Source organism: Leucopleurus acutus (genome assembly GCF_964270905.1).
Source record: "Leucopleurus acutus genome assembly, chromosome: 20".
NCBI lineage: Eukaryota > Metazoa > Chordata > Mammalia > Artiodactyla > Delphinidae > Leucopleurus > Leucopleurus acutus.
Genome location: NC_139162.1, coordinates 55,961,692 through 56,029,869, shown reverse-complemented (window position 1 = coordinate 56,029,869; position 68,178 = coordinate 55,961,692). Strand labels below are relative to the sequence as shown.

At 53.7% G+C, this 68,178-nt stretch overlaps 3 protein-coding genes across 9 annotated transcripts in view; 2 read left to right on the top strand and 1 right to left on the bottom strand.

The window, feature by feature from the left end:
• Positions 1-21,734, bottom strand: part of BRSK1 (BR serine/threonine kinase 1) — a 23,632-nt gene extending 1,898 nt beyond the window's left edge. Inside the window, exons 1-17 of the mRNA XM_082862434.1 lie at positions 21,584-21,734; positions 20,008-20,102; positions 19,834-19,919; positions 17,690-17,830; positions 14,699-14,815; positions 14,583-14,616; positions 14,429-14,497; positions 12,864-13,010; positions 12,362-12,393; positions 11,859-12,029; positions 11,239-11,336; positions 10,866-11,025; positions 10,581-10,641; positions 9,762-10,128; positions 9,246-9,294; positions 9,028-9,151; positions 8,112-8,310 (exon numbers count right to left, since the gene is read on the bottom strand). Of these exons, the coding sequence (XP_082718560.1) occupies positions 8,112-8,310; positions 9,028-9,151; positions 9,246-9,294; positions 9,762-10,128; positions 10,581-10,641; positions 10,866-11,025; positions 11,239-11,336; positions 11,859-12,029; positions 12,362-12,393; positions 12,864-13,010; positions 14,429-14,497; positions 14,583-14,616; positions 14,699-14,815; positions 17,690-17,830; positions 19,834-19,919; positions 20,008-20,102; positions 21,584-21,719 (2,086 nt within the window). The 5' untranslated portion in view covers positions 21,720-21,734. The remainder of the gene's footprint in view (positions 1-8,111; positions 8,311-9,027; positions 9,152-9,245; positions 9,295-9,761; positions 10,129-10,580; positions 10,642-10,865; positions 11,026-11,238; positions 11,337-11,858; positions 12,030-12,361; positions 12,394-12,863; positions 13,011-14,428; positions 14,498-14,582; positions 14,617-14,698; positions 14,816-17,689; positions 17,831-19,833; positions 19,920-20,007; positions 20,103-21,583) is intronic.
• Positions 21,735-26,360: 4,626 nt separating this feature from the next.
• Positions 26,361-40,190, top strand: HSPBP1 (HSPA (Hsp70) binding protein 1). 4 transcript variants are annotated; one of them, XM_082862535.1, is made up of 8 exons: positions 26,361-26,384; positions 27,184-27,390; positions 29,369-29,573; positions 31,300-31,524; positions 35,411-35,566; positions 35,659-35,755; positions 36,227-36,338; positions 39,978-40,190. In XM_082862535.1, the coding sequence occupies exons 2-8, from the start codon at positions 27,187-27,189 to the stop codon at positions 40,050-40,052; spliced, it is 1,074 nt and encodes a 357-aa protein (XP_082718661.1). In that variant the 5' UTR covers positions 26,361-26,384; positions 27,184-27,186; the 3' UTR covers positions 40,053-40,190. The 4 variants fall into 4 exon arrangements, with proteins under 4 accessions (XP_082718661.1, XP_082718660.1, XP_082718662.1 ...); XM_082862534.1 differs by lacking the exon at positions 26,361-26,384 and adding an exon at positions 26,595-26,627; XM_082862536.1 differs by lacking the exon at positions 26,361-26,384 and adding an exon at positions 26,657-26,675.
• A 3,384-nt stretch (positions 40,191-43,574) lies between these two features.
• Positions 43,575-67,798, top strand: PPP6R1 (protein phosphatase 6 regulatory subunit 1; the record flags this gene model as incomplete). Of its 4 annotated transcripts, XM_082862093.1 has the most annotated exons (24): positions 43,575-44,191; positions 53,658-53,890; positions 55,417-55,603; positions 55,684-55,821; positions 55,905-55,970; positions 57,322-57,434; positions 57,521-57,634; positions 57,962-58,124; positions 58,219-58,371; positions 58,487-58,621; positions 59,169-59,233; positions 59,325-59,440; positions 59,523-59,608; positions 59,768-59,857; positions 59,933-60,030; positions 62,501-62,558; positions 62,648-62,820; positions 65,167-65,300; positions 65,386-65,566; positions 65,679-65,749; positions 65,907-65,988; positions 66,456-66,566; positions 66,649-66,720; positions 66,833-67,798. In XM_082862093.1, exons 2-24 carry the CDS (start codon positions 53,664-53,666, stop codon positions 66,834-66,836), a joined length of 2,637 nt encoding a protein of 878 aa, XP_082718219.1. In that variant the 5' UTR covers positions 43,575-44,191; positions 53,658-53,663. The 4 variants fall into 4 exon arrangements, with proteins under 4 accessions (XP_082718219.1, XP_082718221.1, XP_082718220.1 ...); XM_082862095.1 differs by lacking the exon at positions 66,649-66,720; XM_082862094.1 differs by lacking the exon at positions 66,833-67,798 and having other exon boundaries at positions 65,167-65,231; positions 66,649-66,724.
• Positions 67,799-68,178: the final 380 nt, after the last annotated feature.

Sequence of the window (68,178 nt, the reverse complement as noted above, 5' to 3'; positions counted from 1 at the left end):
ACGAGAAACTTCAAACACAACAATTTCCTCTGCCGGTTTGGGCCTCCTCCCTCCCCTTTAGTGTGTGCTGTGCACCTGCATTAACCACACCTGCTTAGGAGGTAACCTTCTTAATCTTGTCAGGGGCCACGAAAGACCCATGACCCACTACTCGCCTTGTACCTGGATTGTGTAAACTGTCAATAACACGTCATTTAACGTACAGCCCTCTGTCTCAAAAATTTATATAACTGTGGTTTGACCTCTAATGGTGGAACAGTCTCGGAGCTTTCTGAGCGGCCATTCCTGGGTTATAATCCTCACTTTGGCTTGAATAAAGTTTTCCACTTTTTTCTTAGATTGACCGATTAACTTTTTCGTTGCCTTGCATGGTGTAGCCGGCAGGATATGAGAGACACCCACCAGAGGGCACCTGGAGTCTACCGGAACCAACACTAAGTACCAGCATGGGCCCATTGGGCCCCCCCAGCTTCTCGGTACTCCTCGGGTGTTCTTCTCAGGGGTTCTGACGAGTTCTCCTGATAGCTGGATCTTGTTGTTTGAGTGATGATCCTGAAAATTTTATTCGAGCTGTTTTCACTTAAGACTTGGAGTTTTAAGGGGCACTGGTATATTCCCTAGGCAGGACCTGGGGGTCTGGGCAAGAGGCCCAGGGAAACATAGGTGGCTGGGTTTTTGTTAAATTTGGCTTGAATGGAAGACTTCCCTGGTAGTCCAGTGGTTAAGACTCCTTGGCTTCCACTGCAAGGGGGCGTGGGTTTGATCCTTGGTTGGGGAACTAATATCCCGCATGGCCCCCGGTGAGGCCAAAAAGTAAAAAATAAAATAAAATAAATAAATTTGGCTTGAATTGAAAAAAAAAGTTGCTATACGGTCTGAACAAAACTGTTGCTAGTGGAATGAGAGACTGAATTATTCAGCTCTTGAGAAAAAGGGAGACCCACCATAACCATTAAGTAAATACTACTCGTGGAGGTGTGAGGGGGGATGGGCAACAGAGGCTGATAACCTAGAACTCCGAGCACCTGTGATGGTTTTAGGCTGTCGCAGGGAGAAACCGAGACAGGTAAAAGAGTCGAAGTAACCCATGGGTAACTCCTTGGGGAGCTAGACTCAGATGCAGTGCACATGCAATCCACCACACTGCCCTCAGAAAGTTGTTTAGATCATATTTCATATCTGAATTAGGCTATTAGACATTAGGCTGAATTAGACATTAATAATGGGAAATTGTGCCTCAAAGGCCAAACAGCTCCCGTTCAGACAGCCACCAATGGGAATACTAGCTGGGCTTATGTATGTTTGCAACTACTTAATTGGAATTAAAGGAAATCTGTCTTGAAATGGCCAAGATAGGCTTCTTTTCGTTTTTTTAAAAAAATATTTATTTATTTATTTGGCTGCACTGGGTGTTAGTTGCGACACGTGGGATCTTTTAGTTGTGGCATGCGGACTCTTAGTTGCGGCATGTGGGATCTAGTTCTCTGACCAAGGATCAAACCCGGGTCCCGTGCATGGGAGCACAGAGTCTTAGCCACTGGACCACCAGGGAAGTCCCCAAGATGGGTTCCTTTAAGCACCCCAAAACTGATTTTTCATGCGCAGTAAAACCCTGCAGTCTCCTGGACCGCTGTCCACAGGGTCTACTGGAAACAACAGTAGTTAAGAGTTTTTCTCTTTTTTAAAATTAGGTTAGCAGGGGAAAATATTTGTAGCGCTAGCTTCTAGGAGATTTTGAATTGGGAAAACTTCTAAACTGTAAAATTTTAGAGACCTCTCATCTTATTTTCCTATTTTTATTCATATTTAAAATTTTGAAAGTCTTCAAAATTCCAAAATAGCCTCATTGACAGGCTTCTCTGGTGGTCCAGTGGTGAGGACTCAGCACTTTCACCGCAGGGGCCCGGGGTTCGATCCCTGGTCATCCCTGGTTGGGGATCCCGCAAGCTGTGTGATGTGGCCAAAAAAAAAGGTCTCATTGAAAGATTTGTTGCAGAAGGCTAATGAAAGATCAGTGATATAAAAGGTAACTAAAAGGTACCTAAAACTTTACTGCTCCCCTCTATCCTCCTTCATCTGAGTACTTATTTTAATAATCCTGTCTGAAGTGCCTGTCCACTCTGACGATGCCATTAAATGGTTACCTTTAGAAATGGGACCACCTGAGGCTGTAGGTGAGCCTCTTCAGGTCAAAGGCCTAATTGACTGGCCACAGTTAAAGGATTTCTTAAAACCCAGGGAGGGTGCTCAAAAGTGTTAGTAAATGGATTACCAAGATGGGAGGCCACCGGTACGACTAAACTGACCACAGCTGAAATTAGGAGCCTGATAGGAATATGGCGGGTGGGGGGTGTCTTCTCACCTAAGCTAAACGAGGGAAAGTAAAACATTCCAACAGAGGTTGAATGGGTATGTCAGTCCTTTGATCAGACACTGAGGTGGCCACCCAGTTCTTTAGGAATTAAGAACTGTCCTTGTTTTACAAATCTAGTCTTTACAGGACCAGAGGTGCGGCTCCAGAAACAATCCAAACCCCACCCATCCTCTTACCACTCCCAAAACCTTCCCTCTTTATGTTAAGAGGCTTGTTAAGTATTGGAAAAAAAAAATTCTGGCCTTAAGAGAACAAAGTCCTTCTAGGAGAACTTGCCTTTCTCCTCCTATGCCTTTGATATGCATATATTCTACCTGGTCTCCTCCAGGAACTCTTAATTCCACCATCTTTTTAAAATGCAAATTTCAGGAAAGGTAACTCTTATAAAAAGAAAGAACAAAAGGGAGACAGGGAATTTGAATCCAACCTGTTTTGTAACGGATGGGTTTTACATTATTGTAACTGATTCATGGCTGACATCTTGGAATGGAAACTGTGGGGTGTCTGTGTGTTTGTATGTGTCTGTCTGTGTGTTTGCATGTATCTGCATATGTGTGTTGAAAACGTGTTATTGCCAAAATTAGTTTGTAAGTGGAAATTACACTTACAAGGAAAGGAAATGAGGCACTTATATAGATTCTCAGAAATAGAAAAAAACTAACCCCAATGACTTTCAGATTTGCATGAACTGGGAAATATTGAGTATAGCATTAATATCTGGTACTAAATTTAGCTGAAGCTTGTTGCATTAATCAATACAGACATGTCTTTAGAGTCATCAGCGTTAAGTGTAATATTTTTATTGTACCTAGGTTTACTAGAAATGAAATAAATGAGATATTATTCCTGTTACAAAGTTTGTCAGCAAGAAAAATAACGAGATGTGATGAAACTTTTCAGTAAATAAAATAGACGTAAATGAGATAAGCACTTTTAGGTAAACTTTTTAGGAAAAATTATGTTTTGGGAATGTCTATCTAAAGTAGTGTCTCCAGATTTTGATAACTTGAAACTTCATGGAGTTTTGCTAAATTAAGTTAAACTACAGAAATCCATTGAATATCCAAATCCTTTCCAAATAAGATACTGGAACAGTAATTACTGAATATACGCTTCCTTTTACAGAGAAACTAAAGGTAATTAGGACTACTAATAAATACGGTGGATGCCACACTAAGACATTTTCTGTGGGAAAAAAAAATACTTTTTCTAGAAACTATAAACAGTATTTATAAGTTTGCTAACCTATGGGATGCTAATGTAAAAGTTCATACTTGCTTACTACTTAGTTTGTGCTAGAAACTAAGTTTTAAGGTTAAGAATTATGCATATGTAACTAAAGCTACCAAAATAAACGTTTCAGTATGCAAGAAAAATGGAAGGTATGTTTTCAGTAAAAGACAGTATAAAGAATGGAAATACCTTTTGTGAAGGGAAAAGAAACCCCGAGGAAAAAGTTTTGTGCATGTTCAGGATTGGCTGAGATTAAATTGAATTTAATTAAGTAAATGAATTTTGTATTATTATTTATGGCCACACCGTGCAGTTTGTGGGATCTTAGTTCCCTGGCTAGGGATCAAACCCAGGCCCTCGGCAGTGGAAGCACCGAGTCCTAACCACTGGACTGCCAGGGAATTCCCATAAATGAATTTTAGTATTAAAGTGTTACAAAACCTGAATTTGGTTTTCTCTCTATTAAGAGGATGAAGTTTTCTGAAAATATTGATCTGCTTTTGTAAACAGATTGTAAAGTTTCTTTAGTGGTAATCTGTTACAACTTTCAGTATTTGCTTTTGAAATCTTCTTTGTGACTTTGGTTAAGTGAATACAGTGACCTATGTCCTATTTGACCAACTGTTTTGAAATCTTTTTGATTTTTTTATAATTAATTAATTTATCTTTGGCTGCGTTGGGTCTTCGTTGCTGTGCACAGGCTTTCTCTAGTTGCTGCGAGTGGGAGCTACTCTTCCTTGTGGCACGCGGGCTTCTCATTGTGGTGGCTTCTCTTTGTTGCAGAGCACGGGCTCTAGGCGAGCAGGCTTCAGTAGTTGTGGCACACGGGCTCAGCAGCTGCGGCTTGTGGGCTCTAGAGCACAGCCTCAGTAGTTGTTGCACGGGCTTAGTTGCTCCGCAGCATATGGGATCTTCCTGGACCAGGGCTCGAACCTGTGTCCCCTGCATTGGCAGGCGGATTCTTTAACCACTGCGCCACCAGGGAAGTTCTCTTTTTGATATTTTGACGAACTTTCCAAATATCAAATTCTAATCGAAGTTCTTTTGACCTCTAGCTAACTTTGGGATGCTTCAGAGAGGGCCCCTGGAGCATCTCAGAGAGAAATATTAAACTAATTAAGTTTATTTTGTATGTTAAATCACATGGAAAGCATTGTCAAATGAGAGATTATAAAATTTCTTAGATTGTATCACACAGACAAATGTCATTAATATATATATTCTAGAAATTATATGGAATTCCTAAAAATCTGGTATGTCCTGATAAAATGTTATCAATCATAATTCTAGTAATTATTTTAAAACGTATGTCACAGCAGTAACAAAGTTCGTTTGTCAATCGCATTGGAATCAGGTCTCTAACCTTGACTGTTAAAGTCTTTGGTCATTTATAGACAGTTATTGTTGTACTCTGATGCTTTTGCCAAAAAAATGCTTTATTGTCAAGAAGATTCATAGAAAGGACTTTTTGACAAGTACAGGTTTCTGATAACTTTCAGATCATACTGCTGAATGTGTAAGAAATTAAAGCATACTAATGGAAAACTTGGTGGCTTCATAAAACTGTTATGAAGATTAAGATCAAGAATTAGTCACATGGGACTGAGAGAACTGATGAATATCGTTATAATTTTGGGGTTTTGTCTGAAATATTGCTGGTTTTTACTCTGTGTTTTCCAGACATAAGGAAACCCTTCCCCTCAACCTAATTATGACTTGACTTGCGGCAATTTGGTAAATTATTCCTTTATAAGCAGAATTGAAACATGTATCTTTTCTCTTTACCTGTTGTCTCTAGATTTTGGAAACTCTTAGGTTCCCAGCAGTTTTCTCAGGTAGATAAGGAAAGCCACCTCCTGACAGGTGCAAGAAGCCCAAAGTATTTTAGGGACCTCAAAAAGAGAGGAATTCATCCAAATACATAGATATCTCAGGTGGAATCTGTGACACATCTTTGGCATGGATTTCCTGGCCTCAAGAGGTTTTTTAAAAGTTCAATCTGAGGGACTTCCCTGGTGGTCCAGTGGTAAAGAATCTGCCTTACAATGTAGGGGATGCAGGTTCAATCCCTGGTCAGGGAACTAAGATCACACATGCTGAGGGGCAACTAAGCCCTTGTGCAACAACTACTGAGCTTGTGAGCCTCAACGAGAGAGCCCGCGTGCCACCAACTACAGGACCCACGCACTCCAGAACCCCGGGCGCCACATCTAGAGAAGAGAAAACCCACATGCCACAACTACAGAGAAACCCGCGCTCTGCAACGAAGAGCCCACGCACCACAATGAAGGATCCTGCATGCCTTAACAAAGATCCCGCTTGCTGCAACTAAGGCCAATGCAGCCAAAAATTAAAAAAAATAAATAAAATAAAATAAATCAATCTTTAAAAAAAGTTCCATTTGAGAATGAATATATGTATATGTAAAACTCAATCACTTTGCTGTATACCTGAAACTAGCATGACATTGTAAATCAACTATACTCTTAAAAAAAAAAAATTCAATCTAAGATCGTTTATGAAAAGTTCCAGCACAGCCAATTTAAAACAGCTTATCTTTGGAATTCCCTGGCGGTCCAGTGGTTAGGATGCGAGCTTTCACTGCTATGGACTCGGGTTCGATCCCTGGTCAGGGAACTAAGATCCCACAAGCTGTGTGGTGAGGCCAGAAAATAAATAAATAAATAGGGGCTTCCCGGGTGGCACAGTGGTTAAGAATCCGCCTGCCAATGCAGGGGACACGGGTTTAAGCCCTGGTCCGGGAAGATCCCACATGCTGCAGAGCAACTAAGCCTGTGCGCCACAACTACTGAGCCTGTGTGCCACAACTACTGAGCTGGCATGCCACAACTACTGAAGCCCGTGTGCCTAGAGACCATGCTCCACAAGAGAAGCCGCTGCAGTGAGAAGCCCACACACCACAATGAAGAGTAGGCCCTGCCGGCCGCAACTAGAAAAAGCCCAAGTGCAGCAATGAAGACCCAATGCAGCCAAAAATAAATAAATAAAATAAATTTAGAAAAATAAATAAATAAATAAAACAGTTTATGTGGTCAATTAACCAGACTTATTTTGCAAACAAATTAGTCTTAATTTGGCTATATTTGGTAGAAATGAGAGTAATTTTAGAAAGAAAAAGATTACATTTCAGTGGATATTAAATTCTAGTTTTGTTAACTGAGGCCTGTATTTACTGCCTAGTAATGAACATGCACAATGCAAGTGCAAGATAAAAGTGGCCTAAGTCCTAGTGGACAACTTGGAATTGCCCTTTAGTCCATGCCAGACATCTTACTAGTACAACCCCCTAAAGGGAAAGAAATAACTTGGCTATTAAAACTCAACATCAAGGGACAGGATGGACTCAGGGCAAGTAAGCAACCACCTTTGCATCGAGTGACCAAATATTTGATCACCTAAGGCTTTCTGAAAGGCTGTTGCCCAGTTATAATCCTCAGTTTGCCTTGAATAAAATTTTCTCTTTTTTTAGATGGACTGATTTATTTTTTCATCAGTAAGACTGACTTGGGGCTGGGGACAGGGAAGGCGCTCCCACCCTGTGGAACCAGTCCCTCCACCCAGCAAATGACTCTTCTTCCTTGCCTCAAAATCCCCCTATTGGGGCTGGGCATAAATCCATGGTTTGCAAGTGGGACTAAGAAAGATTTGACTTAAAATAATGATGTGCGCTGTTTTCTATTTAAACGGGTTCTAGTTGAGGCCATGAAGACCCAGAAACGTAAGAAAAATAAATGGGAGGGAAAAAAAATCTTAACATTGAGAAAGTTCTGCATGTTAGTCTTTAAAGAAGAAAAAAAAAAGAGCCATAGTTCATTTTGGTGATGTAATTCCCCAGTGCCCCAGAGCAGCTTGGTTAAAAACTCTAGGAACAAGCTCATCTCCCAGATGTGCCATGTTAAGATTGGTGGCAAGGACAACAAACAGAGGTATTCCTCATTATCCAAACTCTTGTTATCAGGACTCAGGGACCAAGTAGAATTGGAAGCAAGGAACTTCTGTGGTTTTCATCTCTTGTGCCAACTCTTGATTGGTTGTGGCTGCCTGCAGCAGAGCTCAGCAGAAAGAAGTATTGTGATCGATTGCTGATGTCTGCTCTGGGTGTAGAAATGAGTTTTGACAGCAGAGCACCACAGTCTTAATCTAGGAAAAGTCCAGTGCTTTGAGGTCAGGAGTCCTTGGCTGAGCCCCAGCTCCGTCACGGTCTGCAGTGTGACTCTGGCCAAGTCAATTTACCTCTCTGGGATGCAGTTTTCTTCTCTGTGAAACCTCAAAGGCTGCTGGGAAGCTTCAAGGAAGTAGTGCACATAAAGCACTTGGCATGTTGTGAAGGAGAAGATGTGGGGGGTCTGGGAGAGGACGAGGCTCACAGAGTCAGCACCATCTCCTCCTCCTGCTTGCTGCCCTCCTGGGCTGCTACCCTATCTCAGCTCTTTTGAGTATCCCACACACCAGGCTGGGGGCAGCTGCATCAAGGGAAACTTACCGGAGATGAGAGTAAAGGTGACAGAGTAGATGCCACCACCACCGCTGCCGTCCCGCCGAGGGGAGGGCTCTGGACCCTCAGAGGAGCTGATGTCCACCTGGAAGCGGACGGGCTTCTGGAAGACGGAGGGGCCACCACTGGCCTTGTACTCAGCCCTGAAGCTGGTCTGTGACAGCACACTATGACTCAGGCTGGGGATCTGAGAGAGGTGGGGGACAAAAGGAGGGGGTGATTTCAGCGACCTGACTCCAGGGGACAGATGAGCAGCCCTATGACCAGCTATGCCCAAGGAACTACCAGTCCCCTCAGCCACCAGGGAGAAAGAATAACAGGAAAGGCATTGGGAGGCCCCACTGTCCACTGGGATTTGTAGTTTTCTCTACCTTATAAACAGGGCATCAGAGGAATGATTGAGCAACTGAATCCCGAGGTCATAAGGACTCTCGTATCTGGTGCCAACCCCAGGCTCCAGAACCACATGAAACAAACTTCTTCCTTCCTCCACAAACACTGGCTAAAGTCACATCTGTCTCAGAAACTTTAAGTCCCATGAGCCCCTAACGCACAAAACCACAGGAGCCAGTGGACAGCCCTAGAGTTCACTGGAAAAAGTAGTTCCTTTTGCCAATCTCAGACCTGGTGGTAGGGAAATGGCAAATCACTAGTCCTCGGTGGATGCTAATATGTGGGAAATTGTAATTCAGGATCCTGTTTCACCAATTCCAAGCCCCAGGGCGCAATAAACCTCTCCTGCCTCCATGCCCCCACAACGACCAAACCCAACTCGGGCTGGAAAACTACAAATCTCATGAGCCCCAGGTGGAACTCAGGCCAGTGCTAAGGTGGTGAACCCCAGAGGCTGCTGGGATTTGTAGTTCTGTGGCGGCGAGGTTGCACGGTGACCCAGGCCCCTCACCGACAGGAAGGCATGGACAATGTCCGCTTTGATGCTGCTGAGAGGTTTATCCTTTAGCACGAGGAATATTTGTTCTTCTTTGTCCAAGGATATGAAGTTCCCGAACCAGGAGCGTTTTGCCAGCCTGAGTGGGAGGGGATGGTTGGAGGTGGGTTGGGAGGGGGCTAAGGGAATGAAATCCCCCCTCCGGTCCCTCTTCCCTTCCTTGTCAGACTCACTCTGGAGAGGACTCTGGCGTCAAACTGGACATCTCCTCGGCAGTGGGGACTGGGGAGGGGAGAGCATGGTCAACACATGTCCATCATCCTGGTGTCCAGCACACAGGCCAGCAGTATCCTCCAACCAGAGGTTCCAGACCCCAGAGTCTATTCACTTCCCAGCAGCTAAACCCCAAATGGCACAGGCATGATGTTCCCTCTAGGGATGGGCCCCTGGTTAGGCCACGCCTCCCGAGGTGAGGCTTGCTAGCTATGAGCCAATGGGAAGGTAAGCCAGAGCACTGAAGGGGGCGTGCCTTTCAGACGAGCTCCTCCTCCAGAGTTGGAGGCCCCGCTTCTTTTCTCCCCAACACCTGAATCTCTGCTCACAACAGCATCTTCATCTAGGATGTGTGAGTCCAGGCCGCCAGCCTCTTCCTTCCCAGGGACCCAGATGTTAGACCCCAGCTCCCACCCCCACATTAGGACTCAGGAGTCCGCATCCCCAACCCCTTCACCCCCGAAGGACCTCCATACCCTGCATCTTGCGCCGGTGAAAGCGTGGGGAGCCCAGGAAGCTGTTGCGGATGGAGTTGAGACGACTCCTCCAGGCGGCTCCCCCGACGCCACCGCCGGGGCTGGGGGGCGGCGTTGTCCCTGGGGTCCCAGTGGGGCTGGCCCGGGGCGTGTGCAGGGGCGAGTGCAAGGGGGTCCCCCCGGAGGAGCGTGGGGAGCCTGGGGGGCCGGGCAGGGGTGTGGAGCGGGCACTGGGGGGAGGGGGCTGCTCCCCGGCTCCCCCACCCCTGGGGCCCCGAGAAGGCAGCGTCTGCGTTTTGGAAGTCGGTGAGCCCCCACCCCGGGCCTCATCTCCAGCGGGCTCCGGTGAGAAGGAAAAGACCGGACTCTGCAGAGTGGTGGAGTCGGGTGAGAGGGTGGACTCAACTCTCAGGAGGCTCTAGGCCCACTAGCACACACTCACAGAGGTGCACCCCAAAGCATGCTGGAACTTGTAGTCCAATTATTTCCCCCAACCCCCATTGTTGCGGGGGAGGGCAGGGACTTTTTCTATCATGCTGACTGTAAACCCAGCAGTGACTAGTACCCAGTAGGCGCTCAACTAGCTTTTGATAACTGAATAAATGGAACCCTTCAGACACACTGAAAACGCAATCTTGTTAAGGTGGGAAATGGCCAATGGACTAAAATAGTAATGAGGGCTTGGGTCTTTGGCCCTTTAGGGGCAAGGAGGCATCGTCCCAAGACTTCATGGCAGTTGTAATTTCTGCTGTTTCATCTTTGCTCCATAGTGTCTTCACCCCCTTACCCCTTCTTAATCCATTTAGGACCTGGCCTTACCCTTGGGCTGCTCAGAGGGCTGGATGACAGACCAGTGGAGGCTCCACTGACACTACGGGATCTGTTTTCAGGACAGATTAAGAAAAAAAAAAATCAGGTGGAAGGGTTTCAGAAGGCTCAGATGTCCTCCCTTCCACAGTCCTTTGTGATGAGGAAATGAGGCCCAGAGAGGGGAGGAGACTTGTCCCAATCACACAGCACCTTTGAGGTGGGTATGGGGTTAGAGCCCTGAACTCTCTCTCCACCCAGGGCTGTGGATCCCACTGGAGGGGCAGGGGTTCCCACCTCTGGCTGTGCTGGGCCATCTCCAGGGCCCGTCGGGTGGGCACCGGGGAGCCACCACCCCCGGCATCCGTGATGCTCAGGACTTCCATGGACTTCCGCTCTGGCCGCCGCTTCCCGTGACGGCTCAGCATGGGGGAATCCACACGCTTCCGGGGTGGGTCTGAGGGCCAAGAGTTTCAACACAATCAAAAGATACACTGGTCCAGCTGTACATGGCACTCGTACACATGGGGAAACTGAGGCTCAGAGTGGAGAGGGGTTTTGACAAAGGTCACAGAGCAAGTCAGGGAGTCTAAACGCAGAAGCTCAAGGCCTGCAGCCCTTTCTTCCCTCAGGAATCTGGGGTCTGGACTCCGAGCCTTGCCCTTCTCACCAACATCATTCCGAGGAGGTAGGTCCTGGTCCTCACAGCTGGGATACCGCTCCTTCCGATCCAAAAGCAGATAATATATCATCTTTTCTTGGTTCTCCCTATGGGGGCGGGGGGGGGGATGGGTGGGTAGGAAAGCACTGGGGTCAAAGGTCAGGCTCCAGAGATGGTCTCATCCCCTCCCTATGTCTGTGGCTCTGTGGGGCTCAGTCCACCCAGTTTCTCTGTCTATGGTTCCATTCTCCTAGGTATCAATAGGATTGGTCCCTTTGTCTGTGTACATCTCAGCCTCATTTTACTCAACGTTAATAATAATTATGCTAACACCTGAGCACTTACTATATGTAAGCACTATGTGAGGCACTAAGTTGGCCTCAGCATCTATTAATACTTTTCAGCATCGTTTCTTTTTCCCACTGGTCCTACCACCCCCTCCAGATTCCCCCTAGAATAGCTCCTCGGGGGAGCTTTGAGCCACACCCTTTCTAGTGGCCTGGACCTCCCCATCAGGGGAGTCTGCACGTGTGCAAGGCTCCGGCGCGCCCCCTGCCGGCTGTCGGGAGAGCTGCAGCAGTTCACCCCATGGGGCCAGGGTGTTATGTGCTAGAGTGAGGGGGTCTTACTCCTCGCTGCGGAGCTCGCGATGCAGCCGTTCGCGGTCCCTGAAGCAACCCAGTGAAGCCATGCTCTCCAGGACATCAGGGTCCAGCTCTCCGTTTGATGGCAGGCTCCGCATGGCCACCCGGCGGCCTGGGGTTGGCTCCAGGCACGGGTCTGGCTCGTGTTTCCCGCCCCTGGGGAGGAGAAGAATTATAGCGAATCGGGCATCTACTTCAGCGGAGACTCAGGGGTCCCGGGTCCCAGCCTGCTCCTTTCTTGGGAACCCAGGAGTCCGGGCCCCGGTGTCTCCCCCCTCACACCCAGGAGTCCAGGCCCAGGAGTTCGGCCCCAACCTCTTCTCTACATGTCTTCCTCCCCTAGGACCCAGAAGTTCGAGTCCCTAGCCCCTCCTATTCAAGACCCTCGGCATTCCGCCCCCCAGCCGGCTCTCCTGCTTTGGAACCCACGATATTTGGGGTCCTCTCCCTCCGCCAGGGACCCAGCTGTCCAGTTCCCCCATACTCACAGGTACCAGGGATGTTTCTGAATTTGCTCCAGCTGTGAGGGGCGTGGGTCGTAGAGAAGCAGAAGTGAGATCATTTGAACACAGTAGGCATGCAGTGAAAGTAGACTGGGTGATGTTGGGGGTCCCTAACTTGCCCCCTCCCCTCCCCTTCCCCCAACCAAGGGCAATACGACAGCACGACAGCTCGTCTCCCCCTAGTGGCAGCTGTGCGGCGCATTCTGACTACTCCGGACCGGCCGGGTTACAGGTCCCGCATGCGCAGTGGCAACCTGCCCCCGCTCCGCTCCGCCTCGGAAGGACCGGTAAGCGCATGCGCACTCCCGCTGTGTGTGTGTGTTGGGGCAGGTGGGCAGGACCCCAGGGCCAGGGCTCAGCCAGCGATGCCCCTCCCAGCCGTCACCCCAGGGACTGACGGGCAGGTCTAGAAATCCATCCTCATGACTCCCCTAGGGATTCTGTCCCCACCACCCACTGTCCCTCCACCCCGCCCCCCCCCACTCACGCTGAGCCTTTTCTCCGGCTCCACTTCGATCATCCCCCTCAGGAGGCTCTGGCAGTCCGGAGGAATGAAGTGGGGCATGTGGAAGACGCCTCGTTTCACCTTCTCCAGCAGCTGGCGGAGGTTGTCATCGTCGAAGGGCAGAGCCCCCTGTGTGAGGAATAACAGACCCCTCACACACACAGCTTACGAGAGCTTATTCCAGGCGAATGCCTAAGCGCCTCACACGCATTGACACATTTAGTCCCCACCGCAAGCCCCAAGAGGTAGGGAGCTATTACTATCTCCACTTTGCAGGTGGGGAGGCTGAGGCACGGAGCCATTCAGCAATTTGCCCAAGACCATCTAGATCTGAGTGGCGGAGCAGGGATTTGACAATGGGCAGTCTGGCTCCAGCGCCTAAGAGGCTGGGGCCGCAGCTTGGAGGCTGTCCTTTAAAAACATGCTTCTCCCAGGGAGTTCCCTGGTGGCCTAGTGGTTAGAATTCTAGGCTTTCACTGACATGGCCCAGGTTCAATCCCTGGTCTGGGAACTAAGATCCCACAAGTTGTGGCAAAGTAAATAAATAAATTAAAAAAAATGAAAACATGCTTCTCCCTAGTTTCAGGAGGGGTAATCTTCATTCATTTAAAAAAAGTGAGCGTCCATTACAGGTCAAGGATCTAGGAGTGAACAAAGCAAGCCCTTGCCCTCCTACAGTTTACACCCCAGAGTGGGAGAGGCTGAGGCTGGTGAGGGAGCTATATAGTGATGGAGTGATTGAGGTGACACTGGAGCACAGACTAGGATGAGAGAGGCCTATGGGAATCTGGGAGTGTAGCAAGTTGAGTGGTGTGCCCCAAAAATTCATGTCTACCAGAACCTCAGAATATGACCCTGTTTACAAATAGGGTCTCTGCAGATATAATTCATTGAGGATCTGGAGGTGAAATCGTCCAGGCATTAGGGTGGGCCCTAAATCCAATGCCTTGAAGAGGAGGGGAAATCACAGAGAGATATCCCTCAAGGAGTTACACACACAATGACAACTCTGTTAGCTGCCAGGAAGGAGATAGCCTACCACAAGGAAATCTGACCACATGGAGGGAGTGAAGGGGGCCAGGGTAGCCTTCCTGGAAGGGCGACAATTGAGCTGAGAGCTAAAAGAAGTCTAGTATTAACTAGGTGAGCAACCGGGCTGGCAGGGATGGAAAAGCAGGTGCAAAGGCCCTGTGGTAGGAGCTGGGCTGATATTCCCCAGTCTGGTTCTATTAATCATTACAGTACTGTAATCAGGATCAGTTAGTAAACAGCCACTTTCCCAAGCGCTCCAAGTCCTCCTGGCTGCCCCATCCCTTTCCGGGGGACCCGCCTGGGCTATCTCACAGTTCTGTGACTGAACAGTTAGCTCCAGGCACAGAAAGGGGTGCCCCCAGGATTTTGCTCTGTTGGTGAATACCCCCACCTTCCTGGTACCAGTTAAATATTTGGGAAACAACCCCTGAGGTGAGGATGGAAGTAAATGTTCTGTGCTTCCATCAGGCAGGACTGTTCTAGAAACGGGGCAGGAGAGGTGAGGAGCACCTTACCACAAGCAGGGCGAAGAGGATGACTCCACAGCTCCACATGTCCGCCCGGCGGCCATCGTACTTTTCCCCCTGGAAGGAAGAAGGACCAGCCATGACGTTCATCTCTCCCAGGCTCCCTCAGCTCCTCTCTCCCCTCCACCTGCCCCTCACTCACCTTAATCACCTCTGGGCATGCATAGTGAGGGGACCTGAGAGAGAGAGAGGTGGTATGAGCTTCTGACCGGCTTCTGACACCCTCCCTGGGGCGTAGGAGGCCGGGCCCCCACTCACCCACAGCTGGTCTCCAGGAGGCTGTCCCCCACCTGCAGGGACGCCATGCCGAAGTCCGCGATGCGAATGTTGTTTTTCTCGTCCAGAAGCAGGTTCTCAGGCTTCAGGTCTCTGTGGCTGAGACAGGACGGTGGGACTCAGGCCTCTGCCCTCTTCCCGGAAGCTAAGGCCCCATTCACTATTCTCAGAGGGGGACATGTCTGGAAACTTCTAATTAGGGACGTTTTCAAGCATGCCCCGAAGTTGGAACGAGAATATAGGAAGCCCCATGTACCCACCCACTAGCTTCACCCATTATCAATTCGGGTCCATCCCTACATATGCTCTCCTTCCCCCACTGGACGATTTTGTAAGAGACCCCACACAGCATACCATTTTATCCACAAATATTCGAATATGTGTGACGTGAGATATTTTGAGGTAAGCAGGCAGATGATACTGAGCCGGTTCTTAAAACATTCAAATATTTCAATACCGAATAATAAAAAAAAATACTGCCACCCCAAGCCCATCACTGGTCCCCCCCACCCCACCCCGGGGACAAACTCCTCAGGATGTAAGGGTTAATGTCTGGGGGAGGTGGGGCGGAAGATTCTACAGTTTCTCTTGGAAGTGGTCCTTAACTGGGTCATACTTGTTAAATCTGTTGATTATCGCCCCCTGGAGGCCAGTGTTTTTAATGTCAGAGTCTAGACACTTAAGGTGTTGACAAGTTAAATGGGCTGCTTTTTCATCACCAAGCTTTACTCCCAGGTCTCAGCCCCTCCACCCTGATCCCCATACCAGAGAGGGAGGTGTGCAAACAGATGAGGCTGAAAGATGAACTGGAGGCATCTATTTTGCACCTTAATTAATCATTAAAATGTTGCATGTTGAATATCTTGTTTTGAGAGCTGAAAGCAATTCAATGAGGAAAGGAATATCTTTTCATATGGACATTTTTTTTTTTTTTTCTTTTGCGGTACGCGGGCCTCTCACTGTTGTGGCCTCTCCTGCTGCGGAGCACAGGCTCCGGACGCGCAGGCTCAGCGGCTATAGGCTCACGGGCCCAGCCGCTCCGCGGCACGTGGGATCTTCCCGGACCGGGGCACGAACCCGTGTCCCCTGCATCGGCAGGCGGACTCTCAACCACTGCGCCACAAGGGAAGCCCTTATATGGACGTTTATATGCAAAAAAAAAAAAATGACCCTCAACCTTTACCCCATACCATATACAAAAAATTAATTCAAAATGGATCTCAGAAAAAAAAAAATGGATCTCAGGCCTAAATGCAAGAGCTAAAACTATACAACTTCTAGAAGAAAACACAGGAGGAACCTTTGTGACCTTGAGCTGGGCGAATTTTTTTTTTTTGGCTGCACCACACAACAGGCGGGATCTTAGTTCCCTGCCAGGGATTGAACCCGTGCCCCCAGCAGTGGAAGTGTGGAGTCTTAATCACTGGACCGCCAGGGAAGTCCCTGGGCAAATATTCCTTAAATAGGAAAGCAAAAGCATGAATTGTAAAAGGAAAAAAATCAACAAACTGGAATTCATCAAAATGTAACACTTTTGCTTTTCACAGGATATTGTTATAAAAATGTAAAACATGTCACAAACTGGGAGAAATTACTTGAAAAATACACATTTGATAAAAGATTTGTTCTTAGAATAAGTAACTCTTAGGAGTCATTCCTAGAATTATCCCTTGTCCTGGAATAAAGAACTCTTACAACTCAGGAACAGAAGGACAAATAACTCAATTAAAAATGGGCAAAGGATATGAACAGATGTTTCTCCTAGGAAGATATACAAATGGCCGATAAGCACATGAAAAGATGTTCTACATCATTAGCCATCACGGAAATGCACATCAAAACCACAATGAGATACCACTTCACACCCACTAGGATAGGTATAATCAAAAAGTCAGATAATAACAAGTGTTGGCAAGAGATTGGAGCCCTCAGAGACTGCTGGTAGGGATGTTGGATGATACAGTTGCTTTGAAAAATGGACTGGCACTTCTTTAAAAGGCTAAACATAGAGTTCTCATAATCCCCTGGCGGTCCAGTGGTTAGGATTCCGTGCTCTCACTGCTGAGGGTCTGTGTTCAATCTCTGGTTGGGGAACTAAAATCCCACAAGCCACACGGTGTGGCCAAAAAATAAAAAAATAAAATAAAGAGTTCCCATGTGACCCAGCAATTCGAATCCTAGGTATATACCCAAGAGAATTGAAAACATAGGCACACGCCAAAACTTGTATGTGAATGTTCATATGTCCATATTATTCATAATAGCCAGAAAGAAGAAACAACCAAAATGTCCATCAACTGGTGAATGGATAAATAAAACATGGCATATCCATACAATGGAATATTACTCAGTCGTGAAAAGGAATGGGGTGTTGATACATACTACAACGTGGATGAACCTTGAAAACATTTTGCTAAGTGAAAGAAGCCAGCCACAAAAAGACTACATATAGTATGATTCCATTGATAGGAAATGTCCAGAATAGGTAAATCTGCAGAGACAGAAAGTAGATTAGTGGTTACCTAGGGCTGGGGGTGGGGCAAGGTGACTGCTTAGTGGATACAGCGTAGTGATTTTTGGGGTGATGAAAATGTTCTAAAATTAGGTAGTAGTGATGCACAACATTGTGAACATATTAAAAACTACTGAATTGTATGCTTTAAAGGGGTGAATTTTATGATGTGTGAGGTTTTTTTTGTTTTGTTTTTTGGCCGTGCCGTGGGGCTTGTGGGATCTTAGCTCCCCAACCAGGGATCGAACCCATGCCCCCTGCAGTGGAAGCACACAGTCCTAACCAATGGACCGCCAGGGAATTCCCTATGATGTGAGAGTTACATCCCAATTTTGAAAAAGGGATAAAAGATTTATTTGGGGGCTGCAGGACTCTGGCTTCCAGTCAGCCTGCTATGTGCTCCCAAGGGCCTGCCTTCTGGGCAGCGCTCATTCCGGCCTCCCCTCAAGCTGCCCCCTCACCAGATGGAGTAGCTATGGCAGAAGTCCAGCGCCGACACGATCTGGCGGAAGAACTTCCGGGCCTCCTTGGGGGTCAGTCTCCCCTTCTTTACCAGGTAGTCGAACAGCTCACCTCCAGACACGTGCTCCAGAACCAGGTACCTGGGGGACATGGAGGAGGCAGAGGGCTGGAAGGGGCATGTGGAGGACCAAAGAGCCTGGTCTCCCTCTTCCAAAAGCATAAGACCTCAATCCCATTGGCCCCTCGAGGCAGAGAATCCCAATTCTCATGAGTCCCTGGGAGGAGGAGGCTCCAGTTCCCATTAGCCTCTGGGAAGCAGAAACTCAATTCCCATTAGCCCTGGTCAGCATGTCAGTTTCAGGGGTCAACACTTTGACTACTTGTCCTCAGGAGATAAGGCAATTCCATTAGCACCTGGAGGTCAGAGATCCTAATTCTCATAGGCCCCTAGGAAATAAAGCCCTGTATTTCCATCAGCCTCTGGGAAGCCAAAGTTCTCATTCTTATTAGTTTCTGGGATGCAGATAATGGAATTTTAATCTATTTTTGGATAATGATATTTGTAGTGTGTAACAAATGAACAGTCAACATCTGTGAGCTAAAGCCTACAATTCCCATCAGCCCCTGGGAGGTAAAGACTCCAATTCCCATCAGTCCTTGAGAGAAAGAGACACTAATTCCCATCAGCCTCTGGGAAGCCAAAATTCAATTCCCATCAGCCCTGGGCAGCACAGACTCCCATGTCAACTTCAGGAGTATTAATACTTTGACTCCTAGTTGTTTCAGGAGATAAGGCAACTCCATTAGCACTTGGAGGAGACCCCCAATTCTCACAGGACTTTGGGAAACAAAGACCCCCCACCCCAACCCCTACCTACTCCCATTGCCCCCTGGGAAGCCAAGCCTCTTATTCCCATAAGCCTCTGGGATGAAGAAACTTGAATTCTCATTAACTCTCGGCAAAAACGATTGCCTTGTGCACCAATCTAAGTCAATTTCTGTGAAGTAAAAGACTACAATTCCCTTCAGCTCCTGAGAGGTTAAAAACTCCCAACTCCCATAAGCCTCTGGGACATAGAGACTTCTAATTCCCATCAGCCACCTGGATTCTAAACACTCCAAATCCCATCAGGCTCTGGGAGGCTAAACCTCTAATTCCCATCAGCCCCTGGAAAACAAAAGCTCAATTTCTATGAGCTCTTGGAAAACTGAGGTTCCTCTGTGAAGCACAAACTCCCATGGGCCCTCCCTCCCCACAAGGATGGTGGAGTGAGAGTGATAGCTCCACGAATCAGGGACAATGGCCCCTCCCTGCCGCCACACCTGGGGAAGCCTGAGGACTACAATTCCCATGAGTACCTGGGGCTGGCCAGCCTCTTTCCTAGGGAAATCCACCCTAGCATCTGATGGGTGCTGGAGTTGGTTCATCCTGGGGACTGCCTGGTGGGGGCAGGGGGTTGTCCCCTCTCTCGGTGCCCAGTCCAGCTGTCCCTTGGGTCACCAGAGTCCAGACAAAGGTCTATTGTCTGGAGTCCGGACAGCTGGACCCCACCCCCATCGTAAGGCGGGTAATCAACTTTGAGATGCAGACTTAGAACTCCCAGGAGACCATTGTTGGGGTGTCCAGTCATAGCACCCAGAGTTATGCTGGGGGATGAAGGGAGCCTCCAATGCTCCAGAGAGGGGGTTTGGGAAGAGGCCTGGGGCTTTGCTAGGCCCCATTGCCCTAGCAAATAGGAAAGGGATCTGCCCTTAGCAAATTGGGTCTGGCTGAGGGCATCAAGATAATCCAGTATTGAGTGTTCCCTGCAGCACAGTAGGGCGAGGGACTGGGGCTGGAGAGGAAGGGGGAGGATCAGCCTGTGTCCCCCACTCGGGATGGCTCAGGCTTAGCTGTCCTGTTGCTGGGGCACAATCGGCCTGTAGCCTCAGGCCAGCTCAGTGTGGGAACAAGGAGTGTTAGGAGTGTGTGTGTGGGGGGGGGGGGGTTGTCCTTGGGCAGTAAGGAAGGGACTGGGCCTTCAGTGGCCCAGCCAGGAGAGCTCAAGTTTCCCCAGGCCCCTCCACGCCTTGTTTCTGGAAATGTCCCCCCCTAGGAACTTGGGGAGGGTGCATGGGGGGCTGGGTGTCTATAAATACCTACAAATATTTCTTGTTCTCGTAGACATCGTGGAGCTTGAGGACATGTGGGTGCTCAATGAGCTTCAGGATGGCAATCTCCCGCTCCACCTGGGGGAAAAGGAATGGAGGTCAGCCTTGCCTCCCTCCCTGCCCCCAGCCCCAAAGGGTACCCTCTTCCCCCAGCACACAGACACACCTTCATCAGCACCGACTCGGACAGCTTCTCCCGGTTCACGATCTTGATGGCAACCTTCTGGCCCGTGATGCAGTGGACCCCGAGTTTAACCAGACCTGGGAGATAGGGATTGAAAATGTGGGGTGCGCTCCCAGGGCATTCTCCCCACCTCTGACTCCTAAGCCCCCCTTGCCACCCCGTTTCCTCTTTCTTCCCCTGCTGGCTGTTTAACAGTGGCCTGAATCACTCTCACCTGAACGCCTGGGGGCTGACAGCCGCCATTCCCACCAAACGCAATTCTCTTCCGGCTCCCTGTTGCCCAATTCTGTTCCTTCTGATTGTCCGTCCACCTACCTGCCTCCCCCTCCCTCCACAGCTACCCTCGATTTAAGTTCCTCTCTCCACATAGTCTTGCCTCATTGAATCTCCGTAGTTTCGTCTCCTCCAATCTGCCTCCTTCAAACAAACCTCTCTCTCTCTCAACCCATCACTTCCTTGAATTCTTTGCCCTTTACTCTTCTGGAGACACCATGTCTCCCAAGGAGTATAATCTTACGATTGTCCCCTTCCCAGACCATCCTCCTCCACCTCCTCTCAAACCCTGACCTCTTAATCCCCTTCTTTGACCTTCTTTTAATAGCAGCTGTAGCTGGAAGCATGCACACCCCAAGGGTATCCCCACTCCCCAAGGGTAAGCCCCAAAGCCACAGATCCAGGAGTCCAAGCCCCCAGCCCCTCTTCCCTCAGACCCCCAAGTCCAGGCCCATGGCCCCTTCCGCCCCCATAACTCAGGAATTCAGGTCAGCAACACCTTCACACTTTTTGCACTAGGATATGGAGTCTGATCCTCTCCCAGCCCTGACCCTCAGCTCCATAGAGATCCTGGACCCAATCCTGAACCTCGTACCCAGAACACAGGTGTTCAGCTCCTGTCTTACAGCCACCCACCTCCCACCTGGCAGGAAAGAGGTTACAGAGGTTTAGCAACAGTGAAAGATGACCCCCCCAATCACAGCCACTCCTGAGGGATTTGCCACTTGCATCGACCTTTCCACCTCTCCATTCCTGGGCCCCACATTGAGCCAGCATGCCGGAGGAGGGGCAGAATGCTGTAGACCTCATCGCCCCAGCTTCAGTCCCCCTGTAACCCCAACGGAGGCCCTCCTAGGCCAGAGGACAGTGCAGAGAGAAGCAGCTTCCTGAGGCGCACCCCCATCCCAGCACCTCACCCCGGCCTGCGGCTGTACTGCACCAAGGACCTCAGCTCCCGGCCCAGACCCTGGCTGCAGGCCGAGGCCCCTTTCCCACTGTGGCTCGGACCCCCCCAACCTCTGTCCTCAAAGGGTGGGAGCCTCTGGGCCCCAGTAACTCCTCCCAGGAGTCCAGGCCCCCAGCTTCCTCCTCCCCAGGACCCCAGAGTCTGAGCCCTCACCCCCCTCCATCCTAGACACCCGGCAGTCTGGACCTCAAGTCCCTTCTCTGTGAGGGACTCAGGGGTCTGAGCGGCCAGCCCTTGCCCTTTGAATACCCATGAGTCCCGCCCTCTGCCCCCTATCTCCCCTCGCCCCCGCGCCAGGTGTCCCCTCCCCTGACTCACCTGTCTGTCCTTTGCCCAGCGTCTTCTCCAGCCGATAGGGGCCCACATATTGGGCGTGCTGGGGTGGGTGTGGGTGTGCGTGCGGGAGGTGGTAGGCAGGGGAGCCCCCGCCCCCCTCCTTGCCCCCGGACGACATGATGCCCTTGGTCCCGGCCCGACCGGCCCCCCGGCCGCCCCCCTTGCGGCCGGTCGCCCCGTCCCTCCGGTGGGGGCCGGCGACCGCTCCGTCCCGGCCCCCCCGGCTGCCCCCCACCTCTCCGGGGGTCCCCAGGGGGCTGGGCTGGGCCCCCCCCAGTCGGCGGGCCGCGGAGCTGGGGGAGGGGGGGCTGGCCCGGGGGGGTCAGGCCCCGGGAGTCAGCATGGCCCGGGGGGGCTGCGCGGCCCCCCCTCCCCAGCCCGTCCCTGGCCGGCCCCCCCCTGCCTGCGCCTCCCCCCGCCGGGGGGGTCTGAGGTGCGGGCCGGCGGATGCTGCAGGCCGAGGTCCCCCCCGCCCCCCCACGCGCCCTCTCTCCTCCGCCTCCTCCTCCTCTCCGCCTCCCCCCCGCCACCTCGTCCTTTCTCTCCCGCACGCTGACATCACCATCCGGGGACTCCGGGCCCTTCCCCAAAGTTAACCCTTTCGGAGGGGGGAGGGAGGAGCGGGGGCAGGGGGCGGGCCTGGGAGCTGGAGGGATGGAGAGGAAGTGGGAGGATGCTGGGAGGGATGGAGGGATGCAGGAGAGACGATGGAGGGACGGAGATGCGGAGCAAACAGGCAGGGGCTGAGGTGGAGCCACACAAAGGGAGATGAAGTCTGACAGGAGTCAGGGAAAGAGACAGATGGCAAGGGAGATGGAGACCACCAGAAACAGGGATGGGACAAGAGAGGGAGATGGGGGAACACGCAGGCAGCCAGAGACAGGCAGAGACAGGAGAGATGGGGGGTGGTCAGAGAGACAGGGAGATGGAGAAAAGGAGAGAAGGTGATGGGGAGAGACAGAGATGGAGGAAACCAGAGATAGAAATGGAGAGAGACCGAGATGAAGGGAAAGAGTTGGAGAGACAGGGAGTAGGGGGTGGGGGATAGAGGCACAGAGATATGGAGAGACAGATGGGAAGAGAGATGAACAGAGAAAACAGAGCCAGAGATGGGGAGAGACCCAGAGTAATGGAGGGGAGACCACAGAGAGACAGCAGTGGAGACACAGAGAGATGGGGGAGAGAAATTAACAAAAATAGAGGGATGGGGGCAGAGAGGGGCAAGATGTAAAGGTAAGGCGCAGGGGAAGATGGCAGGGGAAGGATGGAGGGTCAGAGAACAGGAGAAAAGTGGGAGAGAGAGATGGAAAGGGACCAGGGGGGAGGAACAAAACAGAGAGACAGGTGGAGGGAGAACTGGAGAGAGACAGAGAGATGTAGAAAGAGAGACTGACAAAGAGAGATAGAGTTGGGGACCACAAAAGATGGAGGATACATACAGGTGAAGGGCTAGATGCTGGGGGGATATGGGACAGATTGGACGGGCAGAGAAAAAGGGAGACAGAAGCAGAGAGAGGGAAAGCATTTGGGGAATTGCTGATCCAAGGCTCATCTCTGTTCCCCCAGACCCCCAAGCTGTCCACCCAGGCCTCCGTTCCCCACTAGCATCAGGACCCTGTATCCACCCACAGCCCAGGGTGCCGGGTTTTGGATCATCTTGGATCCATACCTCCATTTAGGATCCACGATCCTCCTACAGAGAAACTTCCAGAACCCCTTGAGGTCCCTGTGTTTTTTTTAGGCCCCTGTCTATTCTCTGTGCCCACCATTGGATCCCGTAGATCTTCATGTGGGCTCCAGTATAATCATATGTCCCACTATAGCTCATCCATGGACCTGTGCACAGCTAGATTGCCACGTGATCCGGGATTCCCCTGTATCAGACACCCAAAGGTGTTAGGCACCCATTTAATTTCCAAATCACCTATAGAGTGTACCCATGAACCTTAAGTCTCCTAGTCAACCACTTTCATTCCGTGAATCTATACTCAGTGCCAAATCTAAGCCAGATACTGTTCCCAGTGTTGAGGGTACAGCAGGGAACCAAATCAACAAAGATCCCTGTCCTATGGAGCTCTCACTGCAGTGGATGAGACCAGAGATAAACAAGATAATCAAAATATATGGTGTATTGAGAAGTCCCCGGTGGTCCAGTGGTTAGGACTCCGTGCTTCCACTGCAGGGGGCACAGGTTCGATCCCTGTTAGGGGAAGTAGGATCCCACAAGCCTCACAGCCAAAAAACAAAACAAAACAATAAAAGCACAAAATATATGGTATGTTACAGAGTCGTGATCAGTGATGAAGTGGAAACCAAAGGAGGGAATGGGGACAGGAAATGTTTGTTGAGTAATTTTCTGTATGATTTTTTTTAAAAAATATTTATTTATTTATTTAGGTTGTGCTGGGTCTTAGTTGCGGCACGCGGGATCTTTGTTGCGGCATGTGGACTCTTAGTTCTGGCATGCATGCGGGCTCAGTTGCAGCATGCATGCAGAATCTTGTTTCCCGACCAGGGATTGAACCTGGGCCCCCTGCATTGGGAGCATGGAGTCTTACCCACCAGACCACCAGGGAAGTCCCTTTATATGGTTTTCCCTACCGTGCCAAGAAAGGCCTCCTCAGTGAAGGGACACTGAAGAAAAATGAGGGTCAGAGCCATGTAGATAAAGTGCCAGGAGCCTTCCAGGCAGAGGAAACAGCAGTGCAAAGGCCCTGTGGCAGGAGTGTGCCCGGTGTGTTATGGGAAGATTGAAGGAGCCAGTGTAGCTGGAGGGGAACAGTGAGAGGAAATGAGGTGAGGAAGCAGATCAAATAGAACCTTAGATGCAGGGTGACCAGGGAATTCCCTGGTGGTTCAGTGGTTAGAACTCGGCACTTTCACTGCTGGGGACTGGGTTCGATCCCTGGTCAGGGAACTAAGATCCTGTAAGCCGCGTGGCCACACACACAAAAAAAAGGAGGGTGACCACATGTCCTGGTTTATGTCTGTTATTCTGTAATTATTAATAGGGTCCGTCTTCACTCTCAAGTGTCTTGCTGTGGATGGAAAATTATATGATCATCCTTCTTACAGATCATTGTAAAAGCTATGTCTTTTTTTTTTTTTTTTTGCGGTACGCGGGCCTCTCACTGTTGTGGCCTCTCCCGTTGCGGGGCACAGGCTCCGGACGTGCAGGCTCAGCGGCCATGGCTCACGGGCCCAGCCACTCTGCGGCATGTGGGATCTTCCCGGACCGGGGCACGAACCCATGTCCCCTGCATTAGCAGGCGGACTCTCAACCACTGCGCCACCAGGGAAGCCCAAAGCTATGTCTTTTAGAGGGTACCTGAGGAATTTTCATCTAGGCTACCATTATATTAAACATATGTTCATATTTGTAATGTTATATACAGTTACGTGTTATATGTATGTATATATTATATGGCAATATGTATAATAATATATGTAAACAGTATTACAGATAGATGGACTTGTACATACGTGTACATAGGTATATTAGGCTGAACAACGGGCCCCCAAAGATGTCCACATCCTAATTCTCAGAACCTGTGAATATGTCACCTACATGGCAAAATGGACTTTGCAGATGTGATTGAACTGAAAATCTTAGGTGGGGAGGTTGTCCTGGTCATTTGGGTGGGCCCTAAATGTAATCACAAGAGTTCTTATGAGGGAGAGGCATGAGGATCAGAGTCAGAGGAGGAGATGGGATACGGAAAGAAACAGTAGCCAAAATGATGCAGCCACAATCCAAAGAAAGTGGGCAGCCTCTAGATGCTGGAAAAGGCCAGGAAACAGATTCTCCCCTGGAGCCTCCAGAAGAAACACAACCGTGCTGACACCTTGAGTTTAACTATTTTAACTCAGTGAGACCCATTCCGGGCTTCTGAACTGTAAGGTTATAAATCTGTGTTGTTTTAAGTTTTTGGTAATTTGTTAACAGCAGAGACAGGAAATGGATATAATAGGGTACCCAGGGGCCCAGACGCCTGTCTGATAGCTATCCTCCTCAGTGCTACACACACACACACACACACACACACACACACACACGGCTTATATGTTTAGTCTTCCCATCTCTGTCCAAAAGATCACCTGGCACATCCCAGACCGAGCAGTGTGCTCAATATATCTGCGACTTGTGGGCTCCACCAAAGTTGAGTACAACCTTTTCCTGGAGTGGGAGGGCCTCTTATGGAAGAGAGAACTAGGATTTCTCTAAGCCCAGCCCAAAGCAAACATCTCCAAAGACCAGGCACATTCCCGGACCTGAGCCCCAAATCTGGTGCAGGGAGGCCTCGAGCCGCCTAAACCACCTTGCCTGCGCATTTTACTTCCAGGCTTCAAGAATCACCTCCTTTGCACCTGGCAGGACTCAGGGAAGATTCCACGAGGGAGACGCTGGAGGATAAGAGAGGTCCGCACAAGTGCTGCAGGTGGGGGTAACGGGCAGCCTCCTATGACGAAAGGGGAAATTGAGGCCAAGAAGGCGGTGGGACAGGCCAAACTCTGCCTGGGTCAGGTATTAGTGTTGAGAACCCAGGGCTCTAGTAAAGGACGGAATCGGGGCCCAGGTGCAGGGGAAAACGCCCCGAGGGTGAGGGGACCCTCGCTACAGGCAACCACGGGGTGGGGCGGGGCCAGAAAGAGGGCGGGGCTTAACGGGGTGCGGCGGGTGCACGGGCACGGGGGCGGGGTTTAGCTGGGAGAGGGCGAAAGGCCTAGAACAGGGGCGGAGCCTTAAGTGGCGGCGAGGGGCAGAGTTTAGAACTGGGACAGGGTGCGTGGGTGTGGAAGGGGTCTAACCAAGGCGGAGCCAGACCGGGGAGCGGGGCCTACACTAGGGCAGGGTGGAGCTTGCAATGAGGAGGAGGGGCTCATTAGGGGCGGGATCCGGGCAGGGGGCGGGGCTTACACCAGAGCGTGAGCGCGGGGGCGTGGCCTAGGTGAGGGGCCAGGCCGAGCGAAGTATCCCGCCAGGTGGGAAGGACTTAAGAACCGGGAGAAGTAGCCTCACGCCCAGGTACGGCCCTTAGTTGGGTGGCTGCGCGGGGAAATTCCGGGCGAGACCGTGAGTATTTCCGGTCAATATGGCGGCGCCCAGCAGAGTCAGGTGCGGGCGGGTTTGCCTTTAGTAGCGGCGGCGACACGAGGCCCGGGAAGGTGAGGTCCGCCCCGCTCAGGCTCCCCTCTTCGGAGAGGAGGGAGGAGACTTGCTAAGAAGACCACAGGGAGGGCTTGTTGCTCTGAAGGCTGGGCAGTGGGGTTGCTAAGAGACGGGAAGGACTGCAGTGGAAATGGAGGAGGGGGTTGCTAGGGAGAGTAGGTGGGGCCCGTTGCTAGGGAGGAAGGAGGGACTTGTGACTTCGGGGAAGGGTCCTGTTGGTATGAGAGAAGAAAAGAGGGCTGTGGTTAAAGGGGGTGTGGGCAGAGTGGTTTGGGGTCATGCGGGGCCGCGGAGCTTCCCTAAAACGCCACCTTATCAGCAGACCCCCAGGAATCGACCCGCCAGGACGCCAGAGCTACCTCAGCGGGGACCATACCCTACCCCAACACATTCTTCCCTTCTTTGCAAACAGCCCATGGCGAACCAAGACTCCGGGAGCAGTCGCCTTCCCCTGGCGCTGCCCCCAGCCTCCCAGGGTTGCTCGTCAGGGGGCAGCGGCTCCTCCGCGGGCGGCTCCGACAATCCCCCGCCACCGCGAAACCTCCAGGGTCTGCTGCAGATGGCCATCACGGCGGGCTCTGAAGAGCCAGACCTCCCTCCAGAACCCATGAGTGAGGAGGTAAAGGGTGGGGACCCGAGAAGCTGGGGTGAGGGACGTGGGGACAGATATCTGGGGAGGGGCGGGAGTCCCGCTGTGAAGGCATAGTAGACTGTATTTGTGCTCGATAGGGTTATTGTAGACTGAAGGTCAGATCCCTGGATCCCTGCACTGTGCTGGGAGACAGAGAGTCTTATGCTAAAAAGAAAAAGCAAGGGCTCTCCAGAGCCAGACAGTCGTGGATTCAGCATCATACAGCTGTGTGACCTTGGGTATATCACTTCATGTTTCTGAGCGTCGAGTTCTTTAGTTGCAAGTTGATGTTGATGATAAGAATAACAGTGGTACTTCACAGGGTAGTTCTGAGGTTCCAGTTGAAGTAGGGCTCAACACAGAACCTGGCACATAGGTCGTGCTCCTGAAGGCAGCAGGATATTATCATTAAGAACACAGGCTCTGTGGACAGACCGCTTAGATTTGACTTAAGGCTTTGTGGATGGCTGACTATGTGACCTTGGGCAAGTCGCACTTTTCCGTGCCACCATTTTCTCATCTGTGAAGTGGGAATAACAGTAATCCTTAACCATGGAAGGTTGTTTCGGAGATTAATAGCAATATTTGTTATACATGATGTTTAGTTGGCGATGACAATTACAGTATACAAAATATGGTGCTAATTCGGTTACATCCATGATGTCATTGAACCTCTGGGACCATGAGGTAGGCAACAGGCACAGAAAGATTAACATCTTGCCCAAATTTATCCAGGACAGTGACCATGGAGCCTGGCCAAAAACCAAAAAAACAGCGGCCAGTTTTCAGCGCTTATCTTATTTGACTTACTAGTAGCATTTGATTACTACCCCCTCCCCTTGAGTTCTTTCTTCATTTGGCATCTGGAACAACATGCTTTTCTGCTTTTCATCCCACTCACTGGCTCTTCTTCCCCATCTCCTCTGTTGGTTCATCCTCATTCCCCAGCCTCTTAACCATGGAGCACACCAGGACTCTCTCTTCTACCCTCACTTCCTGTGTGATCCACTCCGCGGCATGTGGGATCTTCCCAGACCGGGGCAAGAACCCATGTCCCCTGCATCGGCAGGCGGACTCTCAACCACTGCGCCACCAGGGAAGCCCTGATTATTCTTAAATTTATATCTCTAGGCCAGTGGTGCTCTCCTGGGGGGGCAGTTTTAACCATGGTGGGGTTGGGGGAGTGGGAGGTGGGGGCAGTGCTGTTAGCATCTGGTGGGTGGAGGCCAGGGATACTGCTCAATACCCTACAGTGCACAGGACGACCCCCACGGCAGAACAATCCAGCTCAAAGTGTCAGCAGAGTCGAGGTTGAGAAATCCTCGAGGTTGAGATCAAGGCTGGACCTCCTCCCTGAACTTCAGGCAGCGTACTCAATATCTGGCCTTGGGTGTGTCATGGATCCCTCAAACTTAACAAGTTCAAAAATGAGCTCTAGGGCTTCCCTGGTGGCGCAGTGGTTGAGAGTCCGCCTGCTGATGCGGGGGGCAGAAGTTTGTGCCCCGGTCCAGGAAGATCCCACATGCCGCGGAGCAGCTGGGCCCGTGAGACATGGCCGCTGAGCCGGCGTGTCCGGAGCCTGTGCTCCGCAACGGGAGAGGCCACAACAGTGAGAGGCCCGCATACCGCAAAAAAAAAAAAAAAAAAAAAAGCTCTAATCTCTACTCCTCTCACTCCACTGCTGCTTCTCTTGCAGTCTTCCCCATCTCCTTCTAGTTGTTCAGGACAAAAACCTAGGTGTCTCTGACCCCTCTTTTTCCTCTCACGCCCCACAGCCAGTCTCTCCATAGATCTAGCGTCTAGAAACGAGTCTGTGAGTAGAGAAGGTGCCCGGTAGGTGCGTGCTGACTGAAGGACACTCAGCTCTCAGATGTTGGCTGTTATTATTAATGACTGTTGTTCCTGAGTTGATTATTGATGAGGTTTGCTTCTTTCCCCCACCCTCCCGCTCCGCCTCAACCCCCAGAGGCGCCAGTGGCTGCAGGAGGCCATGTCGGCTGCCTTCCGGGGCCAGCGGGAAGAGGTGGAGCAGATGAAGAACTGCCTCCGAGTGCTGTCCCAGCCCACAACCCCCTCAGCTGGTGAGGCTGAACTGGCTGCTGACCAGCAAGAGCGCGAGGGGGCCCTGGAGCTGCTGGCCGACCTGTGCGAGAACATGGACAACGCCGCAGGTACAGCCAGGCCCGCTCCAGCCTGCCCCCAGCCTCCAGGGTCCTGTCCCTTCTGCCTTCTGGTCTCCCTTCTGTCTCTTGCCTCCTCCTCCTAAGCCCTGGGTCCTGCTGCAGCCCAGCCCTTGTCCTTTGTCTCAGGGACCACACAACCAGCCTCCTCCCAGCCTCCCAGCCTCACCCCTCCATTCCGGCTCTGACTCAGGCCCCAGGTGAGACTGCCCTGTCCCTCCCTGCTTGGTCTGCTTGCCATCAGGAGCAGTGATGGCGCCAGGTTCAGTCCACCACCTCCCTGATGCTCTCTGAGACTGACCATGTCACCCTAGTCTGCTGGGAGTCCATTGCCACTCCCTAGAGTAAGAGACAGGAGGTGGTCCTGGATGGGGTAGTCAGAGAAGGCCTCCCCGAGGAGTGGCATTTGATCAGAGACCTGAATTGAGGGCGTGAGTCATGGGATTAGCTCTGGAAAAAGCATTCCAGGTAGAGGGAATGACCAGTGCAAAGGCCCTGAGGTGGGAACCTGCCTGGCCTGTGTGGGAACAGCAGTGAAGCCAGCAGAGCAGAGTGAGTGAGGGGCGAGGTCTAGGAAGTGACGCTGGGCATACGGGGCTCACGGGCCAAGGCTGGTGCTGTGGGTTTTATGCTGAATGCCGAGAAGCCAATAGAAGGATGAGTGGTCACTTCCACTTGGAGGGGTGTGGTGTGGTCGTTGATGGTGTGGATTTGTCTGTTCTGGACATTTTAGGTACATGGAATAGTAGAATATGTCACCTTTTGTGACTGGCTTCCTTCACTGAAGGTGATGTTTTCAAGGTTCTTCCATGTCGTAGCTGTATCAGAACTTTATTACTTTTTGTGGCTGACTGAGGCGCCAGTGTGTGGATGGGCTACATGTTGTTTATTCGTTCATCAGTTGACGGGCATTTGGGTCACTTCCCCCTTTGGTTATAGTAAATAATGCTGCTGTGAACACTGGGGTACAAGCATGTGTTCAAGTTTCTGCTTTCGATGCTTTTCGATATATATGTAAGAGTTGTCACAGGGTAACTCTGTATTTAACTTTTTGAAGAACCACCAAGCTCACCAATACAGGAAACAGGTGGTAGGCTATAGTTTGCGGAGGTCTGGTGTGGTGTGTTCTCCCACAGGGGATGTTCTGATTGTCACAAGGACTGGGGGTCAGAACTGGCATTTAGTGGACTGGAGCCTGGGACCCTGACCCTCCAAATGCTGACATTGTTGAGACACACTGGCCTTGGACAGACCCCCAGTTGGGTGCTTGGGGAAAGCCTGCCCTTGGGGGCAGGCTCCCCTCAGCCTCACCTGGTGTATTTGTCCAGTTGGGCTGCCGTAACAAAGCACCACAGACTGGGGACTTAAACAACAGAAGGCTCTTCTCTCACAGTTCTGGAGGCTCGAAGTCCGAGGGTTGATTTCTTCTGAGGCCCCTGTCCTTGGCTTGTATATGGGGGCCTTCTTGCTCTGTCCTCATGTGGTCATCCCTCTGTGCATGTCTGTGTCCTAATCTCCTCTTTTTTATAAGGGCCCCAGTCATATTGGATTAGGGCCCCATCCCATGACACCGTTTCACTTTAGTCACCTCTTTAAAGCCCTGTCTCCAGATAGAGACATATTTTGAGGCCTTGGGGGTTAGGGCTTCAATGTAAATCTGTGGGGACACAGCTCAGCTCATCGCACCTGGCCTGTCTGCTCCCCTCTCTCCACACAGACTTCTGCCAGCTGTCCGGCATGCACCTGCTGGTGGGCCGCTACCTCGAGGCGGGGCCTGCAGGGCTGCGGTGGCGGGCGGCGCAGCTCATCGGCACGTGCAGCCAGAACGTGGCAGCCATCCAGGAGCAGGTGCTGGGCCTTGGCGCACTGCGCAAGCTGCTGCGCCTGCTGGATCGGGACCCCTGCGATGCTGTGCGCGTCAAGGCCCTCTTCGCCATCTCCTGTGAGTGTCCCGGGGGCTGCCGGGGAGGGGCTCGGGTCCCTAGGGCTGGTGCCAGCTTCCGGATCTGCTTTGGGGCAGAGAGAGAGGGGCCTTGTGTGTTCGTTTATCCCCAGTACCTGCTGGGGCTCTGCCGGGTGCTGGGAACAGAGCGGTGAGCTTGCCACACCTGCCGCTGGTCAGAGAGCCAGAGCCTCACAACACGGGACGAGGCCCAGCTTGAGTGCTTTTAGGCCCCTCAGGGCTCTCAGTCTTGGCACTGTTGACATTTGGGGCCCCGATCACTCCTTGTCATGGGCGGGGTCCTCTCCGGGGCTGCTTGAGTGTCATCACAGCTCAAGCTGGGCAGTCAGCTTCTCCCAGAGAATGCAATCCAGGATGCCAGGTAGGAGCTACAGGAACTATCAATTCAATGCCCTTTATCTTTTTTTTTTTTTCCTCTTATTTGGTACCTCTTAAAACCCACCCCTGTCTTGTCCCTCCCCGCTTCCCTCTCATCACTGGTAACCACTAGTTTGTTCTCTACATCTGTGAGTCTGCTTCTTTTTTATTATATTCAATAGTTTGTTTTATTTTATTTTTTAAAAAATATTTTATTTATTTATTTATTTGGTTGGTTGTGCCGGGTCTTAGTTGTGGCAGGCAGCCTTCTTAGTTGTGGCATGCGAACTCTTAGTTGCAGCATGCGTGTGGGATCTAGTTCCCTGACCAGGGATCGAACCTGGGCCCCCTGAATGGGGAGCGTGGAGTCTTAACCACTGCACCACCAGGGAAGTCCCTCAGTAGTTTGTTTTATTTTTTAGATTCCACATATAAGTGATAACATACCACTATACCAGGTAGTGATAACATACCATATTTGTCTTTCTCTCTCTGACTTATTTCACTGAGTGTAATACCTCCAAGTCCATCCATGTTGTTGCAAATGACAAAATTTCATTTTTTTCTTATGGCTGAGGCCTTTTATTTTTATTTATTTATTTTATTTATTTTTATTTTTGGCTGCGTTGGGTCTTTGTTGCTGTGCACGGGCTTTCTCTAGTTGCAGCGAGCGGGGGCTACTCTTCCTTGCGGTGCGCAGACTTCTCATTGTGGTGGCCTCTCTTGTGGCAGAGCACAGGCTCTAGGCGCTCAGGCTTCAGTAGACGTGGCTCGCAGGCTCTAGAGTGCAGGCTCAGTAGCTGTGGCGCACGGACTTAGTTGCTCCGCAGCATGTGGGATCTTCCCGGACCAGAGCGCGAACCCGTGTCTCCTGCATTGGCAGGCGGATTCTTAACCACTGCGCCACCAGGGATGCCCGAGGCCTTTTATATTTTTAAAAATTGATGTAAAATGCACATAACTATTTCCAAGTGTACAATTCCGTGGCATCTGTCTTCTTATTTGGGGGGTGGGCTTGGCTGCAGGGTATGCCATCGTGTGGCAGCTACCTTTTGGAAAGTGGTTAGGACAGGCCAGCCCTGGTGCTACGAGCCCTTTGCTTGGCCGGTCTCCTGACTGCTCCTGCGGCCCGGTGCATGGAGGCTCACAGAGGTTCACCCTCTGGCCGCAGACCAAGAGAAGGTCAGGTGGAGGAGTGTGTGAGAGCTGCGGAGGAGGTGGGTGGGGGTGCCCCCAGGGAGATGCATCTCCAGGCCGCTGGCATCTAGTGGGCTCAGGCCAGGGCTGCCGCTCAGCACCCTCCAGTGCACAGGGCGGCCCCCATGACACAGAATGGCCTGTACCCGCATGTCAGCTGTGGCCAGTGGAGAGGCCCTGGAGTGAAGGGAAGTGGTTGCTCCTGGATCCATCGTGAAGGCAGAGCGGACGTGGAGGGTTGTCACGTCTTCCCCTCACCATCTGCCTGTCCTTTTTTTTATTTTTTAAATTGAGTAATGTTTTATCTAACCCCATATATCCAAATTATTATCATTTCGGCCCATCATTATGTGGAGTATTAATGAGATATTTTACATCTTTTTTTTTCACTCTACGTCTTTGAAACCCAGTGTACATCCTACATATAAAGCACATCTCACCTCAGGCTGTATTTTTAGCGGTCAGTGTGGAGTGTAGTTCTAGTGAGGGGACGAAGTTGTGCTTAATGGGAACATGCTGTATCACTGCTTCACTTTTTTACCCTAAACTGAAATAAATTAAACTCAAATGAGATTAACAACTCAGTCCTCAGTGGCACTTGCCACGTGTCAGGGATTTACTGGCCACGGGTTTCTGGGGGCTCCCATCTATCCTGGCCTAGACCCTGCCCAAGTCGGCGCCTCCTTGGAGGTGCACCCCTCAGGCTGGTTCTGTCATACTCGGAGGCCTTCCAGGGTGCCTGTCACCCTCACGAAGTAGTCTGGCTCTCTGGGTCTTAGTTTCCTCATCAGTAAAATGGGATTCCTAGAGCACTCACCTCCTAGGGTGGTTTTGAGGATTAAAAAGAGATAATGTTCCCATCAATGGATGGATGGATTAAAAAAAACGTGGCTTATTCATACAATGGGATACTATTCAACCATTAAAAGGAATGAAATATTGATTCATGCTGTAACCTGGACGAGCCTAGAAAACATGCTGAGTGAAAGAAGCCAACCACAGAAGACCACATAGTGTTTGATTCCATTTATATGAAATGTCTAGAAGAGGCAAATTCATAGATGTGGAAAGCGGATTAGTGGTTGCCAGTTGGGGGGAGGGACTGCTAACTGGTATGGGGCTTCTTTTGGGAGTGATGAAAATATTCTGGAGTTAGATAGTTATGGTAAGCCAACCTTGTGAATATACTAAAAACCATTGAATTGTATACTTTAAGAAGGTAAATTGTACAGACTGTGGAATTATATCTCAATTAAAAATATATTTTTTTAAAGTACTCTGCTCTTTTTTAAAAAAATATATATTTATTTATTTATTTTTGGCTGCCTTGGGTCTTCGTTGCTGCACGCGGGCTTTCTCTAGTTGCGGCGAGCGGGGGCTACTCTTCGTCGCGGTGCGCGGGCTTCTCTTGTTGTGGAGCACGGGCTCTAGGCGCGCGGGCTTCAGTAATTGTGGCACACAGGCTCAGTAGTTGTGTTGCGGGCTCTAGAGCGCAGGCTCAGTAGTTGTGGTGCATGGGCTTAGTTGCTCTGTGGCATGTGGGATCTTCCTGGACCAGGGCTCGAACCCATGTCCCCTGCGTTGGCAGACGGATTCTTAACCACTGTACCACCAGGGAAGTCCCTAAATTAAAAATACTTAAAGGTAATGCTTGCGAAGCACGGACCCGTAGAAATCGATGATGATGAGGATGGTGATGATACTGATGACGATATTGGTGATGATGATGGTGATAAAGGTGATGGTCTTGATGGTGATGATTGTGGTGTTTATGGTGGTGATGGTAGTGGTAATGATGGTAATGATGATATATTGGTGATGATGGTGATGATGATGGTGGGTGGTGATGATCATGGTGATGGTGGTGGGTGATGATGGTGGTGACGGTGAGGTGATGATACTGATGGTGATATTGGTGATGGTGATGAGGGTGATGGTCTTGATGGTAATGATTGTGGTGTTTATGGTGGTGGTGGTAGTGGTAATGATGGTAAGGACGATGATACTGGTGATGATGGTGGTGATGGTAGTGATGGTGGTGGGTGATGATGGTAGTGGTGAGAATGGTGATGATACTGATGGTGATTATTGGGGATGGTTGTGGTCATGGTGATGATGGTGATGATGATGAGTGTGGTGTTGATGGTGGTGATGGTAGTGGTGATGATGGTAATGATGATGATATTGGTGGTGATGATGGTGGGTGATGACAGTAATGATGGTGGTGATGATGGTGATGGTGAGATAATGGGGACGATAATGGTGGCAGTGGTGACTGTTACCTCAAGGCCCCGCCTTCCCCCCTCCCCAGGCCTGGTCCGGGAGCAGGAGGCTGGGCTGCTGCAGTTCCTCCGCCTGGACGGCTTCTCTGTGTTGATGCGGGCCATGCAGCAGCAGGTGCAAAAGCTCAAGGTCAAGTCGGCGTTCCTGCTGCAGAACCTGCTGGTGGGCCACCCTGAACACAAAGGTGGGGTGGCCAGGGCAGGGAGCTGGGATGGTTCCTAGCGGGGAGTACACAGGGGAAGGGACTGCCCCTCTGACCCCGTGGCCCTTCTGCAGGGACCCTGTGCTCCATGGGCATGGTCCAGCAGCTGGTGGCCCTCGTCCGGACAGAACACAGCCCCTTCCATGAGCACGTGCTTGGAGCCCTGTGCAGGTGCGCTGGGGCCCAAAAGGACCGGCCCCCCCCCGTGGGGGCTGAAGGGTTTAGGGTCAGAGGGGAGCAGGAACCACGGCGCTGGCCCTCCCTGAGCCTCAGTTTCCTCACCTTTGGGGGCTGCCGCAGAGCCTGGGGAGGAGGGGGAGGGTCTTTCTCACACTCATACTCCCCCATCCCCCGCACAAAGTACAAGCAGATTAGAGTCTTAAAACACGATGGAACGGAGCAGCTGGACAAGCAGGCAGCAGCTCTCACGTGTGGAGTCGGCTGCAGGCCGGGCACTGTGCTGAGTGCCCTGTTTTGTACAAGTCTCATCGAAGTGCCTGGGCTGGGGCGGGGACAGGAGTCAAGTCCACGTTGCAGGTGGGGAAACTGAGGCCCAGTGTGGGGGAGCAGCTTGCCGAGGCTCCCGTGGTTCGGGGTGCTGTGCAGAGCGAGGTCCCAAGGGCTGCTCTCCTGTCCCCGCAGCTTGGTGACGGACTTCCCCCAGGGTGTGCGGGAGTGCCGGGAGCCCGAGCTGGGCCTGGAGGAGCTTCTGCGGCACCGGTGCCAGCTGCTGCAGCAGCACGAGGAGTACCAGGTACTGCTGATGGGGGGGGGGCGGGGGCGCTGGCCCAGGGGACCCGGCCGTTTTGTGGGAGGGGCCAGCCTGGTGCCTGCCTTCTGGGTCTCTGTGGTCTCTTCGCCCACGCTTTTGTTTACATCCTCTTTGCAATTCATGTGTTTCTCTAGTCACCATTCAGCAAACATTTATTGCCCCCCCCACCCCATGTGACTCGTGCTGTGTTAACACCAGGGGGATTGCAAGGAGAACCAGAAGCTCCGGGTTTTGAGAGTTAAAGAGTTAACGAATTCATTTAATTTTTTTTTTTTTTTTTTTTGGCCATGACTCACAGCTTGCGGGATCTTAGTTCCCCAAGTGGGGATAGAACCTGTAACCCCTGCAGTGGAAGCATTGAGTCCTAACCACTGGACCGCCAGGGAATTCCCCCAAACTCATCTAATTATTATCCAAATTATTTAATATTGTTGTTTACATCATATCATTCAAATATTTAAGTATTTTTAGATTGATAAATAAGTAAATGATAAATAGCAACAAATTAAATATTTGATTAAATAGGTAAGTAACTAATATGTGATAAATAACAACTCATTAGCTATTTAATTAGATAAAGGGTAACAAGTGATAAATAACAAGCAATAAATAACTCACTAAATAGTTAAATAGATAAGTAACAAATAAGTGATAACTCATTAGATATTAATTATATAGATATTGAGTAAAAGTGATAAGTAACAACTCAGGTATTTAAATAGATAAGTAACAAATAAGTGATAAAGAACAACTAATTACATATTCAGTAGTTATTTAATTATTTAAAGGATTAAGTGATTTAGTTAACTTTACTTAAGTAATTTATCCAGCCGTTATAGTACCGCCCAGACGCTGGTGCTTCAGCAAAGCTGGACACAGCAAACGTGCCAGCTTCTTGGGACTTCCATTGTGCTGAGAGCATTCCTCTGTGGACACCATCAGGTGTTTACAGAAGGGTGCTGGGCACTGGGTGTGAGGAGCGGGGGTGACTGGGAGAGGCACAGTGCCCGCCCCCAGGGGCTCGCCCCCTGACCTCGTCACGGGAACCCGTGGAGATTTGTGCCCGTGGGGGGCAGGGGCAGCCCCGGCCCTCGTCCGGCCTGTGGTTTTAGCCATCCTTGCCTGATGCATCCATGTGTTTGTCCCCTGAGCCTCTGGTGTGCCAGATCTTGGTACCAGACCGTGAGACCAGCCCGGTGAGGGAAGCCTCGTGTGAACCGGCCAACATGCCTTGTTTTTTGTTTTCAAAACAAATTTTAACAGCTTTATTGAGGTATAGTTTACCTATATTGAAAGTGTGCAATGTGAGAAGTTTTACATACGTATACAGCTGTGGAAACCTTCATTTTTCCATCAGGGGCAGGTCACCCATGTGCCAGGTACCAACCTGAGCACTGGAGATTTGGAGCAAAGGGATACAGCCTTGGTTCTCATGGGGCTCATGGGGTAACAGATAAAAATGTAGACAAACGCACACACAAATACATGTTTACAGATACATATCTATCTATACACACACGTGTAATACGTATCTATATAATTTAACATATACTGTCATGTATAATATGACACGAGGAAGTTAGAACTACAGTGAGGAAAAATTAAACCGGTGAGGGGTTAGAGAATGGTGGGCTGTGATACTTTAGGTAAGGTGGTGCATTTGTTTCCTAGAGCTGCTGTAACAGAGTACCACACACTGGGTGGCTTAACACAGAAATGTATTGTTTCACAGTTCTGGGGAACAGAAGTCTGAAGTCAAGGTGTCAGGAAGACCGTGCTCCCTCTGAAGGTTCTAGGGAAGAATCTTTCCTTGCCTCTTCCGGCTTCTAGTAGTTGCTGGCAGTCCTTGACGTTCCTTGGCTTATGGATACATCCGTCACTCCGATTTCTGCCTCTGTTTTCACATGGCCTTCTTTCTCCCCTATGTGTCTGTCTTAGAACTCTTTCCAGATATGTAAATAGAGGTGTGCTTTAATTTCAGTGTAATTCAATATTATAATTGCATAGTATTCTCTGAAGTGATTACATCATGATTTAGCCAGTCCTCTTTTGTAGGTATTTTTGTGGGCCCTGTGTAGGGTTAAATTAAATTACATTGGTACTTTTTGAATAGGCCCCACAGTCATGTGGTTCAAAATTCAAGATGCATGAGAGGATAAACAGTGAAAAGTCTCCCTCCTACCCCTATTCCTATCCACCCAGTTCTTCCTGTGGCCTTCCTAAGATAGTCTGTGCACATACAAGGAAATGTACATATCAATTCTTTTCCTCTTCCTCTCTTCATTTTGTGTAAACTCAGCCTATTCTGACCACTATTCTGCCCTTGCCATATTCCCTTTCATAACATATCCACGAGTGTGTTTCCTGTCGGTGCCTATGGCTCTATCCTCTTGGAGTTTGTTTCCACTCTTTCACTACTATCAACTCTGCTAAAAGAATAACCTTTTACACATGTAACTTTAGGAGTATGTCTATAGAACAATTTCTAGAAAGGGAAAGGCTGGGTTAAGGTAGGTTAAAGATGAAGTTACAGGGTTTAAGCGCCATGTCCTTAGCTGTTGCCAAGTTGTTCTCCATAGAAGTTGAACCAGTCGACACTGCAGCCATGAGGGTACTCAACTTTCCCACATCCTGGCCAGGATAGGGTGCCTCAAGACATTTGACCTTTCTTCAAGCTTTTCCTCAAGCCATTTGACCTTTCTTCAAGCTTATTGGTGAAAAGCAGTATTCCAGTCCAGTTTATGTTTGCATTTCTCCCGTGAGTGAAGTTGGGCATCTTTTTCCTTTTTTTGTGAACTACTCATTCATATCCTTTGCCCATTTATCTAATGGGTGGTGGTTTTGCAACTGATTCATTAAAGCTTTATATTTTTAAAAAAATTTGATTGATTGATTGATTGCTGCATTGGGTCTTCGTTGCTGCCTGCGGGCTTTCTCTAGTTGTGGCGAGCCGGGGCTACTCTTCGTTGCAGTGCGCGGGCTCCTCATTGCGGTGGCTTCTCTTGTTGCAGAGCACCGGCTCTAGGCGTGCAGGCTTCAGTAGCTGTGGCACGCGGGCTTCAGTGGTTGTGGCTCACGGGCTCTAGAGCGCAGTCTCAGTAGTTGTGGTGCACGGGCTTAGTTGCTCCGTGGTATGTGGGATCTTCCCGGACCAGGGCTCGAACCCGTATCCCCTGCGTTGGCAGGCAGATTCTTAACCACTGCGTCACCAGGGAAGCCCCCATTAAAGCTCTTGAAGTATTAAGTATGTTAGATGTTTGTGATGAGTTGCAAATATTTTTCACCTCAAATTGTTGTTTTTCTTTCACTTTTGTTTCTGGCATCTTTCTGCTATGCAGATACCTTTTATGTTTATGTGGTCCAATCTATCAGTGCTTCCTTCTTGGTCTCTGGAGTTTGTATCCATGGAAGGGATTTTAAGTAGGGATTAATCGAGGTTGGTCATTTATGGGAGTTAGGACAAGCTGGCGGGGGCTGATGTGAGGACAGACCAGTGGGGTGAGACAGGAAGCTTCTGGGGTGGTGGGTGGGAGGGAAGAGGAGCCGTTTCTGCGGGCAAAGCTGGTGAAGGCAGGGGGTGGCCTCTGCACTCAGGGCTCCCAATTTCACACCCCAATCCAGGAGGAGCTGGAGTTCTGCGAAAAGTTGCTACAGACCTGTTTCTCCACCCCGACGGACGACAGCATGGATCGGTGAAACCCGGTGGCTTCTCTCCCTCTCTTTGTGGGAACCTCAGGCCTCCTGACTCCCCGTCACCCACGAGGCCCTCTCCCAAAGGAGAGCAGGGCCTTGATGGTGCCGGGGCGTGTCAGCCCGTCTCTTCTCAGCCCTCAGGAGGGGCGCTGAAAAAGGCACTGGCTCCTTGGACCCCACCTCTCGTGCACCCTCACTCCATTCCCCCTTCTCGTGTCCACACTGGTCTTCCAGTAAAGCTGTTTCTCCTTCACCACCTCCTTCACTGCCACCTTTGTCACCTCCCCTGGTGAGTGCCTTGGTTGGGGAGGAGGGGCACGATCTTAGGGGACATGGGGAGCCATGGAGGGAACAGCAGCGGGCGGAACCTGGGAATAATAAAAGTGTTGCTCTCTAAAGTCCAGAGCCATTGTCTTCTTTCATCCTCCTGGCCTCTCTGGAGAAGGAATGTGTGGGATAGTCCTCCTCTTTGGCCCCTACCGTCTCTGCAACTACTCCTCTGTTTGAGGACTCTCAATGTTATACACCCGTGCTGCGGACCCCAAGGCGGAAGCCAAGTTCTTTCCCGGCAGGACGTGCGGGGGGGTGGTGGGGGGTGGTGGTGGATGGAAATCACGTCGCTTCAGCTCTGCCGATCAGAGCTCGCCGTGCACCCGCTCGCGAGCCGCGGCCGGAGAACGGGGAGCACGTTGCGGAGGTCCCGCTGTACTGCCTGCGCCAGGGCTAGTGGTCACTCTGGGTACCTGGGGCAGGCCGTGGTTGGGCGTGGGCTTTGTTCCGACAGGAAAGCGCTAAGCCTTTTCTCCAGCCTTCTCCGAGATTGGGGGGTGAGCTGGGACAGAGGGAAACTGCCTCGCCTCCTTTAATAAATTGCTTTTCAGTTTAGTCAAAGGAGCTTTCCTTTACAACCAAGAGTCCTGACCGGTGGTATATCTCAGACGAGGAAGCTGAGCCCAGGGTGATTGTTCCGTGGCCAAGTTCATAGCCAAAATTTAGTCCTGGGCCAATTCCAAAGCTGTGCCCCTCCTCCCTGTATCCTGGTTTCCTAGACCCAATTAATGCCAGACTAATTCCTCTCCTGTGGAATTACTTGTACGGGAGGGAATGGTTATTTTTTCACTCCCCTTCCCAAATTCAGGATAAATCGAAAGGTAGCTACAGGATCCGAGAATTGGAGATAACATGTAACCTGTATCACTTTTAGAGCAGATACGAGAAAGCGGCATTGGTCTTGCTGCCACTTCACCCAGCATTGGATGTGGTTGTCTGTCTGGTCATAGGCAGTGCAGTCCTTCCCCTTGGGTGCGGGCAGCAGGTCAGAACACTGGGCAAGCTGGCTCCAAGAGGAGGAAAGCTGGAGGGCTGAGCCGTGATGCCTATCCAATCCAGTAAATCATTCCTCAGCCTTTGGAAGGGGTGAAGAGGCAAGGAAAGAGACAGCAATAGAAGTTTCTCCATGTGGAAATGTGAGCAATGGGGAATGAGTGTTCCCACCAAACACTTTTTTTTAAATAAATTTATTTATTTTATTTATTTATTTTTGACTGTGTTGGGTCTTCATTGCTGCGCGTGGGCTTTCTCTGGTTGAGGCGAGTGTGGGCTACTCTTCGTTGCAGTGCACGGGCTTCTCATCGCGGTGGTTCCTCTTGTTGCGGAGCACGGGCTCTAGGCACGCAGGCTTCAGTAGTTGTGGCACGTGGGCTCAGTAGTTGTGGCGCATGGGCTTAGTTGCTCCGTGGCATGTGGGATCTTCCCGGACCAGCGCTGGAACCCGTGTTCCCTGCATTGGCAGGCAGATTCTTAGCCACTGCACCACCAGGGAAGCCCCCCCCCCAACCAAACACTTTAAGAAGCTCCTTCCAATTCTAATGCAAAGAACAGCATTGTCGAGCTGTGAGTTCTGACAAGGTGGAGACCCAACTTCAGTCCTAAGCCCCTGCAGCTTCCCAGGTTCTTGGAGATGGACTTTGTCAGCTTCTCAGGTTCCATTTGGTGATTTAATATGGCCAACCCCCTGCCCCTCAGTTCCTGAGCTTATGCGTTAAAACAGTGTGGCAACTATGCAATCGTATTGGGGAAAAAGCAAGCAAAATGCTGTGCAAACGACAAAAGAAGCTGATGTAGAAGATGATTCAAGGAACAGAAGGAAATGCCTCACAGATGCTTCAAGCTGTATAAAAATAGTAACCTGTGTCCATTTTTAAACAAGACCTCAAAGATGAGAAGGTAAGCTTGGCAAACCTAAGGAAACAAATCGAGGACTGTGGTAATTAATAAATTAGATGGTTCAACAAATATCTGCTCCCTCTCATTGCACCTCCATGAGAGAAGTACATTTCCTCACCCATGGTGGGTGGGGCGTAGGTGCCCGCCCTATGACTTTGGGCTTGACCACGTGACTTGCTTTGACCAATGGATGGTGGCACATGTGAGGCAACCTGAGACTTGAAATGTGCTAACACAGTTTGGCTTGATCTGAGGCGCCTCTGTCTTTTCTTATGAGATGGTGCCCTGGGATGTCCATTGGTGCCCAGAGTACGAGAGACATGAGGAACAGAACCAGCCTCACCAACCTTCACACCTGCAGCTCTAAGCTGTGAGCATGATAGGTTGTGGTTGCCTGTCACTCAGCAGTAGCTAAGAACATCACATGCAACAAATACACTGGAAATAGCAAGGAGCAGAAGAGACACAGCTGTAAAATGAAATTATTGACATGTGGTAATCAGCAGATGCAGGTAGAAATGACAAAGATTAAAGCAATTACAGAGAAGCTAACAGATGTTAAGCACAAATGCATAACTGACATCCTTGAAATAGAGAACAAACAACTAAAATAGGATTCAGTGAAAATGTCCCTGAAATGGAAAAGGTAAATATGCGAGTTAAAAAAATTTTTAAATGCCGATTCCTTACACGCACTTACAGCGCTGATTCTTACAGAAGGCCTGTAACATGGCAAGAGAGGGGTATGAAAATTGAGGAAACTGAGGATCAGAGCAAGATGGGACCTTAAAGAACATGGACACAAAGTCTAGGAGAACCCTTCCAGTCGATGTTGTTAGAGGATACTTGGTGCAGCGGCTGGCAACAGTAAAGACACGGCCTGGGCAAAGGCCTAGAAGTGGGACTGAAGTCAGCCCAAGGCACAGAGGAGGAAGGCGTCGAGAAAGATCGCAGCGGGACAAAAAGCTCCTGGCCGGGGTTGGAGAGAAAAGCCGAGATGGATTGCTCAGGAGCCGACCCTGGAGGCGAAGCAGGAATGTGATTGGAGGAGACAGAAGAGCAAGTGGATATCCAAAGGGAGCGAGGGGATAGAGAAATTCAGGAGCAGGATTTCCTGTGGACTTTGGAACGGAGTCGCAGAGAAACGATGCCCTAGTGTGCAGTGGGGCCTGCGCACTGGGTTGCCTGGGTTTACTTAGGAAGAGACCGTTGGCACATATCGGCGCAAGCACTTCTGCGGCGGAGCTGTTCTAGCTGGGCGTGCTCCGCAGCGACTGGCCCAGCGCGCATGCGCACTGTAGGGCTCGGGCGCGTGGCCTCCGCACACCTGCGCACCGAGTCGGCGGCGGGAGGGCGGGGCCTCCTGCGTGCCTCCGTTCTCAGGGGATTGTGGGATAGTGGCGGACGGAGCCGGGCGTCTGAGGCCCTGAAGCCGACTGCAAAGCCCGGGAGCCTCGCCGGTGTGGGGAAGGGGGCGGTGGAGGAAGTGGGCCTCGGCTTCCGTCAGCCGTTGCTCAGCACTGCGGCCTGTTCGGCCTGCGGAGTAGGACGCCTTCTGTGACCGGCCCTTGCTTTTCCGCAGGGCGCGTCGGGCCGGGGAAACCGGGGCGACTTCCCAGCTGAGGGCCTACGTGGGCCTCGCGACCCCGCCAACCTCCGTCAGACACCTCGCCTGCGGGCCCCGGACCCCCGCCCCACCCGGCCGGCACTGACCCCCGAAACTCTGGAACTCGGCGCGCGAGGGCCCCCCTAGGCCCGAGACGCTTGCGCGAGCCCCGGCGCCAGGGCGAGACCCCGCCGCCGCCCGTCGCCCCTACATACCGGCTCCCTGAGGAGGGGCCGGAGCCGCCGCCGGCGGGGCGGGGGGGGCGCCCCGATGAGCCCCGAGTGCGAGGAGCCGCCGCCCCCCCGCGCAGGTGAGCGGGCCGTACCGGGAGTCTCCCCGCAGTCCAGGCACCCGAGTCACCCTCCCCTCCCCCGAGTGCCCCGCCCAGGTATCCCTCGAGTCTCTTCACCCCTTCTCCTTCGGACCCTGTCCCTCGTCCGTGGGGGCTCCCCACCCCCGGTCTGTCCCTCTCAGCGCCCCAGGTCGCCTAGTCTTTCCCCCTCAGCCCCCCAGTCTCCTGTCTCTCTCCCCCTCAGCCCCCCAGTCTCCTGTCTCTCTCCCCCTCAGCCCCCCTAGTCTCCTGTCTCTCTCCCCCTCAGCCCCTAGTCTAGTCTCTCCCCCTCAGCCCACATAGTCTCCTGTCTCCCCCAGCTCCCCAAGTCTCCTACTCTCTCCCCCAGCCCCCCAAGTCTCCTAGTCTCCCCCTCTCAGCCCCCCAAGTCTCCTAGTCTCTCTCCCCCAGCTCCCCAAGTCTCCTGTCTCTCCCCCTCAGCCCCCCTAGTCTCCTGTCTCTCCTCAGCCCCCCAAGTCTCCTAGTCTCTCCCCTTCCGCCCCCCTAGTCTCCTGTCTCCCCCTCAGCCCCCCACGTCTCCTAGTCTCTCCTCCTCCAGACCACCCTTCCTTCCCCTCTCAGGCCCATTCCCCTGCCTCAGTGTCTCTTTTTTCCACCTTCCCCTCCCTCACCTCGTGTCCTGCCTCCCCCCTCCTCACCTCCTGTGATTCCACGGGTGCCCCCTGTAGTTTTTAGTGTCTTCCCCCTCTGACCCCCCTAAGCCCCTGGGCTTCCCGCCCACTCCCTTCCCCCCTGGCCCACTCCCCCGCGGACCCTTCCCCAGGACACCGCTTGCCCTCCCTCTCTCTGCCTCACCCGCTTCTTCCACGCTTCGTAGACTCTGGGCTCTGCCTCTCACCCTGGGCTCAGGACACTAGAGTAGTCAGGCTTTCACCCTGGCCGTGGCTCCGCGCCCTGCTGTGTCGGGCTGTGAGGAGGGCAGGGAGCCAGGCTTCTGTGGAGCAGCCACCGCTCCGTCCCCTTTCTCTGAGGTGAGGCCGGCTGAGGGCACAGAGGGAGGGAGGGAGCGGCCCAGGCCCTGCCCGGGGGAAGCAAAGGCAGAGCCGGACAGTCACCGTTGCTGGTGTAGTGACAGAGGTAACTCAGGGTGTTGTGGAGGCCACAGAGCAGAGGGACTGGTGAGACTGGCTCAGCGGGTGGCTTTTTCTATCTAGGAAGGGTGAGTAGGAGTTGACAGATGGAAAGTGGGAAGAAGGGCCTTCTGGGTGGAAGGAACAGCACGTGCAGATGTGTGAAGGTGGGAACCCAGGAGTAGTCTGCGCACCTGCGGTGCAGATGTGCTGGGCGCGCGGGCGGAATACCTTGGTCAGGCTGCTTGTCCAGGCCCTTGAACGTGACCCGGTTAGGGTCTTTCTTGCTGGATGTTTTACATACCTGTACGTCAGTGCCGAGGACACAGTTGTTACCGGTAACACCAGCCTGAAAGGCAGGATGTTTCTGCAAAGGAAGATGTGTTGTCAGGTGTGGTACGGGCTTCAGAATTGTAAAGAAGAAACTTCAGTGGGGTGTAGAGTGGCACTGACGTCAGTGCTGTCCTCATAGGGTGGTTCTGGGGATTCAGCGTGCTGTTTGTAGAAGCCTGTAGCAAAAAGCAAGGCACAGGAAGTGCACCAGGATGGGGAGCTTTTAGGGTTATTATTTAGTTTGGGATTATCCATTGCAGTGGTTCTCAACTCGGGGGCGGGGAGCGATGGTATCCCCCAGGGGACGTTTACTAATGGTGGGAGACATTTTTAGTTGTTACAGCTCAGGGGATGCTACTGGCATCTAGTGGGTGGAGGCCAGGGATGCTGCTCGACCCCCTCCAGTGCAGAAGACAGCCCCCCACAACACGGTGTTTTCCAGCCCAGCTGTCAGTAGTGCTGCAGTGGAGAAACTGCTTTCTTGCTTGGGTGTTGTATCCTTGTGGCTTATTTGCTTTCTTGCTACTGTGAGCGGCTGTATGTTCTGAGTTGTGTACTTTCATTTACTTTTGTGTTTTTAGTAGTTAGTTTTGTTGGGATACCTACTGTTCTTTCCAGTAAAGGAGAATCTGCTGGTCTCCCCCCAACCCACCCACCCACCCAGTGTTTTTTCAGGATCCATGGCCAGGTGACTATAGCAGGTCACCTTTTCCCTCTGGACTCCAGTTTTCATCAGTTCAAGAAGTATCTCAGAAACAACAAGGCCCTATTGTATAACACAGGGAACTATATTCAGTATCCTGGGATAAACCATAATGGGAAAGAATATGAAGTAGAATGTGTATGTATGTATAACTGAGTCACTTTGCCGTACGGCAGAAATTAATACAACATTGTAAATCAACTAGGCTTCAATAAAATAAATTAAAGAAGAGAAGTATCTCAGGCTGTGGGCTTGGCCTTATGCTAGATCCCGGGAAACTGGCATCTTGCTGCGGGAGGCAGGCGACCGAATAGGCAAGTTCTGTCGCAGAGCGCTTGGATGCCATCGTAGTGTGACCACGGGAGCTGTGCAAGTGTGGAGAAGGCCTCTAACGCAGTCAGGGGAGGCTTCCTGGGGGAAGTGGTGTCTGTGCTGAAGCCTGAAGGACCCACGAGGAGCTAGCTAGTCAGGCCCAGAGAGCTGGAGGGAAGGCAGAGGGAGCAGCCGAGCAGTCAGGTGTGGCGGGAGTGTTGAGCGCCATGCGGGTTGCAGCAAGAGATGAGGTGAGAGAGGCCTGGACGCCCTGGTGGAAACCAGAAGCCTTCCCCGCATTGCCGGGCTCCGAAAGGGAGCTTGGGCAGGCTCAGTACCTGGGGGGTGGGGACACACCTTCCTTTGCAGGCTGCACCATGGTTTCCCCCGAACACTGGTTTTGTGGATCTTCCCATGGGAAGGGCCATCTTACAGTGGCCGCGAGGTGTCTCTCAGGGAGGAGACTGAGGCTTAGTGGAGTGAGGTCTGGTCTAAGGCCCCAGAGATTGGAATTTGGAGAGGCAGATTGGAACTCAGGCCTTTCTGACTTTGGATCACCCTATAACACTCACTCCTGCCCTCTGATTTCCAAGAGCTATTTCAAAATCTATTCGTTGCTCTTTTCCCCTTTGAACCCATCCAGGAGATGGCACTGAATGGGAGCTTTCGGGCCCCTCCTCAGTCCTTGGCCGGGTATCCCATTCTCTTCTGTTTCCTAATTGTTCCATCCTCTGGGATTGGACCAGAGCTGCCACCTCCCCTGGGCAGGTGTGGTCTAGGGCCAGAGTGGTGGGAGGTGTTGCCCCTAACTGCTGCCTCCCCACTCCCCCAGCCCCCCATGGGAAGGATGAGCCACAGGAAAGTTCCAGCCCATCGTCCCGTGTGGCCTTGGCCAGGTCCCTCTCCTCTGGCTTCTGCGGCCCCTACTTCCAAATGGATGTCCCGCCACTTACCTTGCCGGGTCTGTGTTGGGTCCTGCTGTTGTCCATTGTCCCCTTCCTGGAATTGGAAGTCCCCCACCCCCATTACATTTCAGATTTGGCTGAGAGCTGACGGATGGGGGGCAGTTAGAGGGTGGTGGTCTTGCTGTCCTCTGACCTGCTGGGCCCTGCAAGGGGCTGGGGGCTGACCAACCAGCAGCAGGTTCTCCCCTCCTGCGGCTTGCCTGGCCGCTGTCTCTTTAGGGGCCTGTTGGCCTGTGGTGGCTGAGGGCAGCAGCGGCAGCAGGCCTGAGCTGGCTTCTCCCAATGTTGGAGTCTCTGGGCATCTCAGGTGGCCTCCCCAAGGCCCTCCCAGAGGCCTCTTCACACTTGACCTCCACTTCCGGGTGCTTCAGGGCCAGGGCAGGCGAGAAAGGGGTGGCAGATAAAGGATCAGCCCACGGGCTCCCTTGCAGGCGGGGCTGTGTTTGGACGGACAGTGGCAGCAGCGGCAGTGGGGACGCTCTGTGGGAGCTGCAGTCGGGCCCTGTCTGAGCCCAGGCAGGGCCAGGGGCTGGCAGGCTCCTGAGAGGGGCAGCTGGTGTCGGAGGCCTGAGAACAACGCAGCAAAGCAGGAAACCTGGGGTGATGGTGCAGAGCTGGCAGAGAGAGAGGTAGTTTTCGTTTTTAATGGCTTCCTTTCTCATTTACAGTTTCCCCTTCTTCCGTTTGCAGCCAGAGTCATGGTTTTCAAACGGTCGCTAAAAACCAGTAGGTAGTCACTTCCGTTTTCTTGAAGTTCACTAAAAGTTGCAACGAGTGGGGGTGGCGGGGTGTATGGCGCCCACCAGAGCACTTGAGTGACCTCGGGCACTCAGGCAAATGGGGCATTTCCTCAAGTCTTCTGTTTTTAGCGCCGTCACCCTGGGTAGTGGCTGTTCCTTCCCTCCTGCTCAGAAGTGTCCAGGCTCTAGCCTGGCCTCAGGGACAGATAGGAAAGGCCAACACCTGCTGAGCACCTGCTGTATCAGGACCACTGGCCTGACCCTGCTGTTCTCATAAAATGGCCCTTCCTGATGGCTGTGCCCCCATTTCACAGATGAGGAAACAAGGCATTTGGATGCCAAGTGCCTGCCCATATTCACCCCCTTAGAGAGTAAGAATGAAACCCACCTCTCCTGTCCAGTTCCCAGGGCTTCCAGGAAGTTCCATTAAGTGGAAGGTGGGATTGACTGTCAGGACTTGAGGCTAGAGTGAATTGAGAGTTTGTGGCGGGGGAAAGTGTTTTTCTCTGTTTTCTTATTTCCACTTCTCCTGTATCTGCATCTCTGTTCTGCGTAGAGCTTGAGACCTGATGTTTGTAGGACTCTGACTACCACTCGACTGCATCTGATCTTTGCAGCCTTCTCTGATTTTCAGAGGAGGGACCTGAGGTTCTGAGAGTTAAGGGGCCACCTGGTTTCTGAGGCCGCTGGAGTCCACACCCCCCAGCCCTCCGCACCGCACCCGCTCTCCATTCTCCGTTCTCTGGCAAGCCAGCTTTGGGAGGGAAGTCCTACCTGCTGTCCGAAGCAGGTGGGAGGGGTGGGGTGGGAGGAGCGTAGCCTGTGCCGTGTCTCCAGATGCTTTGGAAGTGTGTGGGCGTGCCTCCGCCTTGAGAATTTCCTCCTGTGCTCTGGAGAGGGCGCTGAGTCCCGGTTCTGCTGTGGCTGGACCCCTGCGGGTCCCCATCTCCTCAGCTATCAAATTGGAATAATAACAGTGCTGTACCTAGTCGTCTTGATTAGAGATACAGTGCCATGCAGGTGCCAGGTGCACAGGTTCTCTGAAGGGGTTGCAGGGCCCTGTCCCCCAGCTCTGTGGGGCCTGCTTAGCTCAGGGACAGCCTTGGCAGTGAGGGGGGACCTGGGTGTGCTCCCGAGGTGGAGCCTTCACGCCTCAGCCTCGGCTCTGCCCTGGCGGCTTGTCAATTTGGGGTGTCTTGGATGCAGAGCAAGGCCAAGGCCTGGCCCTGTCACAGCAGCCTCAGGCAGCTTTGGTTTTGTTTGTTTTTGATAACTGGTTTTTTGGTTGAGATGTAATTCATACACCATATGTGACTTATTCATTTAAAGTGCACAATTAAACAGTTTCTGGTCTATTCAGAGTTATGTAATCATCAGTCACCACAATGGATTTTTTTTTCGAATTTTAATGACTCTTATAGACTTTTTTATTCCTTTCCATTTTGACAGTATATCCTAATCCAGACATTTTGTGGCTTAACCAGTTATTTCTTTTTTTTTTTTTTTTTGGCTGCGTTGGGTCTTCATTGCTGCGTGCGGGCTTTCTCTAGTTGTGGCGAGCGGGGGCTGCTCTTCGTTGCAGTGTGCAGGCTTCTCACTGCGGTGGCTTCTCTTGTTGTGGAGCATGGGCTCAGTAGTTGCGGCACACAGACCCTAGAGCGCGTGGGCTTCAGTAGTTGTGGCGCACGGGCTTAGTTGCTCTGCGGCATGTGGGATCTTCCTGGACCAGGGCTGAAACCCATGTCCCCTGCATTGGCAGGTGGATTCTTAACCACTGTGCCACTAGGGAAGTCCTACAATGGATTTTTTAAACTGAGGTATCGTTGACAAATAAAGCTGTATACAATTGGTTTTAGAACTTTTTTTTTGAGAACATCGTTTCCCCAAAAGGAAACCCCATACCCGCTAGCAGTTCTTCCCCCCACCCCCCATGTCCACCATCTCCTGAAAACCACTAATCCGCTTTCTGTCTCTATGGATTTGCCTTTTCTGGATGTTTCATGTAAATGGAAATATACGATGTAGTCTTTGGTGATTGGCTTTGTTCATGCCACCTGGGTGGCCTTTTGACCTCTCTGGTCTCCTTATCGCCGCACAAGTCTGTGATGTAGAAAGAGGTGGTGTTCTCGCCATGGCGAGCTCCTTGTCCTTTGGGCCCAGCAGTGGCTGCCCCTTGAAGTGATTCTGGTCCCAGGTCCACCTAGCTCAGGAAACCCATTCAGGCCCGGCTGTGTCTTGAAGTGAAGAGGATGGTGGAAGAGTCCCTCAGAGGTCTGGGAACTGGGCAGAAGCGGGGAATTGCCCTCGTGCAAAGGCAGGTCTCTGAGCACTTGCAGAGCGGGGGGTGCTGCCTTGATTTCCTTTTGGAGCAGTGGTCCTCACTCCGACACAGGGACCCACGTTCGGCACCGGGTTCAACCCACTCTCCTTCCTCCCATCCCCAGCGTGCCTGCCCTGGTGGTCACCCCTACCCCACCCCACCCGACCTGTGACTGTGGTTTATAGGGAGCCTCTGAGGGTGGCGGCTGGGGGAGACAGGGTGGGAGCGGGTCCCTTTACTGATTCCCTGACAGGTATGTCAGCTTCCTGCCTCAGGAGCAGGGTCCGTGGGAAAACTTGGGGTGCCTTTCAGTTAGTGTTTCTGAGCACATATTGCATGCCAGGTACCGTGCTAGGTGCTGTCCAGGGTGCTCACAGCAGCCCAGCAAGGAAGGTTCTCTCTGCGTTGTCCGCCATCCTATCAGGGCACATTCAGCGTAAGGGCTGTACAGGCTGTGAGGGATCTGGCCCAGCCTTCCTCCCTGAACTCAGAGATGTCCACTGAGTAAGTGCTAGACTCGAGGCTGAGCGTTTCGCTGAGCCCCGCAGGGACCAGGGAAGAGCTGGCCTTCAGCTCCTTGAGGCTGTCAGCTGGTGAGAGCCAGGTTAGGGAAGGCCGTAGCCAGGGCAGAGCCAGTGCTGGCAGCCACCTCGGGCCTGAGCTCACTCACTTATTTACGAGTGTTCATTGGCAGTGGCTGGGCACCAGTTAATGGGATGAGGCCCTGCACCCTGAGAAATTACCTCCTGGGGTTTGGGTGCCATCTCCACAGTTCACCAGCCCCCAGACCTCGGTGTACTTCAGTTTCCTCACCTGTAAAATGGGGCCATCGGTTCTTTCCTTGGGGGCGATTGTGAGGGTGGATTGAGATAATGGCTGTGTGGGCCTGGGAACGGTGTCAGGGGTGCAGCTAACGTGGTTTGTCCACTTCATGTGTCTGGCGTGTTGTCTGCAGTATGCCCCCATTCCCGCAGAACCAGAGGCCTAGGGCTGGAGGCAGTGACGTCACGCAGAGGCTTCTCAGGGGGCTGCAGGCTCTGGAGGAGATGCGCCCTGAAAGGGCAGTCGCGGGGCGACATGTGAGCAGCCAGGCTAGAGCTTGCTCGGGGAAGGGTGGTACCAGGGGGCGTGGCCTGGGCTCGGCACACACATGGAGGTGGGTCGGCCAAGGGGGTGGCAGGTGTGAAAAGCCTGGTGCACATACTCAGACGGGACTGGGACGGTGAGTGCTGAAGAGCAGGAGGTCCTGGGTGGGGAGCGCCAGGAGATGGTCAGGGGCGCTCGGGGTCTTCGTGCGGAGACAGGGGAGCCACCTCAGGGTCTCCTGGGGGGAGCAAGCATGAGGTGCTCACGTTTGTGTTTCAGAAAAGCGTCCTGAGTGGGGTGGGGTGCAGGGCTAAGGGGGCGGTCCCGGCATGCTGTCGGACAGGACCCATGAGGCCTGTGGGACTGGGGGCCCTCAAGTGCCCCCTTTGTCCACCCACTGTCTGGGGTCGGTGTCTGCTGCTGTCTCCCGAGGTCATGGCTCGTCCACTCCACCTTCAGCCGTAGGTGGCCAGGGCTTAGGAACTGACATGAGTCCCGGCAGGGATTGCAGATTTAGAGCCACTTGTTCCCAGTCACTGAGAAGTCACCCTGAGGGCTGGGAGGAGATAAGTGAGGCTCCTGAGGAGGCTGGAAGGGAGAGCTGGATGCTGGTGGCGTCTTGAAGGAACCGAGGGGCAGAAGGCCAGTCGCCTGCCCGCGGCCACACGTGCCACCCAGCTCTGCCCCGCTTTCAGCCCCAGCTGCTTCCCGAGTCGAGCGTCTTTCTCCCCTGGGCTGGTGCCCCGTCTGGCAGGCATGTTCTCCGTGGTTGGGATGGTGTGGGCCAGAAACGGCGAGGGAGGGCTTTGTAGGAGAGGGACTGGCGTGTGCATCTGGGAGGTTCCGGGAGGGGCATCCTGGTCTCTGGGTCTGTCTTCAGTGGTCTCTGCTTCAGGTGGTCTCCACGAGGTGGCTGACGTGTGTGAGCTCTGGTCAGCGCCTGCACGGTGCTCGGGGGGCCCAGCTTACCCGGGTGTGGTTGCCCGTACAGTGGGGTGACCACAGCCCCTCCCGAGGGCCATAGGCACAGCACCCGGTGCATAGGGAACCTGAGTGGGCAGCAAGTGACCTGGGAACTGGCGGCCAGCTCAGGGCGGGTCTCTACCCGGTGGTCGACGCTGGGAGCCTATAGAAATCTTCAGAGGAGCAGCCAAATCCCTGCTGGTCGAGGGCTTGGACCCGCCTGGCACCTGGTCAGTGCTGCACCCGAGATGGCCCTAAGGCCAGTGCCGGGTGGGGTGGGCCACAGCCAGGCGTACAGGGTCTCCAGTGCTGGCCAGTGAGCTGCCATCCTCCAGTGCTGGGCGCTGGCTTTCCGTCCTTCCTGCTAAGGTGGTTCCCTGTCCTGGTTCCTTTTGGCCCTGGGCAGCGGCTGTTCTGGGAGCTGCCACCCCCTCCCCTCAAACTTTTCCTCTTCCTGTCATGGCACTGGGTACGGGGGCTTGGGGTGTGTGTGTGTGTAGTGTCCAGGCAGCGGCCACAGCCTGGAGACGTCGCAGACCTTCCTCCCTCTGCCCCTACCCCACACCCTGCACACAGCACAGAGATTGCTGGGCTGGATGGCAACCGTGCTGGCTGTCATGGGGCATTTTAATTTGTTCGGCAATGCAGATTGAAGCGAGTCTGATGCCAGAGGTTCCAGGATGAGCACAGTTCCAGCCTAGATGTGGGGACAGTGGACACAGGCCCTGCGGGGGACAGGATCATGGTAGCTCCGTGCACAGCGTCGGGGCTGTTTTCCACGGGGCCTGTGTGTGGTCGCACCCGGGGGTCTTCCCCAGGCCTGGGGGCTCGGCAGTGGACAGGACAGTCGCCCATAGGGTGGTCCTCGTAGGCTAGGAGGTGGAGGGAAGCGGGCGGGGTCGGACCCCACGTGTGACAGCCCCTGCCCGCAGGGCGCCATGTTTTGGAAGTTTGACCTGCACACAAGCTCGCACCTCGACACGCTGCTGGAGCGGGAGGACCTGAGCCTGCCCGAGCTGCTGGACGAGGAGGACGTGCTGCAGGAATGCAAGGTTGTCAACCGAAAGCTGCTGGACTTTCTGCTGCAGCCGCCACACCTGCAGGCCATGGTGGCCTGGGTCACCCAGGAGCCGCCGGCCAGCGGCGAGGAGCGGCTGCGCTACAAGTGAGCCCCGCCCTGTCGGTCCCCCACAGTGGGACACCCCGACTTGCTGTGGACATTGTTGACTCCCGTTTTTGTTACGGGACTTCCCAGACGGAGAGATGGGCAGAACGAACCCGAGGACCCTTCCCCAGCTGTTAGGGGTGCTGTGTTTGGGCAGTGTGTTTCATTGGCCCACACCCCACCCCCACTTTATTTCCATGGTTTATTCAGTTGGATTTTTGTTCCCTTTTTGGAGGATGGGCAGCGTGAGGCCTGCCCCCTCACCCCCCACGTCCCCAGTGCCCAGTGTGACGCCAGGTGCTAAGGGTGTGCCTGTGCCCCCTCCCCCATGCTCTTCTGCCCTTCCCTCCCACCATAGGGCCCTCGGGTGTGCCAGAGAGGGTGGGCGAAGAGGACAGGGCCCTGTTGAGGGTCAGTAGGAATCGTCTCCATGACGGGAGGCTTCTGTCTGCCCTGGTCTCTGCTGCCCTTCTTTTTTATTTATTTATTTTTGGCTGTGTTGGGTCTTCATAGCTGTGTGCGGGCTTTCTCTAGTTGCGGCGAGCGGGTGCAGGTGCTACTCTTCATTGCAGTGGCTTCTCTTGTCGCCGCTGTAACTAAGCATGGGCTTAGTTACTCCGTGGCATGTGGGATCTTCCCAGACCAGGGCTCGAACCCATGTCCCCTGCATTGGCAGGCGGATTCTTAACCACTGCACCACCAGAGAAGTCCCTTTGCTGCCCTTCTTGAGCCCTGCTCAGTCTGTCCTGGACAATCCTCTTGGTTCCCTGGTGTCGCCCTCTCCCTGGCCCCTCACACTATAGACACACAGGTGGTCCTTACGAGCTCTGCATCTTCTGTCCCCGGAGGTCTTGAGCCACATGGGGAGTGGGTGACTGCTTCTCCTCACTTTGCCCTTTGTGAAGTGGGGGTCTGTGAGGTGCTGCCAGCTGCTTTGGGGTCTGGTGCACAGTGGGGACCTCTGGGGGGCCAGCAGAGTGTCCCCTGTGTCCCCCAGTGTTCATCTGTCACTTACCTGCCCCCACGTGTGTCTTCTCCCTTCTTTGTTCGCCTGGCCTCTGTACCCCCTTGAGTGTGTCCAGTGGCCCCGTGGACTGGGCTTTTGCTCATAGTAGCAGGGAGCCTTCATTCTGACACCTGTGCCGAGCTGCCCCTGGGGTCCCTGCCATGCCTCAAGGAACCCGCTTCCCAGAGGCCTTATAGTTTATGGGGCAGAGCTGGAGAAGGTTGTGGTCCCCCAGGGCCCTGGGTGGCAAACGGTGGGGCAGTCCTCTCCCTGTCTGTACAAGGAGGTGAGGGGATGAGGTTGGATTTTAGAAGGGTCATCGGGGCTGGGCCTGGGTCAGACTGGAGGGTTGGGGGTAGAGGGACTAGAGGGACAGGTGTTGATAGGGGGTCAGGTCCAGGCTCAGGAGGCTGGATGCTGCCTTGTGGGGTGGGGAGCATGAATGGGCTGCGACTGGGAGGCGGGGTGGTTTGGCCTCCGCCCCCACCGTGCCCTCCCCGGCCCTTTCTGGGTGTGTCAGGTACCCCAGCGTGGCCTGTGAGATCCTGACGTCGGACGTGCCCCAGATCAACGACGCACTGGGTGCGGACGAGTCCCTCCTGCACCGGCTTTATGGCTTCCTGCAGAGCAGCGGCAAACTCAACCCGCTGCTGGCCAGCTTCTTCAGCAAGGTCATGGGCATCCTCATCAACCGCAAGACCGACCAGGTGCCTGGGGCCCCGAGGAGGGTGGGCGGGTGGGCGTGGGGCCGGGTCCTGCGCTGACGTGCCAGTCCCTGTGTCCCCAGCTCGTGTCCTTCCTGCGGAAGAAGGACGATTTTGTGGACCTGCTGCTGCAGCACATCGGCACCTCGGCCATCATGGACCTCCTGCTGCGCCTCCTCACCTGCGTGGAGCGGCCGCAGCTGAGGCAGGACGTGGTCAATGTGAGTGCTGAGGGGCGGCAGCTGGGCAGGGGCAGGCGGCAGGAGCGGGGTCAGTGAGCAGAGCTCCACCTTCTCGCCCCCAGTGGCTCAATGAGGAGAAGATTGTCCAGCGGCTCATCGAGCAGATCCACCCATCGAAGGACGACAATGTGAGTGCAGCCCGCCCACCTGATGTTTCCAGCCTCCGCCCCACACCAACTTGTCCCTCCACTCCCTTCTTAAACGAGTTGATGAGAAAAGGAAGCATTTGGAACTGTGTGTATTTGAGCGGGGGGCTCCTGCTGAGAACAGAAAACGGGTGTACACACATGGAACGTTTCTCAGGAACTTGGCCCATCATCCCTTGAGGGGTCAGGGCTCTGAAGGGGGTCCTTTGGCCCTGGCCCCTCGCTGCTGCCCTTCTCAGGGGCCCCTCTCCTCCTCCCCTCTGTTGCTGGCTCTGTGGCCTGGTGGCTCTTCCTGTCTCTTGTGCCTGGATCAGCTCTGCCTGTCCTTCAAAGAAGCCACCCAGGAGCCCTGAGTCTGTCCGCCCGGCCCACTGGCTTGTAGGCAGAGGTCCACAGGCGCAGGTAGTCAGCACCAGGCACTCAGCCAGTGCCTGGCCTGGGAGAGTGTTGACTGTCCAGGCCTTTGTGGCAGAGGGACTAGGGGTATCTGCCATGAGCCAGGTGGCAGGGCATCTGTGAGGGGCTCTGAAGTGTGGCCCTGGCCTGGTTGGTCTGCATGGGCCGGGGGTCTGTGTGGGTGGGCCCTGGAAGCACCTGTTGGGTTAGACTCAGAGCTCTGCTTATGGTTTTCTTTGTTTATCTTGCAACAACTTTATTACATAAACTTTATTACGTAAAGTTTAACTCACCCATTTAAAATATAGGATTCAGTGGCTTTTAGTATATTCACTGGGTTGTGCAGCCCTTGCCATGTTGACTTTAGAGTATTTTTCATCACTCCACGGAGGAAATCCTGTACCCATTAGCTGCCGCTCCCCATTTCCCTCGTGGTTGCTGGGCCCCCACCAACCCAGTTTGCTTTCTGTCTCTGGGTTTGCCTGTTCTGGACGTTTCGGATTGCATGATGCAGGGTCTTCTGTGACTGGCCTCTTTGCCTTAGTGCCAAGTTGTCTGTGTTCATCCACGTTGTAGTGTGTGTCAGCGCTTCATCCTTTTCTAAGGCCAAAGAACGTTTCAGTTTGTGGATAGACCACAGTTGCTTATCTGTTCACCAGGTAGTGGACGCCCAAGTTGTTCTCCTCTGTAGCTACTGTGCATAGTGTGGTGTCTGTGTGGGGTGTCTCCTTTTCCAGGAAGTCGGCTTTGGTTTCCCTTTCTCTCTGTCGTCTCTGCCTTCCCAGTGTTTGGTGCTTTTGTTCTCTCCCTCGGCATTTGTGTCCCGGGGTCTGTGTGACCCTCTGTCCTCAGGGGCGGGTGCCCAGTCTTCAGCTTGTGGGGCTTCCTGACACCAGGGCGGGGCCGGAGTGTCATCTCTGTCTCCCCCCTCCCCCAGCAACATTCCAACGCCTCCCAGTCCCTGTGCGACATCATCCGCCTGAGCCGGGAGCAGATGATCCAAGTGCAGGACAGCCCGGAGCCTGACCAGCTGTTGGCCACCCTGGAGAAGTGGGTTTGCAGGTGGTGCCCAGTCCAGAGGGAAGGGGGAGCCATCTGGGGGCCCTCCTCCCTGACGCTTGCCACCCCCGCCCCAGGCAGGAGACGATCGAGCAGCTTCTGAGCAACATGTTGGAGGGGGAGCAGAGCCAGTCCGTCATCGTGAGTGGAATCCAGGTGCTACTGACGCTGCTGGAGCCCAGGAGGCCCAGGTGAGAGGCTGGCCTCCCTCCCCAGGTGACCCCTCGGAGCCCCACCCTTCAGTTCCGGGGTGGGGGTCACTAGGGTTCCGGAGGGGAGTCCTCTTGTTCCCTTCTGGCAGACGAGGAAACAGGGTGAGTAGACCACCTGTAGCTTCGAGCTGGTCTTTAGGATCCGGGCTGCTGGGGCGGGTCACTGCCCCCAGGATCCCGGGCTCCCAAGGGCAGCAGCTTCTCACTCCCTCCCAGGTGTGGCCCACACGTGCAGACGTGTGCACACACATGCATGTGCACAGGCTGTCTGGGCGGTTCACTCTGCCCTCTGCCGTCCCTCTGCAGGTCTGAGTCTGTGACTGTGAACAACTTCTTCAGCAGCGTGGATGGGCAGCTGGAGCTTCTGGCCCAGGCAACCCTGGACAACACCGTGTCCAGCGTGGGGACCCTGCATGCCCTGCGCCCACGGCTCAGCCGCTTCCACCAACTCCTGCTAGAGCCGCCTGAGGTGGGTAGGGTGCGTGGGGGAGGGGGTGGCAACAAGGGCGCCCCGCCGTCAGGGCAGTGCTGGGGCAGGAACTGAGCTTCTCCTGTGCCTGCAGCTGGAGCCGCTGCGCACGACATGGGGCACCCTGGCCCCACCGCTGGGCAACACACGGTTGCACGTGGTCAAGCTGCTGGCCAGCGCCCTGAGCGCCAGCGATGCGGCCCTGACCCAGGAGCTCCTGGCACTGGACGTGCCCAACACCCTTCTGGTACAGGGGACAAAGGGCAGGAGGCGGAGGGGGCACTGTGTGGAGGGATGGTTGGGTGGGGAGGATGGGGACTGGGTGGGGGCCGCTCGAGCCAGCCTGTGCCCCTCACCCCCAGGACCTCTTCTTCCACTATGTGTTCAACAATTTCTTGCACGCCCAAGTGGAGGTGTGTGTGAGCACGATGCTGAGCTCTGGGCCTCCTTCCAACAGCAGCTCTGACACACCCGCCCAGAACCCTGTCGTGAAACACGTGAGTGGGGCTCCCAGGTCCCCCTTTGATCTCTGGGGGTGGGCTCTGCCCCACACCTTCCCCTCGCCTGTTGGGTGCTGCCAGGCCATTCATGTGCCAGGGACTGGGAGCTCAGCCTCTTCCTTAGGTCGAGAGTCTTGGAAAGTAGAGGGTGACGTGTGGGGGTGGGGATGAGTGGAGTGGCGACCTTGGGGGACAGTGGGTGTCGTGGGGGACTAGGAAGGGTCCTCCCAGGGTGATGGCCACCACGCTAGTGGAGATGCCTTTCTGGTTGTAGCCCGGGGCCTAGGGAGGAGCTGACCAGTAGGGCACTGGGGGTGTGGACAAGCAGGAGTTGGAGGCAGGTGAAGTGGCTCTGGGGTTTGCTGGGTGGGCTGAGCAGGCGTCACACAGGCAGGGGGCATTTCTGGGTGAGCAGAGGAGGAGCGTGCGTGTGCACACTTGCTGCACGCTCCTTGTAGGCAGACCAGGGGCTTGGAAGTGGGCTGGGGTAGCAGGGCCCAGCCGTGGTCCCACCCCACGCCAGCCCCTCGCTGCTCCCCCGCAGCTGCTGCAGCAGTGCCGCCTGGTGGAGCGCATCCTGACCTCCTGGGAGGAGAACGACCGTGTGCAGTGAGCGAGCGAGCGTCAGGGCCTTCCCTGGGGAGGGCAGGGCTGGGCGGGCGGGGCGGGTCTGTGTCCAGCCGCGGCCCCTCTCGCCCAGGTCCGCAGGGGGCCCTCGGAAAGGCTACATGGGCCACTTGACAAGGGTGGCCAACGCCCTGGCGCAGAACTCGGAGAAGGGGCCCAACGCCGAGCAGCTGGGGCAGCTGCTGAAGGGTGAGGGCTGGGGCTGGCCCGGGGGCGGGAGGAGGCTGGGCGCCCGGGGCCTTGTGTCCTCACACCCCCCTTCCCCCAGCAGAGCTGCCAGAGGACCAGCGGGAGCGGTGGGAGGTGTTCGTGTCGGGACCCCTGGCGGAGACCAACAAGAAGAACACCGTGGACCTGGTGAGGCCCCTGCACCCAGGCGCGCCCACGTCGGCCCTCACCGGTGCTCCTCCTTCTGGTCCAGCCTGGACGCCCCTCCCCACAGCCCCAGCTTGCGCGCGTCCTCTCTGGGGGCTCCGCAGGCCCTGACCCCTGCCCTACCCCACCCCCGCTGCCCAGGTGAACACCCACCACCTGCACTCCTCCAGCGACGACGAGGACGACAGGCTCAAGGAGTTCAACTTCCCAGAGGAGGCAGTGCTGCAGCAGGTGGGGGCGGTGGGGGGGCGGGGCGGGGAGGCTGTTCTGGACGCCGGGCACTGACTGCCCCCTGCACCCTGGCAGGCCTTCATGGACTTCCAGATGCAGCGCATGACCTCAGCCTTCATCGACCACTTTGGCTTCAATGACGAGGAGTTCGGGGAGCAGGAGGAGAGCGTAAAGTGAGTGTGGCCCATGCAAGGCTGGGGCAGGCGGGGCCCGCCGGCCGCGTGACACGAGGGACGTGAGGTGGCGAGTCAGCACGCGCTGCCGCAGCGTGCTCCTCCTGCCGTCCTCCCCGCATCCTCCTAGTGCCCCCACTGCCCGCCTAGCCCCACTAGGCTAGGGCTCAGCCTGGAGAGCAGCTGGCCTCGGGCCCTCTTCCCGCCTCTTGAGGACCAGGCAGGAGGCGTGGGCGTCCTGGGACACGGGGGCTGGCTGTGCAGAGCTGGGCTGCGGAGCTTGTGGGACAGACACTCGCAGACTCAGAGCTGGCCTACCTCCCCCCGTGGAGGCCTCAGAGCCTCGTGAGAGATGGTTTTCAATGACCAGGTCTGATTATTTGTGTTTGTACGGTAACACTGACAGCAGTCGCTTCTGGCCTTGCGCTCGTGAACTACGTTCTTTATTGTCCAAGTTTTTTGCTGACAGAGAAAAAATTAAAAGTTTTAGTGTTTTGTCAATTTCACGAGCAGCCTTACGACAGCAATGGGTAGATAGTGAAAGGAAGGTCAGGCAGCGAGAATCTGAAGGGGAGACTGTGTCGGGGTGGGAGCGGAGCCACCGCCTGTGGACTCACACTGGACCCTGGGGGCCATGCAGGCTCCTGGGGGACGTGCTCAGTGACCGGCGCAGCCAGTGCTGTCAGAGTAGAAGATGAGTCCATGACACCCAAGAAAAAGTGGAACAGTCACCGAAGGGCGTGCCGTGGGGGTGTTCCTGAGCTGGGTAGTGACAGAAAGGCCCGGCTGGCCCCTTAAGGGCTGCATGTGGGGGCCAGGGCCCTGGCCTGGTCTGTTTCATCACAGGCAGCATGCCGGGCCCTCTCAGGTGTTGCCTAGTTATGTGCCATGACGACCCTCTGCTCAGGGCTCAGGATCCCATCTGCAGCCGGGACGCAGTGCTGTCACTCACCCCAGGGCACTCACCAGTTACTGTGGGAGGGTCAGCTGTGGTCTCTCGGGCCCACAGCGAGACAGAGACCCTGTAGGACTCAGAAGTGAGGTTCGTGTCTGCTGCTGCTCTGTCCCGCACAGCGCCCAGTGCTGGGAGGCCCCCTGGAGAGGAAGGACACCGGCCAAGGAAGACACCACCCCTCCTGGCGGGGGTGGTGACACTCGGTGAATGGCCTCAGCTTAGCCGGCTGCCCTTTTGGGATGAAATTGTGTTGCTTCTTCCGTCAAAATAAATCCCAGTGAGGTTAAAAGCTTTAAACGTGAGAGAAAAGTAAAGCCGTGAAGCATTCTGGAACAGAAAATGGATGAGTATCTTTCATCTCAGGGCTGAATTAGCTGTTCGCAGGGCTCTGGTTGCTGGGCCTACCAGCTGTGCGTGCGGGCTGCTCCCTCTCTGTGAAGGAGATGAGAATACCTGCCCTGGTGGTGGTTGTGAGTCCATTTGTCACGTGCTTGGACGATGGCTGTGCCAAGTCAGCACTCAGAGATTGTTAATGTACTTCCTGAATCAGAGAGACAGATAACAACCTGGGGAGGATCCCTACCACATGGCGTGGAGCCCGGACCTCGGCATAGATACAAAGTGCTCTTTCCACAGAACAGGAGAAGGATGGACTGGTGCCCCAGGAAAAAAAGGGGGTGCAGGATGCAAACAAAACAAGTAGGAGGCTGTTGAAAAATTGCACAGTCTGCGGGTAGGAGTATAAATTGACAAATCTCTTTCCACAATTTGTGTCAGTATTTAAAATGCATGGATTTAATTCCTTAACCCAGGAATTGCACTTCTGTGAGGCCTTCTGAAAGAGAAAGAATTGAGCAGAGATGGGTGTGGGTGGATGTGGACACTGCAAGGCTGAAAGTTGGAGATGACGAGCACTGCACTCCCCGTGATCCCTAGGATCACTCGCCCCCATCCGGGTCCTGCCTCGGGCTGGCAGTGGGGCCCACACAGAAGCGTTTTTGTTTCAGCTCCAAGGCTGATTCTTTTGGCCCAGACTGGCCCTCTTTGGGCTGGGGCGATGCTTTGTGTGGGGCGGCCCGTGTGAGGCTGCATCCAGTAAAGTCACTGTGAACAGTGAGCTGTCTCCTGTGGGAAGTGTGTACATAGAAAATGAATAATCTCACCCAGCATATGATCTCAGACCCTAAAAACAACCTCTCCAGCTAGGTTCTGTGTCCTTTATTTTAGGGTAGAGGAAACAAGGTTCAGGAGTCTTAGGTGGGGCCTGACCCCGTCTCCTTGTGGGACCTCACTCGGCTGGGGGTGTGCAGCTTGGGCGACTCACTTAACTCCGCTCTGCAGACATCTGCGCTGATGGAGGGTGCTGCCAGAGTTGATATGAGGTTATAGATCAGCTTTAGCGAGGAGGTGCGTTCGCTGGTACAGGGCCCGAGGAGAGCGAGGGTCGTCCAGCAAGGGGATGAGAGGGGGAAGTGGCCCGAGCCTGCCCTCAGTGCCCCTGTGCTTCTCCCGCAGTGCGCCTTTCGACAAGACGGCCAACATCACCTTCTCCCTCAATGCCGACGACGACAACGTGAGTGCTGCCCCCGACCCCTGCTGGTGGGGGTGGGCTGCAGGCAGTCAGCTCACCTCACCACCACCGCCCCCCCCCCGCCCCCGCAGCCTAACGCCAACCTGCTTGAGATATGCTACAAGGACCGGATCCAGCAGTTCGATGATGAGGAGGAGGACGAGGAAGAGGGCCAGGGTTCAGGGGGGTCTGATGGAGAGGATGGTGCCTGGCAGGGCGGCCAGCTGGCCAGGGGGGCCCACCTGGGCCAGCCCCCGGGTGTGCGGTGAGTACCCTCCTACAGGCTCCCCAGCACAGCAGGGCCACAGGGCCCATGTAAAATGGTTTTCATCAGCTGGAGTGAGTGAGAACAATAAGGAGAAGGTAGTGTGTCTGTTATTTGGGGCGCTTTCATTTGTGAGTGATAAAAACCCAATTCAGATAAGTTCAGTTACAAAAGGAGTAGGATAACCGCTTGTGCAAGGCTGGAACGGTAGGTGGGTCCTTCAGGTACAGCTTGGTCCAGGTGCGAATGGAACCATTATCTGCCCCCACCCCCACTCTCCTCTCCCCTGCGGTAGCTGTCGGGCAGGTGTTCTTCCCAAAAGGGCAGTAAGTGTCCTGTCAGCTCCTTTCCCAAATTCCAGTGAAAGGAGACACGATGATTGTCCCTCACAGTCCCAGCATGCGGGTCAGTAAGCTGTGACCTGCTCTTTGTACAAGAAGTACATTATTTTTTCTCTTACTGGTTGGCCCCAGAATCACTGACTAAATGCATTTGGGTGGCATAGACTTGCCAATGTGAATACCAACTCAGGGCCTGCACCTTGACCCCTGTGGCTTCTGATTTGAGGGTTCGAGTGTTTTAACTTTTTAAATTGACGGGTGACTAGCATACAGACAAGTAGACGGATCTTAAGTGTCCGGACACGTGGACATCCCTTTGCCAGCACCCAGAGGAGGGAGCAGAACCATCCTTGTACCCCGTGCCTTCTGCTGGCCGCCCTCCGAGGGTGACGCTCTCCTGACCTCTTGCCCTATAGATTTTGCCTCTTCCTACATGTGAGGCCTGTCCCTCGGGTGGGTGTGGTTGTGTGTCACTTGCCATCCGCTGGTGTGTCATTGTGTGACTGCCAAGTTGATTTGCACTTACGGGTGTCATTGCCAAATCCAAGGTTGTGATGCATCCCTGTGTTTTCAATGTCAGCTTTTAATGTTCAGGTTTTTGATCCAGCTTGAGCTAGTTTTTTAGATGTGGTGGGAGGTGGGAGGGTCCAGCCTCATTCTTCTGTGTGTGGGAATGCCATTGTCCCAGCATCACGTGTTGAAGAGACTCCCCTCTCACTGGATGGTCTTGACACCTTTGTCAAAAATCTTTCTACTGTACTTGCAAGTGTTTATTTCTGGCCTCTGTCTTCTGGTTCATTACTGTTTCATCGTAGTGAGTTCTGAAATTGGAAATGTGAGCATCCCGTTTGTTCTTCTGTTTTAAGTTGTGTTGATCATTCCAGGTTCCTTGAGATTGCAGGTGAATTTTAGGATCAGTTTGTCAGTTTCAACAAAGAAGCCAGCTGGGACTCTGAGAGGAATTGCCCTGAATCTATAGGGCAGTTCAGGGAGTGTTGCTATTTTAACAATATTTTGTCTCCCAGTCCATGAACATGGGATGTCTTTACATTTATTTAGGTGTTCATTACTTTTCACAGTGTTTTGTAGTTTTCAGAGTATAAGTTTTATGCTGCTTTTGTTAATTTTATTTCTAAGCGTTTTATTCTTTTTGATACAATCCTGAGTGGGATTGTTTTCTCAAAGTCATTTTGAAGTTGTCATAAGTGTGTAAAAATAAAAGTCTCTCGCACATTGATCTTGTATCCTGCATTCTTGCAGAACTTGCTTTTTCTAACAGTTTTAGAGGACTCCTTAGGTTTCTATATACAAAATCACCCTTTCTGCAGTTAGAGATAGTTGTGCTCCTTCCTTTCCAAGTGGGAAGAGCAGGCCCCCACATCACTTCCCTGATCTGGGGGGACATCGGGTCTCCCTGTTGAGTGTGACATGGGTTGTGGGTTCTGGAGATGCCCTCCGAGGTTTCCAGGTTCAGGAAGCTCCCTCTACCCTGTCTGTCTACCCAAGCGTCTGGCTCGTTTTCACTGTGCGGACAAGCCCCTTCTGGTCACGGCAGTCAGTGACCGTGGAGCAGCATCCACGTTTGCTTAGCGGTTCCCCATTGGACACGGTGTCTGCGTGTTAGTCAACACTCAGCCGTTACGTTTGGAGCAGCTGCGCTGCTGGACTTTGCCCTCCTCCGAGGCTATAATGGATGGAGGAAGAGTGCGGAGTCAGCCTTCCCTGCGAGAGCTGTGCAGGGGGTGGGAGGTGTCCCCGTTCCTGCTGAGGGCTGGGCGGGACTTTTCCGCCCCTGTGCTGCTGGCCGCGCTCTTTCCAGAGGGCACTCAAGTTCCCACCTGCCTTCCCACCACCATGGGACATGGGCTCTTTCTCTGGGCCTCTTCCCCGCTGCCCCCTCCTCTCCATCCCTTTGATTCCTTCCCATCGTTTGCCTGGGGCTGGCCTTGGTGGGGTCAGAAGGGTGCCCAGCACAGTGGCTGACTGACAGGTGTCCCTGGGGCAGGAGCGGAGGCAGCACAGACAGTGAGGACGACGAGGACGACGAGGACGATGAGGACGACGAGGATGGTGACCGGCGGGTGGCCCGTGGCAGGGCTGGGCCCACCTGTCATCCCAGCCCCGGCCCCCAGCCTCCGGGTGGGTGCATGCGCGGGGCGGGCGTGGTCAGGTGCATCTGGCTGTCTGCCTCTGTGCTCACCCCTGTGCTGCTCTCCCTCTCCAGGCCCCAGCTGGACAGCAACCTTTGACCCAGTGCCTGTGGATGCCCCGACCGGCCCCCAAGCCTGCAGGGAGAAGGAACTGCACTCTGGGCCCCCTGCCCCACAGGAGCCCCGCAGTGGGCCCCTGGACCTCCCTACCCCGAGCCCAGCTGGCCCTGCAGCCCCCAGCACCCTGCAGCTCAGGTGAGGCCTAGTGGTGGGTGCCCAGGGCCTGGTTGCCTTAAGCTCCAGCGCCGACCCCAGCTGCAGGGCGGTGGGGGGGGCTGCACCTTAGGCTCCCCCTCTTGCCTCCTAGGTCTCAGGATCCCATCCCTTCCTCAGCACCTCAGGAAGCCACAGACGGCAGCAAAGTAGCGGAGCCCTCGGGTGAGCCGCTCTCTACCCACTCCCCATCCTGCCCACCTCACCCTCAGCCCTCCCATACACAGCTGTCCCCTGGCCTTGTCCACACCTGGTCCTGAGGAGCGAGGCTGGTGTTAAGCTCGCCGAGTCTCACATCTCTGGGCCACTCTACTCCGCACAGCCCCCTGCCAGGCCTTGGTCAGTGTTGGGGACCTCCAGGCCACCCTCAGAGGGACGCACTCCGCCCCCAGCTCCTTGGACAGGTAACTGGCTAGGGAGCAGCCACTAGGGGGCCAAGAAGGGGAGAATCTGGGGCGGCGGGTAGAGCCTGGTCCCTGGGCTGTCCCTGCCCTGGAGCTAATCCACGTGGCCCTTGCAGGACCCTCCTCCCCGCAGGTGTGTGCCACTGCCTCAGAGCTTCGGGAAGCTGAAGGTCTAGGGCTGTGCCTGTGCCCACACATGGCCACAAGAGAGGATCCTGGATCCCAGGGTCCTGCACTCAGCCCTGGGGTGGGAAGGCCCAGTAGGATCAGAAGGGGGCTGGAGTGTGCAGAGCTCGTGTCCCGCTAACCTTGAGCTGCTCCTGCCGGTGGGCAGCTCCCAGGGGTCTTCGGATGTGAGGGACGCCCCTGAGCCGTGCACTCCTTCCCTGCTTACACAAGCAGGGGGCTGAGGGATGAGAGTGCCCAGGAGGGTGTCAGTGACAGTAACCCCACGGGTCCCCCCACAGTGCAACCAGAGACCCTGCTACCTCTGTCCCGGCCCCCAGGGCCCACCAGCACCCCCAGACCACGGAGGGGGTGAAGAGCCCAGAGTCCTTGGGGCTCCCCCGAAGCCAGAGGTAAGCATGGTGCAGCCTCACAGGGCAGCTGGTGTTACACAGGGGGCACTGACCTCCCCATGTCGTCCCTCTCCCCCAACAGTGCCCTGGCCCTCGAGCCACTTCCGATGCCCAATGGCTCTGCCCCAGGAGGGCCGGCGTCCCCGGGCTCCCAGTGAGTGGTGGGGCTGGGGGCAGAGGGTGGGCTGGGGCAGGGCAGGCAGGAACTTCACGGGGTGGCCACAGGGTGGCAGGCTCCTCACGTGGGTCTTCCTCTCGGTTCCCAGGTAACTGCCTGGTCCCAGTGGTGGCAGCCAAATCCTCCGTACTCCACGTGGACCCTGTCCGGGTGGGGGCAGGGCAGGTTCCGCAGTGGCCCTGTTGCCCCATCACCCCATCCCTACCCTACCCACCCCAGGTCCTCTCTGGACTCCCAGGAGGCTGGTGCCAGGGAGACAGGCCCCTCACCCCACCCCCATTTGCACTGAGAGAAGAAATTATGGAGTTTTGTCTCCTAGAATAGAGTCAAATAGAGAGAAAGAGAGAGAGAGACCTATATTATATATTATGTGTGTGTATATATATATATATATATGTGTGTGTGTGTGTGTATATATATATATATACATATATATATATATATATCTGGAGGGGGGAGAGAGTGGGTAGGCGGCGAGCCAGAAGGAAGCAGGACTGGGTGGCAGTGGCTTGGACCTTCACCCTGTCCCACTGGGGCCGCTGTGGTGAGGGTCCTGAGGCTGCCACCCACCCTCCCCTCCCACAATGCCCACCCACCCTCCGGTGCAGACGCCCACACCCACACTTGGCCTTTCAGCTCAGGTCCACCTTGGGGGAGGGCCCGAGTGGGGGTCGTGCCTTTGCCCAAATCCCCTTGCCTCGGACCCTGCACTTTGACCCAGGCTGGGAGCTAAAAGACCCTCCACCTGGCCCAGCCAGCTCTGTGGGAGGGAGCTGGGGGTCCTGGTCCCAGGGGGCCTCCCCAGTGACATTCCCTTGGGGCCCTCACGCACTCACTGAGACCCCCCCATCTCCCATGGACTCTGGGGTGGGGGTCTGGCTGGGGTCCCCGTCCTACTCCCAAGGGTCTGGGGTCCAGCCCAGCTGCCAAGTGACCTTGTCCCAGCTCCCTCTCCCCAGGCTGGCGTGAGTGTGCGTGTGTTTGTGCCGAGCTTCTGTTTCATATTGCAAATATAAACAAATAAAGGAAGACAGTTTAAGACTCTTGCTGCTCAGACCTTGAGTGCTGGGACATGGGGTCGGGGAGCCTGAGCTGTTCCCGCATCGTGGCCTCTGGGGTGGGACCCTTGGAGCATGGAATTAGGGTCCTCAACCTCCAAGCTCTGCTGTGGGGTAACTTCTGCTGAGACTGCTAAGCGTTTCCTGGAGGAGCTGAACACTACCCGGCCTCACGTGGGTCTTGGTCCCAGTGAGCCGTCCCCTGTCCACACGCGCAGGCTCTGGGAGGTGTGGTGAGTGGGCTTCTAACCAGCCCCCTTCCCAGCACCCCCTCACCTGCCCAGCGTGTTGCAGAAGCCATGTCCCCTGAACCCTTTCCCCTTGGTGGAGCAGTGGTAGTTGGGGGCAGCCAACCAAGCCAGACAGGTGGGCGCCC

Bases quoted from the DNA above. Each gene is read 5' to 3' on its own strand.
- HSPBP1 (XM_082862535.1), top strand. From the start codon at position 27,187: ATGGCGAACCAAGACTCCGGGAGCAGTCGCCTTCCCCTGGCGCTGCCC. The intron at 29,574-31,299 runs GTACAGCCAGGC...CTCTCCACACAG, and splicing joins GAACATGGACAACGCCGCAG to ACTTCTGCCAGCTGTCCGGC. The intron at 35,567-35,658 runs GTGGGGTGGCCA...GCCCTTCTGCAG, and splicing joins GGGCCACCCTGAACACAAAG to GGACCCTGTGCTCCATGGGC.